This window comes from Ruditapes philippinarum, unplaced genomic scaffold (assembly GCF_026571515.1).
Source record: "Ruditapes philippinarum isolate M1 unplaced genomic scaffold, ASM2657151v2 ctg484_1_1_1_1, whole genome shotgun sequence".
NCBI lineage: Eukaryota > Metazoa > Mollusca > Bivalvia > Venerida > Veneridae > Ruditapes > Ruditapes philippinarum.
Genome location: NW_026853581.1, coordinates 38,961 through 111,049, shown reverse-complemented (window position 1 = coordinate 111,049; position 72,089 = coordinate 38,961). Strand labels below are relative to the sequence as shown.

The 72,089-nt window shown below is 31.7% G+C and overlaps 1 protein-coding gene across 1 annotated transcript; it reads right to left on the bottom strand.

The window, feature by feature from the left end:
- Positions 1-14,059: 14,059 nt before the first annotated feature.
- On the bottom strand, positions 14,060-71,457 carry LOC132737258 (uncharacterized). Its single transcript, XM_060724515.1, has 7 exons — positions 70,888-71,457; positions 34,390-35,358; positions 26,430-26,606; positions 25,364-25,783; positions 22,657-24,197; positions 16,587-16,653; positions 14,060-15,758 (listed from the first exon to the last, which is right to left on the bottom strand). The coding sequence occupies exons 1-7, from the start codon at positions 70,961-70,963 to the stop codon at positions 14,209-14,211; spliced, it is 4,800 nt and encodes a 1,599-aa protein (XP_060580498.1). The 5' UTR covers positions 70,964-71,457; the 3' UTR covers positions 14,060-14,208.
- Between the last annotated feature and the right edge of the window lie 632 nt (positions 71,458-72,089).

The following is a 72,089-nucleotide window of genomic DNA, read 5'->3' as shown; positions in this document are numbered from 1 at the left end:
TGCAACTTTTTTTTTGAACTTCAGCCGATCAGTTTAAGTACATAACTGTATAAGACATTCCATTGTAATTGTATGCAATATTATCAAGTCATATCGTTTATTTCTAGGTGGGTCCAGAAAACATGTTGAAGTTTCCTCCTATATCATGATATTTTTAAAAGTATTTTTGTTGTTGATTTACAATAAAATAACAAGTACATGTGATAAACATACATCCAAGATAATTGATGGGAGCCAATTCTTAGATTAAAAATAGGAACCTGGATTAAATCTTATGAAAGTACAGGTGCAATCTCTGTCTTATCATAATTATTATTATTGGACACTGATATTGTAACTTTTATGACTGGGTATGGCAGACCAGAATAACAATTATCTTCAGAAATCGATTCAATCAAGAAAATTAAAAACAATTTTATTTCCTTTATCTTTTAATTCATCTAATTATTATATGTAAACGTGTTCATTAATGAATCACTACTATTTTCAGGCATATGCTAAATGGGTGATCCCAGTGTGATGAAGGGAGTATTTGTCTGCAAAGTTTGAGTTTAGCAATGGTTGTTATAACAGTTGTATGGAGACTATGTCTAGCTCATTTTTTGATGAAAAAATATTCCATAAGCAGCATTGGTTGATTAGGCAATATTACAAAAAAATGCAACGGCACTTTATTTAAAGAAAAAAAACACCATCTTAAGTAATAACATTGTTTAATAACAAACATTCAAACATAACTTACAACCAAAAAGAAAATAAATCAATTATTTAAAATAAGAGAGTATACATAATTATACATGTAATAATGTAAAAGCAATATAAACTGTACAAAAACAACTGTTTTCTGTTACAAAGACAAAATACAATGTGTTTTATTTCCCTCTAAATTGGTCTCGCTATCGATGTCATTTGTATATAAATTGCTATGAAGTCTGCATGTGAACCAATATTTGTTTCACTTTATAGTTACTGGATGCTTATTTTGGAATGTTTTACTTTGTATTTTCGGAAATTATTTTTTTATTTGAATGCGTTGAAAAAAGCTACTAACAAGACATCTTTGCCATTTCTGCTACAAATTTCTGCCAATGTTTTAAAATTAAAAATTTTGCTAGTTCATGTTAAAAGGTTGAATTGAGCTAGTAGGCATGGACGGTAGCTTGCAATCACCACTAACGTTCTTGAACAGGCAAACTAATAAAATCAAACCGAGTCTGCAACATTTTCAATTTTGCCGCGTTTTGTTATTTTTAGGGATTCTGTTTTTCTCTATTCTATTTGAAACATGGACAGCATTTCATGTACGATTTAATAGATCAGATTTTTGGGTATAGAAATGTTCATTAGAATGACTTAATATGCATCCTGATTAACGATTACCTTCCACAACTCAGAAAGGAGAGAAAACTTTCATTTATTCAACCGTATTTGCTGAGTAAAACAAAACAATTTGATATAGACATCATTAGCTTAGCTTTCAAAATCTAAAATATCTTCAATTAATTGCATGTGTTAATCGATTCTTTATTGGTTCATTGTATATGTAATATCATCTAAACATTCTGTAAGGATTTCATAACATCTCAACTCGTATGTACGAATTCAAACGGAAAATACATTTGGATGTTAACAATTATACCTGATGAAGTTTACCCGCATAAGAAGAACATTATAGTCTGCACATATACAAAATAAATCTAGATTCTTGTATAATCCAATAACGTTATTTTTTCCTCTCGCGAAATCAATTCTTTGTTTCTTACCCTCATATATAAATCATTTGTCAGCAAAATTAGAACGGCTGTTCCTTGCTGGTTTGATATGTCTTGTGTTTTTAGAAATATTGACTTACATGACACTCTTCAAAAGTATTTGCAATATATTTTAAACATTAAAGATATACGTCATTTTCTTCCTTAACTTTTTCTCCTTGGTAATTGGATTCAAAACTTAATCTTTTTAAACCAGTTATTTCATGAAACACCGCATGAGTATCGGAGTTTTGTAGTAAAAATTGAACTTTTGTACCGATATCTCACAATCTCTGTCTGTAATATCACATTAAAATGATAAACGTTGCAATCAGTGCTAATATTTCACTATTACACCATTTTGTGCCACAAAACTGGAGGAGAAAGATGTGAGGTGATTACATGTGACCTTGTCGAAATGATATATTTTATCACAAATCTGAAAAAGGATACTGGATGTGATAGAAGTTAACTCGTAACTATCACACGTATCTGTACAACAAATGAGGGAAAACGAAACATTCTACAGAACCTGTAAGGGTATGATTTATATGGTGAAACTATGGCTTTTACATAGTAATATAAGTTAACTTCCACCAACTTGTTTTAGGCTAGATATATCAGCTATATGAAAATCTTATATTTAATGCATGAGAAAAGTATTAAATACATTTAAAAGAGATAAGGACGTATATATTTTGTTGTATTATATCAAAAGATACGAAGAATGTTAACCAAAGTGATACATTCGGGAGATTGTCTATAGATGCAATACAAACATATTACGTGGGCTTGGAACCCTGGTTTATATTCTAATAATTCCTTATTTACGATGCTTATTATATCAGTGGGATCTCAAATAAGACGCATGCTTCCTTTGTGTTTTTCCACCAAGGGAATTATCCCCTGATGCATTTTGCATGAACCCACCAGACAAATCCATATTATTAGTGATTGTTCTAGACTAAACACAGGAGTAAATGCCACTACCATGTTTATTTTAACAGGATAAAACCATAGGAAAATGACAGTAGTAACTTCATAATGCATTACTTTAGTTTTTAATAGTCTTGTATATTTGTTTATCTAAGTAAATATAGTAATGTTTTGTACTGTTAGAAAAGTAAATCAACAAAACGAAAATATTCAAAATCCTATTGATACAGTTTTACATAGATAAATAATAATCTGAAAATAATACAAAGTTTTGATCAATAATAATCAACCGTGAACTAATTTTGTAATGGATTATATAAAAAAATTACATTATAGTTGTAAATATAACATATTTGTCACCTTAGTAAAATAACTCCTTATATAATGGAATGGAAGTTAACGTATTGCTGCATGAAGGTGACGATATGATGCCACCTTTTCTCCGAAATGCATTTAGATTAATAGATAAGAAGGCGGTGTAGATTAGCTATTGTCCTTGAATTGGAGATGTTACCATACATATGGTAAAGCCACAAAAATTGTCATTTCGAATACAATGTTACTTCATTGTACACAATAATAGATAATGAATAATTAAACTGAATATCCTGTTATACAACGAGTATTAGCATGTTAATGAAATAGCTTTTGGAAAAATTATAACTGACATGACAAAAAAGACTCGTCCATTGATCATACATGTCACTATAAATTAAGAAACTTCATTAATTATTAAATTCCAATAAATAAATTGCATAGATATTGAATGTTATGTAATGGTATTGCTAGCTTTGCAGATCTGGACTTCAAATTGATTACATCAATTTTGTCCTCCATGATCAAAATCGTTTCGTTATTAAATCAAAATGCTGTTTCATTACTTAATTGACAGCCTCTGTGACAGATTTCATTTTTGCACATTAATTTGAATGCTTTTGCATTTTGGACGGACCGAGTTTACATTTGACTTAATGCCATCACATATAATGATATTATTGACTTTCTTTGAGTCTTATAACAGGCAGAAAATCGTTTTAATGACATGAAATTAAAAGATGCATAGCATTTATTATAAAGTCTCGGTAGTACGATCCTGTGATGATCAATTGCCTCTTTACACCAGTAATATTATTGCTTCCAAAGGTAAAGACTTCCACTATATTTTGTCTCTGTTGTGCAACATGTCAAAGTAACAACCAAAATATTTGTCTCATACTGTAGTTAAATATCTAAAATATACAAGAATTTACTACACGTCTTTGTAAAGCGATCTTGTTTAAAATTAAAAATTAAATCGCTGAATACAATATCTTATAATCATATGATTATTTAAGTACGGAAGTACAGATGTGCAGCTGGCAATGTGTCACGTTTGGTTTATTCGTCGCATTATGCTACAGTTAAATGTATTTTTAAACAATGCTTCAGTTATACTTGTAGCTGATAAGTCTGTATGAACGTAGGAAAGTGGAAAGAAATGTAGAATAATGCATTTTGATAATCATATATAACACACCGGATATCTCAAAATAAGAAAACAATTTCCAGGCATAGAAAGGAGTCTTTTCGCTTTGTTATATTAACACCAAGTAGAATGTGTAGAAAGTGGACCTACCATTACATAAAATGTTCCAAACAAATGTTGTTGAAAGACAGACCGGACCTTTGATATTTTGTTTAAGTAAATAATAACATAACTATAATGGTAGGTAATTAGCTTCTAGCTTGTAACATGTACAAGGGTCGTAAGTGTTGTAGTACCCGGTGTTATTTACGAAGTCATGTTTTCTATGTAAGACATCAATTTACATATAGAAGAACGTGTAATACGTTTATTGTTGTTTCAAACATTAATAAATGGATGGGAGAATATTTTGTATTTCAAATAGGATCGTTTGGATGGTCCTTTTCAGATTTGAATGGCAATGTAATAAAATTCGCAGAATTGTTTCAGCTTATTGATATTGTTTTACTTTATATAAAACAATACGGGTATGTCAATGTCATAATTATGTTTTGGTGTACATGTATAATGCTGTTACAACCCTGGAACGATCTCCTCTCTGGTGTAATGTCTGTAACAATATGATTTGCAAAAGTTTAAAACATTCTTTGTGACCATGAAATGTTTGTCCTGGGCGTTATTAAATTAAGTAAAACCTATCATCATGATGTTGACTTTAAAGGATTATATATGTTAATATTTGATAGGAACAAAATAGCAACTTATACATTAACATATATCTCGTTATATATCAAAACTAATATATCAAAAACATGTGTCACAACTTGTTATAAATATAGCATACATAAAAGGTTTGGTATTCATGGGTATGACTTATAAAAAAGCAAACTCACGCACTGATATTTCTTTGTATTTATTTGTGTCTCCAAAATGAAGGAAATCTTCAAATCTCATACTGTAACGGAATATACAACAACAACAACAGCAACAATTTAAAAAAAACAATTGTCAAAAAAAAATAATAATACACTGAAAACAAAACTGATAACATTTACAAAACAGACAAAATCTACAGAAGAAAAAAATCGAAAAGAAATACTAGATGTTTTCTTTGATTTGACATTGAATTGTCAGAGGTTTCTTTACTGCTGGTACTACTGTTAAATATTTTATTGAAGAATAATGTTTAAAGCGGCATTCAGTTTTTTTATTTTCTGTTGAAAAAACAATTCTGTGTTGTTTTTTAAACTAAGTATTTCGGAAAAGTGCATCAATTAATATATAAAGAGTGTACCGGAAGATTAAAGGTATCAAGGGGTTTCCTTATTGTTTTTGTATTTTATCGTCAGAAAATTTAATTTTCCAACTTTATCATTTTCTTTTGATTTGACAATTATATGAAACAATTTATCTATAAATAACATATTATATAATTTTATGAAAAGCTGAAGGCCGCTTTTAGTGTGACCTTGTTTGAGGATGCTTTGCGTACAACTACATAAATATCAGCTAATCAATAGTAGATATACATGTATTATGAAAATGAAATAAACTTTTGAAAAGATGTAGTTGTTAGGAAGTAAAAGTTACTGTTCATTACGCAGATATAAAAATTTTCATCTTCCACTTATTCCATTTGTGTTGTGTGGACTTAAGCAACAAAATACATAAACGAAGTTTTCTTAACCCTTTATTACTGCTTTCATAGGTAAATGTTGAGCTCTCTGTCGCCATCCGCTTGTTAATATCTCTTTGCCAACAGATGTTAACAGACAAACGTGTTGCAAAAACCTTTGAACAAAATTACTTAACACCGATGGGCCGTCGGTGAGCCATTCCCCACCAGTGCTCTCGTTTTCAATGCACAACCTATTTTTATAGTGACATTTTACTGACATAGGAGGGAGGTCACATAGTAAGTGTGTTCATTATGTCAGCTTGGAATTTCTCAGTATCGACCAACAGTTCGGTATTCTTTTTAACCAATTTACTTGGATATCTCACATGCAACTTTTTCTTTTTCTTTTTTGAACTTCAGCCGATCAGTTTAAGTACATAACTGTATAAGACCTTGCATTGTAATTGTATGCAATATTATCAAGTCATATCGTTAATTTCTAGGTGGGTCCAGAAAACATGTTGAAGTTTCCTCCTACATCATGATTTTTTCATGATATTTTTGTTGTTGATTTACAATAAAATAACAAGTGCATGTGATAGTCATACATTTAAGATAATTAATGGGAGCCAATTCTTAGATTGAAAATAGGAACCTGGATTAAATCTAATGAAAGAGTGCAATCTCTGTCTTATCATGATTATTGGGTACTGATATTGTAACTTTTATGACTGGGTATGGCAGACCAGAATAACAATTATCTTCAGAAATCGATTCAATCAAGAAATTTATAAGCCAATTTTATTTCTCTCATCTTTTATTTCATCTGAATATCATTAGTATTGAAATAAACGTATTCATTAACGGACCATTTACATTTTTGATATATGGTAAAAATGTAATACCAGGGTGATGGAGGGAGCATTTGTCTTCGAACTGAGTTAGATGGAGGTTGTTATGTCAGCTGTTGTACATACAATGTATAGCTCGTTTTCTGATGAATTATATTCCATGTGCAGCATTGGTTGATTAGGCTGTATTGCAAAAATTGGTAGAAATGCTAAGGCACTTTATTTGATGAAATATCAGCTTCAGTAATAAGATTGTTTAATAATAGACATTCAAGCAAAGAATAACATACCAAAAGAAAATAAATCAATGAATTAGAAATAAGATAGTATGCAAATTTATGCATGCAAAAATAAAAAACAATATAAACTGTATGTTTTCTGTTACAATTACAAAATACAAATCGTTTTTATTTTCCTCTAAATTGGTATATCTGTGCCATTTGTATATAAATTGCATTGAAATCTGTATATAAACCAATATTTGTTTCACTTTCTAGTTACTGGCTACTGATTTAGGACGTGCTTTTTTTTCTTTATAATTTTAGGAAGAATTTTTTATTTGAAGACGTTGAAACTTAAATTGAAATCACAGTTTTATTTTCTATCCTTAGATTCATACTGATCAGTAATTTCGACTAAGACATCTTTCCATTTATGGTATGTTTCAAAATTTACCATTTTACTATTCATGTTAAATGTTGAATTCGGTTTAAGCCGGCGCTAGTGGGCGTGGACGGTACATTGCAATTAACATTACCCTCCATGAAGATGCTCAGTCAAACCGAGCTTGCAACATTTCCAATTTTTGCTGTTTTCGATTTTTTAGGGAATCTGTTTTTCTCTATTCTATTTGAAACCTGGAGACCATTTAATTTACTAACAGATTGGTAAGATTTTTCTATAGAAATGGTTTTTAGAATTACTAAATATGTTTCCTTATTAACGATTACTTTCCACGACTCTGAAAGCAGAGAATACATTGTCAAATTCAACCGTAATTGCTGAATAATTATAATGGTAATAATGAAGATATAGACGACATTAGCTTAGCTTTCAAAATCAAACATTGGCTTTAATAAATTACTTGTGTTTATCGATTATTTATTGATTCAATTAATATGCATTATCATCTAAACATTCTTTAATCTCAATTCGAATGTAAGAATTCATACGGCAAATACATTTGGATGCTTACAGTTATATGTTATTGCGGTTTGGATAAAGGTTCCCCGCATAAGAAACGCATTATGGTCGCCATACAAAATATTTTTTTTGTATTAATCCAAGAACGTTATTTTTTCCCTCTTGTTTGTTTCTTATCCTCATATATAAATCAATTGTCAACAAAATTAGAATGGCTGTTTCTTGCTTGAATTGATATGTCAGTCAAGTGTAAGACCGGTGTTTTTAGAATTATTGACTTACATGTCACACATAAAAAGGTATTTGCAACACAATTTATGCATTAAAAATATACGTCGTTTTCGTCTGTAATCCTTTTCCTTTTGTAATTGAATTTAAAAACTTAACTTTATTAAACCTGTTACTTTATGAAAACACCGCATGAGTATCGCAGTTATGCAGTTACAATCTAATTTTTGTATCGATATCTCAAATATCTGTCTGTAATATCACATTAAAATGATAAACGTCGAATAAGTGATAATATTTCACTACAACATCATTTTGTGCCAGAAAGATGTGCAATGATTACATGTGACGTTGTCGAAATGATATATGTTTTTACACAAAACTGAAACTGGATACTGGATGTGATAGACTGTACAAGAAATGAGCAAAAACGAAACATTCTACAGAACTAATATGGACATATTTTATATGGTGGAACTATAGCTTTTACACAGAAATTTAAGTTACCTTCCATTACGCTATATATCGAGGCTACACGAAAATGTTGTATTTAGTACATGAGAAGTATTGAGTTTATATTAAAAACATTGAAAGTGATAATGACTTATTTATTTTGATGTCTTTCATCAAATCATACGAATAATTTTAACCAAAATGTTTCACTCGGGATAATGTCTACAGATGCAATACCAACAGATTGCTTTGGCTTGGAACCATGGTTATTTTCTAGTATTTCGTCGATTTTCTTTATTTCAGTGGAATCTCAAATAAGATATATGCTTCCAGGCCTGTTACACCAAGGGAATTATCCTCTGATGCATTTTACATGAAGCTACCAGACAAATCAATAATATTGGTGATTGTTTTGTCCTTAGATTAGATTAAACAAATACATAAATATCACTATTATGTTTATTAAGCAAAATAAAATAATAGGAAATAACGTTAGTAATTTCATTATACATCACGTCAGTTTTACCAGTCTTGTATCTACATGTATTTATAAGCAGGTGAATATAGTATAGTTTTGTAAGAAAAAGAACTTAAAAATGAAAAAGAGCTTAAATGCTCTTGATACGATTTTACATTGATATTAAACTGAAAAATAAAATACAACTAAGTTTTGGTCCAAAATAATCAACCGTAAAATATCTTTATAATAAATTATATGAAAGAAATTACATTATAGTTTTAAAAAATAACATATTGTCACCTTAGTGCAGTAACGGGTTAACTCCTTATATATGTATAAATTAATGTAAGTTAACGTGTTGCTATTTAAGGTGACGATATGATGCCACCTTTTCTCCGAAATGCATTTAGATTAAGAGATAAGAAGGCGGTGTAGATTGGCTATTGTCCTTGTATTGGAGATGTAACCAATATATGGAAAAACCACATACAAAGATTGTCATTTCGAATACAATGTTACTTCATTGTAAATAATAATAAATAATGAATAATTAAACTCTTGTTATAGTTGGAGCATTAGCATGTAAATCAAATAGCTTTTGTAAAAAGTATAACTCCACATTTAGTTGACATGACAAAAATGACTCGTCCATTGATCAAACATGTCACTATAAACTAAAATACTTCATTAATTATTAAATTCCAATACATAAATTGCATAGATATTGAATGTGATGTGATGCAATTGCTGAGCTTTGCAGATCTGGAATTCAAATTGATTACATCAACTTTGTCCTCTATAATCAAAATAGTTTCGTTATTAAATCAAATTGTAAATGTTGCTTCATTACTTAATTGACAGCATCGGTTTGCACATTAATTTGAGTGTTTTTACATTTTGGACGGACCGATTTTACATTTGACTAAATACCACCACATATAATGATAATACTGACTTTATTTTAATCGTAAAAAAACAGACAGAAAGTTGTTCTGATGATATGAAAGCAAATGTGTACTGTATGTACAGTAAAACATATTTACAACAGAAATATAATTTCTTCCAAAAGTAAAGATTTCCACTATACATTGCCTCTGTTGAGCATTATTTGTAACTTACAACCACAATAGTTGCCTCTCAAAGGGCGTCGTTCTGCCTTCTAGTTAAATTGCTAAAATATAAAAGAGTTTACATAGAGGATATTTGTTTAGTTCAGTGTAAGATCGGAATATATTTCATCGAGTGTGCACCAAAAGGTATATACTGAATGATAAGCGCGCCAAATAATAATACAACGTGACGTCATTTACGACGTCACATCATTAAGTTAGTACCCAGTTCTGTGCACGCTGGTATTTCACTGAAACAACTTAAGGGGCTTAAATTCAAAACAGTGAAATTATCAAACTGGTAATTTCACTGTTTCAAACAGTGAAATTACCAGTTTTATATCACTGATATATTTCTATAAACCACCGAAAAGCATGTAATAATACTTTGTAAAGTGATCTTGTTCAAAATTAAAAATTAACTCGTTGAATACAATAACTGATAATTATATAATTATTTAAGTACGGAAGTACAGATGTGCGGCTGCCAATGTGTCACTTCTGGTTTATTCGTCGCATTATTTTACAGTTTAATGTATTTATAAACAATGCTTTCAGTTATACTTGTAGCTGATAAGTCTCTGTAGAAAAGTGGAAAGAAATGTAGATTAATTGACTCCTAAACAAAACAGTCTCTGTCGTGGAAATGGGGATTTACTGATACATTTTAGCTCTTATTACATGATACAATGCATTATAATTTGTTATTTAAAGTTCTTTCTATTCTTTTCTTTTTAGATTGAACTGTATGCCTGCAAGAGTGTTCCAAGTTGTTTTGGTAGCCGCGGACAAAGAGTAAAAGGCATGGTGCACAGCGATGACAAAAAGCTTTGAAATATTTTGTAAAAGACTGTACATGATCATACATGTATATAACACGTCGGATATCCCATAGTATGACATAGCAAGACGTCTTTTCACTTTGCTATATTAACATTTCATAGGAAATGGACATACCATTATATAAAATCTTGCAACATGTAATTTTTTAACATATGCTGTTGTTGAAAGATAGACCGGACCTTTTGATCTCATGTTTAAGTAAATAATAACATAAATATAAAGGTTAGTAATTAGCGTCTAGCATCTCAAGTATTGTAGTACCTGGTGTTATTTACGAAGTCATGTTATCCATGTAAGACATCAATTTTCACGTAGTAGAACATGTAAGACAATTATTCTAATGTTGTTTCAAACATAAATAAATGTACGGAAGAATATTTTGTGTATAATTTTGGTCATAATATGAATTATTCTATGTCTAAGGTGTAATCTTAGATAAGATGAATATGAGTTACGTTTTACGAATAAGACCACGAATGTTTTTTTAATGATTGCAAATAGGATCGTTTGTATGGTTTGTTCTTTTTCAGATTTGGAAGGCAATGTTATAAAATTCGCTGAATTGTTTCAGCTTATTGATATTGTTTTGTCTTAATATGACACAATATCGGTATGTCAATGTTATCATTATATTCTGGTGAACATGTATAATGCTGTAAAACCCCTGGAGCGATCTCCTCTCTGGTGTAATGTCTGTAACAATATGATTTGCAAAAGTTTAAAACATTCTATGTGACCATGAAATGTTTGTCCTGGGCGTTATTAAATTAAGTAAAACCTATCATCATGATGTTGACTTTAAAGGATTATATATGTTAATATTTGATAGGAACAAAATATAAACTTAAACATTAACATGTATCTCGTTATGTATCAAAACTAATATATCGAAAACATGTGTCACAACTAGTAATAAATATAAAATAGCTGTACGTAAAAGGTTTGGTATTCATGGGTATGAATTATAAAAAAGCAAACTCACGCACTGATATTTCTTTGTATTTATTTGTGTCTCCAAAATGAAGGAAACCTTCAAATCTCATACCGTAACGGAATATACAACAACAACAGCAACAATATAAAAAAACAATTGGCAAAAATAATAAATAACACACTGAAAATAAAACTGATAACATTTACAAAACAGACAAAATCTACAGAAGAATAAAATCGGAAAGAAATACTACAAGATTTCTTCAATTTGACTTTGAATTGTCAGAGGTTTATTTACTGAGGTTACTACTGAAACAAATGTTTAAAGCGGCCTTCAGCATTTATTTACCATTGGAAACAAATTCTGTGATTTTTCAAACTAAGTATAACGGTAATTTTATCTCGTAAAAGTGCATCAATTTGAATAAAGAGAGCGTTCAAGCAGATATTAAGGAGTTTCCTTATTGTTTATGTATTTTATCGTCAGAAAATTTAATTTTCCACCTTATTTATTCTCTTTTGATTTGACAAGTATATAAATCGATTTATCTATAAAGAACATATTTAATCTTAATCTGAGAGCCGCTTTAACTAAGTGTGATATTGCCGTACAACGTCATAAAACCAACATGTATTTAATTTCGATCTCTACATTCTTCATAAAAGGAAAGGGCAACAAGAAACCTCTATAGTGTTAAAGAAAACAATAAGCTATCATTTACTATGAAAACTATTTCTTTAGATTTACCGGTCCTCAGCGTACACAACTTGTCGAATTCTACTTTTATCTGCAACAAAGTTCTTTTGAGTATTTTTGTCTGAAATAAACCATTTCAGTAAGACTTAAAGTAAAAAATACCTAGTTACGTCGAATAAGAGCTAGATAAAAAAAACTACTTTGTTTTTCAAATAAAAGTATCTGACAAAACATTACATAATACAAAAAAATAAAATGACCCCTTTAAGTTATAATACTGTGTGAAGAATTGGCGTATATAAGTGTAGAATAAGTTTAAAAATACAGAAATAGTACAAAATTAGTATGGAAATAGTACATAACTTGTCGTACGGAATTGATACATGAAATATACTGAATATGTACAAAATCAGTATTAGTACAGAATCAATATTGAACATATACAATAACCGTACACACACAAACATAAAGATTCAGAATTAAAATTTAGTTCACTATTAGTACATAATTAGTACACATCAGTTCACAATAAGTACATAATTAGTACACATTAAGTTAGGACTACTAGTATTATTAACAGATAATTAAATGTTCCAAAGAGATTTTTGTCATTTAAATGAAAGCGCTGAATTGAAATGTCGAAAGTAAACTATACATTCACGTATTAATACAGTCATGGATTCTAAATTTGGTGATTTGTGTGACGAAAACGTCCGTTATTTCGATGCACTTGAATAAAATATGTATTTACATATTGATAAAGTTCATGAGAGGAGGTTCCGAGTGTCCAAAATATGGATATGTATATTTGTAAATATAATTTGCAATTTAAGTTGTTGTTTTTTCGTTTGAAAGTGATTGTGTACATTTTTATTGATGAAATAACAATTGTAGCAATCTGTAAACATATTGAGCCGCGCCATGACAAAACCAACAAATTGGCTTTGCGAACAGCATGGATCCAGACCAGCCTTCGCATCCGCGCAGTCTGATCAGGATCCATGCTGTTCACTTACAAACCCTATAACAAGTAGAGAAACTGATAGCGAACATCATGGATCCTGATCGACGTTCGCGGATGCGCAGGCTTGTCCGAATCCATGCTGGTCGCAAAGCCATTATGTTGGTTTGTCATGGCGCGGCTCAATTATTGTATACATTTCTTTATGACAAAGTACACTCATGGCATGGCTTAATGGCAATATTCATTCATGGCACAACCTTAAATAAAATGATATAACATCACAAAAATATATATTCCTTCATATCTGTGATTGAATGATATAAGCTGCCTGTTATATATAAACATTGATATGAATGATACAACCATTTTGTTTGTCACTGACTAATGATGAGGATGAAATGGAATATAACATATCATGATATGAGATCAGTATTTTTCTTTGCTTATTTTTGTAAAAAATAATGTGTTAACTGCCATCTTAACAATATGTTTATATGTATTGTAAAATGGATATTATATTAACAAATGTAACCATTAGACGAATCTAGATTTCATTTAATCTTGTACTTCCACAGAAACTTTTTTTTAATCACGAGAAATGCCGGTACACATTCCGTATATACTACATTTTATATATGGTATACGGTATACGGTAAATAGCCTGAATTTATTCCATAGTTTCAAAAGAATTTAGTTGTGTTAGTACATGACATCATATTGCACTAAAAAGATATTTTCTAACAAACTTCTACCTCAATCATTTTGCTGTCGTTTCTTTATTTGGTGTTTTAGGGGTTTTAACGGCTACCCTTTCAACACCATGAAACGTTAATTGCTCTGTAACAATTGGATCAAAATATGAATATGTATCATCCATGTCTATAAAGTCATCATACTCAAGTTCTATGACGTCAGATGGTGTATTAATACTTCTAGCCGGTGACTTCGTATTATTACTTTTATCTGTTAAATCACTTTTCGAACTACGAACACTACGCGGTGTGGAAGCTTTAGATGTCTTTGTTGGCGAGGAGTTTTTCGACTCAACTTTCATCGTTTCAAGTCTTTGAGATTTCGGACTTTGGCCATCCGGCTTGGGCAGCGCGTTTTGTCTATCATCACTCGATGTAACAGAAAGTTTGTCTTTTGAGCTTGCTATACTGTTACTATTTCTAGCACCCTCTATACTACCTCGGCTGATTGCCGAAGCAATACTCATTTTACTATAACTTTCCGTTAACGAGGTAGGCCGACGTGGTTTTGAACCATTTTCTATAAAAGACGTTGTCATACTAGTCCCTGTGTCTTTTTCTGCTGATGTTGAGTCGTCGGATGTTCCCGACGCCGGCTTTCTATCAGTATCTTTTTCAGTTTTTGTAAGATCACTTAGTGTTATATCATTTGGACGTTCCCGGTGGTTATTTTGATCAGTTTGTAAACTATTTTTAAATCGTGTATGATTACGATATTTAACGCCATTGTCAATATTCGTCGGCGTCTCACAATCGGTCCTACTACTATCCGACGGCGGAGATTTCACACTGTTCGTCGGGGTATGATCAGACCCCATCACAACTCTTTGTTTTTCACGATTTGAATTTCCAAAACGTTCGGAAAGAAAATCATGCTTTGTTCTTACTGTATCAAAATCATCGTTGGATGGTGAAGTAAGTGGCTTTTGTTTCTGTAATTTAGGGGATGGGTGAACTTTTGGTGACCTCGGGACCTTTGGTTTAGTTAAAGGACTAGTTCTAAATAAACTCATATTGTTTTCATTTTCTTTAGTCAATTCATGAACTCTATGTTTTTTAAGCGGACTAGAATCATGTTGTGGAATCTGAGAATAATCTCTATTTGGAGTGAGCGCAGTTGCACGACTAGTTCCATGCTCTACATCAGCTTTAGTTTTTAATTTCTTTCCTTTATTTGAACACGTGCTAGAAAACGAGCCTTTTGATCGTGTTGAACCAGGTGTCTTTACTCGTTTCTTGTCAGCACCATTTTTAATTCTAGTTAAAGGCATTTCCATGTCATGTTCTATTTCAATCCCATGATGACTCTCGTGGCTCGGTGTGCTCATGCTTGTACTCTTGCACATGCGCTTCGGGCTCTCCTCGTGAGACGCCATTGCATATTTGTGTTGACGGGTATGGCACACCCGGTGATAGATGACAAATGCCACGGCCGTGATAGCGACTAGACCACATAAAGCAATGCCTACAATAGTCACAGTGCTTTCCCAGATAGAAGGTTCTGCAGCGTCTCTAACAGGTTCCGCCGCTATCGGTACTGCACTTGAATCGGTTACTGAAAACAAAAATACTCGAATATTTAGCTTTCTTAAGCAGGCTTATGTGAAACATCTTTTATATTAACAAAGATTTATTTGTTTGTTTTTTGGGTTTTACGTCACATCGACACAGTATAGGTCATATCGCGACGTTCCAGCTTTACTGGTGGAGGAAGACCTCAGGTGCCCTTCCGTGCATTATTTCAGGCACGAATTGGCATCTGAGTAGAACCACCGACGATTAAAAAAGATAAGTAAAACTGGTTAAGTTGATATAACACAATAAACGCTATATTTTAATATCCTCATATCCATTAGATTAAAGGTCGGAAGTAAAGACTTTTTGACTTGATAGTTTGGTTAAGAAATAAAGGAATATAAAGCAAGTGAATTAAAAGTAAAAGTAATGTTCTTGACTTTATACAAATAAAAGATACCTGTAAAACGTTTCCAAAAGATAAAATAGGAACAAACTTGACATGGACTTAAATCTCTCAGCAGAGATCCACTGCTAGAAAAGCCATTAAAGCATTCAACTTGGGTGAAGGGGATGGGGTAATTTTATGACTGTTACTGTTACAACAATGGTGGTAACGTATTTTAACTGTCAGGAGGCCATTTAATTACGCCTTTGATTCTTCCGCGGACCTTACTGCACGCTTAAAGTGTCTTGTTTTACACAAAGATTTGATTTAAACATGAAAGTCTAAGGTTTCAACTTTACTGACAACATCGCCAGGAAATTTATGTTCTTTCTGCAACTTACACAGTTATTGTCTTAAATAAATATACGTTCAACATTTTTTTCTTGTTTCTGAACTTCTAATCATATTATGGTCTCTTGCAGTTTTCTCTTCTCGTCGTAATGATAACAATATTCTTTTCTATCATTTCGGCTTTCCATCCAGTCATCTAAAATGGAATTTAAAAGAGATTACAAAAACCATTGTCTGGTCTTTAAAAAAAAATACTATTCATCAAATAAATTTTACCCAAAAAGTGGAGTCCTCTTCAGAGAAATGCATAAATTTGGGTGCACTATAGAGCAAAACATATGTTCAACGTCAAATACAGATTTGCTGTTTTTAATGCTTCCGAGGGATCACTTATTTTACCAGATGAAGTGCTGTGTGGCAACCGTACAAAGTTGCCCCGTACTTCACTTCAGTGTTGTTATATTTTTCTGTTCTTTCGGGATCATTGAATCCAGCACTTTTAAGTGTTGAGAATTTAGTACCGCTCAATCCAGTGCTAGGGGGCATGAGGGATGTTGCACTTTTTCATTATCCGTCATATACAGACTCAATCAAAACGGCTCTGCAATTTTCATGTAAATTTGCTTTTTAATGCATCTGAGGGATCACTTTTTTACCAGATATTTAAATAACATCTGTAACTGTTATTGACGAGAGAAACAGAATTAAATAAAAGGAGGCATTTTCCTTGTGGTCAAATGGTTGTAGGTATGACAGGGCTTTCATATTTGGCTTATCAAAAAAAGCACCCGAACTATTTATCAATCACTTCATATAAATGAGTTATCTGTTCGTTTAGGCCAATACTTTCAATATATTCACAGACCATATGCTGTAGTTTTCATAGATATAGGACGGACAGCATAAGGAAAGGAAAGCGAACAAATAGACAAACCCTATTAAAGATAGTCAGATGTTAACAGTATCTCAGAATCAAGTTTTACAACTATCAAATTTTATTTTTTGGTAAAGACAAAAAAACAGAGAGCCAGACGGACAGAAAGGCAGATATTCATGTTTTTAAACAGAAAGACAGACGGTGTAGATGGACATACATATATCTATATTAGCACAAACATCTCTTATTCAATACGTTTGTATTGAAACTATCTTATCTCATGTGTTTGTAAAATTGTACAACAAATTTAACACTCAAAACGGGGATCTATTACCACTGGCAAAGCAACAGTTAACTCCCAATATAGCTCCTCATTAATATTTGTAGCACAATTTAGTTAAACCAGAGACACAGATAGCATGTTATCTATGTCTCTGGTTAAACCATTGAGCTCAACAACAATTTGAACTGCTTACTGTGACTGTAAAATAAGTTTCTCCCTTTTTTTTTGGAATCACACTTTTAAAATTACATAATCATTATAAATTCTGTATCTGTTTTTGACTCCCCTGACATCTCATATATCACTAGTATGTAAAAAGATAATATACTCGTATCACGCTCAGTATTACCTTTCAATTCTTATTTTCCAAATGTTATTAAAATGAAAACATAGTAGCTATCATACACAATGACATTTTTATACCAAAAACTAATGATCTGTTAATAAATATCATGCATTTATGATTCTAAAATTAATAACATTTTATTCTAGATTTCGTGCATTGTTTACCCAAACACGCTTCCGTAGTTACATTTTGAAGCTACCCGGGATAAACTTAAATTTGTTTATTTTTATTTTTCCTACTTCATAAACATCTTATTATCAAAAGAAATGTTTATATAGGCTAATGATTATTTATATCTCATGAAAATTGAAAAATCTTAACTGTTTGAAACGACAAACGCTGATTTATATACACGCGAAAACCCATTACAATTCATTCATTGTATTTGGTATTTGGGCATGTACGAGGCTAAAAGTTGTAAAAACAAGTAAATATAATATAAAAATGTATACATACTTTGCACAACAGCTTCTAAAACCAACTCCAAGTAGTAAATGTGTTAATTTTGATATATTTAAATCGCGCGGCCTCAGAACTTTTGTTTACCTCGACACCGGTTACAGTATAAAACTCTGCGTATGGTGTACATGCAGAGCCATATAAAAACTCGAAAGAAATGTAAAATTTGAATTGCTTTTTTTTACTGGTTTGCTATGGTTAGATTTTTTTAGGGTTTTTACCTGTTTTATATGATGTGTATAACAAACTAAAAATGTAAAAAAAGCTTGTGTTGCAATTTGTTTGACGTTAAATTTTACTTTAATCGGACTATAGTAGATTGGCTATTGTCCTTGAATTGGAGATGTAACCATACATATGGTATAGCCACAAAAATTATCCTAACAAATACAATGTTACTTCATTGTAAATTATAATAGAGAATGCATAATTAAACTAAATATCCTGTTATAGTACGAGCATTAGCATGTAAATGAAATAGCTTTTGGAAAAATTATAACTCCACATTTAGTTGACATGACAAAAAAGACTCGTCCATTGATCATATATGTCACTATAAATTAAGAAACTTCATTAATTATTAAATTCCAATAAATAAATTGCATAGATATTGAATGTTATGTAATGCTATTGCTAGCTTTGCAGATCTGGATTTCAAATTGATTACATCAACTTTGTCCTCCATGATCAAAACCGTTTCGTTATTAAATCAAAATGTAAATGTTGTTTCATTACTTAATTGACAGCATCTGTGACAGATTTCATTTTTGCACATTAATTTGAATGCTTTTGCATTTTGGACGGACCGAGTTTACATTTGACTAAATGCCATCACATATAATGATATTATTGACTTTCTTTGAGTCTTGTAACAGGCAGAAAATCGTTTTAATGACATGAAATTAAAAGATGCATAGCATTTATTATAAAGGCTCGGTAGAACGATCCTCTGATGATCAAGTAATATTATTGCTTCCAAAGGTAAAGACTTCCACTATATTTTGTCTCTGTTGTGCAACATGTCAAAGTAACAACCAAAATATTTGTCTCATACTGTAGTTAAATATCTAAAATATACAAGAATTTACTACACGTCTTTGTAAAGCGATCTTGTTTAAAATTAAAATTAAATCGTTGAATACAATAACTTATAATCATATGATTATTTAAAGGAAAGTGGAAAGAAATGTAGAATAATGCATTTTGATAATCATATATAACACACCGGATATCTCAAAATAAGAAAACAATTTCCAGGCATAGAAATGAGTCTTTTTGCTTTGTTATATTACCACCGAGTGGAATGTGTAGAAAGTGGACATACCATTACATAAAATGTTCCAAACAAATGTTGTTGAAAGACAGACCGGACCTTTGATATTTTGTTTAAGTAAATAATAACATAACTATAATGGTAGGTAATTAGCTTCTAGCTTGTAACATGTACATCAAAGGGTCTTAAGTGTTGTAGTACCCGGTGTTATTTACGAAGTCATGTTATCTATGTAAGACATCAATTTACATATAGAAGAACGTGTAATACGTTTATTGTTGTTTCAAACATTAATAAATGGATGGGAGAATATTTTGTATTTCAAATAGGATCGTTTGGATGGTCCTTTTCAGATTTGAATGGCAATGTAATAAAATTCGCTGAATTGTTTCAGCTTATTGATATTGTTTTACTTTATATGAAACAATACGTGTATGTCAATGTCATAATTATGTTCTGGTGTACATGTATAATGCTGTTACACCCCTGGAGCGATCTCCTCTCTGGTGTAATGTCTGTTACAATATGATTTGCAACACAGAAGTTAGTTTAAACCATTCTATGTGGCCATGAAATATTTGTCCTGGACGTTATTAAATTAACTAAAACCTATCATCGTGATGTTGACTTTAAAGGATTATATATGTTAATTTGATAGGAACAAAATATAAACTTAAACATTAACATGTATCTCGTTATATATAAAAACTGATTCATCCAAAACATGTGTCACAACTGGTAAAAAATATAGCATACATAAAAGGTTTGGTATTCATGGGTATGGATTTTAAAAAGCAAACTCACGCACTGATATTTCTTTGTATTTATTTGTGTCTCCAAAATGAAGGAAACCTTCAAATCTCATACCGTAACGGAATATACAACAACAACAACAGCAACAATATAAAAAAACAATTGCAAAAATAATAAATAACACACTGAAAATAAAACTGATAACATTTACAAAACAGACAAAATCTACAGAAGAATAAAATCGGAAAGAAATACTACAAGATTTCTTCAATTTGACTTTGACTTGTCAGAGGTTTATTTACTGCGGTTACTACTGTAACAAATGTTTAAAGCGGCCTTCAGCATTTATTTACCATTGGAAACAAATTCTGTGATTTTTCAAACTAAGTATAACGGTAATTTTATCTCGGAAAAGTGCATCAATTTGAATAAAGAGAGCGTTCAAGCAGATATTAAGGCGTTTCCTTATTGTTTATGTATTTTATCGTCAGAAAATTTAATTTTCCACCTTATTTATTCTCTTTTGATTCGACAAGTATATAAATCGATTTATCTATAAAGAACATATTTAATCTTAATCTGAGAGCCGCTTTAAGTGTGATATTGCCGTACAACGTCATAAAATCAACCTGTATTTAATTTCGATCTCTAGATTCTTCATAAAAGGAAAGGGCAACAAGAAACCTCTATAGTGTTAAAGCAAACAATAAGCTACCATTTACTATGGAAATTATTTCTTTAGATTTACCGGTCCTAGGCGTACACAAACAGTCGAATTTCTACTTATATCTGCAACAAAGTTCTTTGGAGTATTTTTGTCTGAAATAAACCATTTCAGTAAGACTTAAAGTAAAAAAATACCAAGTTACGTCGAATAAGAGCTAGATAAAAAAAACTACTTTGTTTTTCAAATAAAAATATCTGACAAAACATTACATAATACAAAAAAATTAAAATGACCCCTTTAAGTTATAATACTGTGTGAAGAATTGGCGTATATAAGTGTAGAATCAGTTTAAAAATACAAAATAAGTACCAAAAATCAGTATAGAAATAGTACATAGCTTGTAGTACGGAACTGATACATAAAAGATACTGAATATGTACAAACTCAGTACAGAATCTGTACAGTATTAGTACAGAATCAATATTGAACAAGTATAATAACCGTACACACAAAAAGTACAGATTCAGTATTAAAATTAGTTCACAGTAAGTACATAATAAGTACACAATCAGTTCACTTTAAGTACATAATTAGGACACATTAAGTTAGGCATAATACTAATAGATAATTAAATGGTCCAAAGAGATATTTTTCATTTAAATAAAAGCGCGGAATTGAACTGTTGAAAGTAAAGTATACATTCACGTATTATTACAGTCATAGATGCTAAATTTGGTGATTTGTGTGACGAAAACGTTCGTTATTTCGATGCACATGAATAAAATCTGCATGAACATGTTAATAAATTTCATCAGATATTTCCAGTGTCCATAAAATGGATATGTATATTTGTAAATATAATTTGCAATATGAGTTGTTTTTTTGTTTGAAAGTGAGTGTGTACATTTATATTGATGAAATAACTTTTGCAGCAATCTGTAAATATATTGTATACATCACTTTATGACATACAGTACAATCATGGCATGACTTAATGGCAATATTCATTCATGACACAACCTTAAAATAAAATGATATAACATCACAAAAATATATATTCCTTCATATCTGTGATTGAATGATATAAGCTGCCTGTTATATAGAAACATTGATATGAATGATACAACCATTTTGTTTGTCACGTGATTGTCACGTGATTAATGATGAGGATGAAATGGAATATAACATACCATGACGTGAGATCAGTATTTTTCTTTGCTTATTTTTGAAAAATAATGTGTTAACTGCCACCTAATCAACATGTTTATATGTATTGTAAAATGGATATTTTATAAACAAGTGTAACCATTAGACGAATCTAGATTTCATTTAATCTTGTACTTCCACAGAATCTTTTTTTTAATCACGAGAAGTGCTTTGTCGGAACGAACGGTACACATTCCGTATATACTACATTTAATATATGGTATAAGGTATACGGTTAATATCCCGATTTCAAAAGAATTTAGTTGTGTTAGTACATGACATCATATTGCACTAAAAAGATATTTTCTAACAAACTTCTACCTCAATCATTTAGCTGTCGTTTCTTTATTTGGTGTTTTAGGGGTTTTAACGGCTACCCTTTCAACACCATGAAACGTTAATTGCTCCGTAACAATTGGATCAAAATATGAATATGTATCATCCATGTCTATAAAATCATCATACTCGAGTTCTATGACGTCCGACGGTGTATTAATACTTCTAGCCGGTGACTTCGTATTATTACTTTTATCTGTTAAATCACTTTTCGAACTACGAACACTACGCGGTGTGGAAGCTTTAGATGTTTTTGTTGGCGAGGAGTTTTTCGACTCAACTTTCATCGTTTCAAGTCTTTGAGATTTCGGACTTTGCCCATCCGGCTTGGGCAGCGCGTTTTGCCTATCATCACTCGATGTAACAGAAAGTTTGTCTTTTGAGCTTGCTATACTGTTACTATTTCTAGCACCCTCTATACTACCTCGGCTTATTGCCGAGGCAATACTCATTTTACTATAACTTTCCGTTAACGAGGTAGGCCGACGTGGTTTTGAACCATTTTCTATAAAAGACGTTGTCATACTAGTTCCTGTGTCTTTTTCTGCTGACGTTGAGTCGTCGGATGTTCCCGACGCCGGCTTTCTATCTGTATCTTTGTCAGTTTTTGTAAGATCACTTAGTGTTATATCATTTGGACGTTCCCGGTGGTTATTTTGATCAGTTTGTAAACTATTTTTAAATCGTGTATGATTACGATATTTAACGCCATTGTCAATATTCGTCGGCGTTTCAACATCGGTCCTACTGCTATCGGACGGCGGGGATTTCACACTGTTCGTCGGGGTATGATCTGACCCCATCACAACTCTTTGTTTTTCACGATTGGAAGACCCAAAACGTTCGGAAAGAAAATCATGCTTAGTTCTTACAGTATCAAAGTCATCGTTGGATGGCGAAGTAAGCGGTTTTTGTTTCTGTAATTTAGGGGATGGGTGAACTTTTGGTGATCTCGGGACCTTTGGTTTAGTTAAAGGACTAGTTCTAAATAAACTCATATTGTTTTCATTTTCTTTAGTCAATTCATGCACTCTATGTTTCTTAAGCGGACTAGAATCATGTTGTGGAATCTGAGAATAATCTCTATTTGGAGTGAGCGGAGTTGCACGACTAGTTCCATGCTCTACATCAGCCTTAGTCTTTAATTTCTTTCCTTTATTTGAACACGTGCTTGAAAACGAGCCTTTAGATCGCGTTGAACCAGGTGTCTTTACTCGTTTCTTATCAGCACCATTTTTTATTCTAGTTAAAGGCATTTCCATGTCATGTTCTATCTCAATCCCATGATGACTTTCGTGACTGGGTGTGCTCATGCTTGTACTCTTGCACATGCGCTTCGGGCTCTCCTCGTGAGCCGCCATGGCATATTTGTGTTGACGGGTATGACACACCCGGTGATAGATGACAAAAGCTACGGCCGTGATAACGACTAGACCACATAAAGCAATGCCTACAATAGTCACTGTGCTTTCCCAGATAGAAGGTTCTGCAGCGTCTCTAACGGGTTCCGCCGCTATCGGTACTGCACTGGAATCGGTTACTGAAAACAGAAATACTCGAATATTTAGCTTTCTTAAGCAGACTTATATAAAACAACTTCTTTATGAATAATAATGAGTAAAATGGGTTAAGACAGGATAACCACTCCTTTTTCAACATCCTCATGTAAATCAAATATTCAGGTCGGCTGTAAAGCCTTTTCGGGTTGTAAGGTTGGTTGAGAAATAAATAAAAAAATACAGCTGAATTTAAGTGTAAGTGACTCAACATACAATAAATAAGAAATGATATAGTTCTTGACAAATAAAGAATAGATTAACAGCTTTTACAAATATAAATGAGAACGGACCTATATCGCTCAGTTGAGATCCACTGCTAAAAAAGGTTGCTGAAATAGGTCATTAGTTCCAAAGTGAGTGGGTAATTTAATCAATTGGGCAATGATTTATTTAACTTTATTTAATAGAGGGGCACTGGGGCACTTGGATACACTACATGCTAAATACCGAAGCTCTTACTGGTGTAATATCACACAGGAAGATTTGAATATCTATTCTTACAGAAGTCAATGTAACGTAAGTGACCACCCGTGTCCGGTTTTGACCATGGGGTCACAAGGTGATGCTAAATGCAAAATATATAGCTCTGGGACCTCTAGTTTCAAGTGTACAGAAGAATATATAAATGTGTCTTTTATACATTAATAAGTTCATGTAAACTTTGTGTTCGCTAGGGTAAGGTCATTTTTTACCCGAGAGACAAAATTATTATACCTTCTGGTTCAATAAAATATAAGATGTTAAGTATCTTACATTGTTTAGGGAAGTTTGTTGCACAAGAGAGATTTAAATGAATTATTCTATATTGACTTCCGGTTCAATGTCAATTTTGACAATAAAACTATGATTTATATAACTGTTATGAAAGGACCACTAAGTGATGCTTCATACCAAATATCGATTGGGTTTAGCAGCTTTAGAGAAGTAGCATTTTATGTCTGTATTTAGCTCTAATGACTTACTTATGCATTTGTATAACAATTAAATTATTATTACTGTGAAGTTTGGTCAAAACCTACTTTAAGATTTAGGAACTGATGTGGACAACGATGGAAGACGCATAACGGACGACAGACACTTTGCTATCACAAAAGCTCATCTTTAAGCACATTTTGCTCAGGTGAGCTAATAAAGTGAAAGAACTTACAATTAGATGTAAACTTTGCTATGAATCCATGGACGTGAATAGGTTTTTCTGGTTTAAGTGGGTATATTGCAAGGTTACTGCTACCCCCAGTGCTGTCTGGCTCCGTGTAGAATTCTATCAGCATCTGATTCGTTGTGGAAGTCACGTGATAAATGTTATGACGACCATCTGTAAATGCGATGAGGTCCGACTCCGGTGTACCGCCATTCCGAACTTTGACCCATTGTTTATTCTGATAGAAACTGAGATAATTGAACCTGAGATTGATGACGTAATTTTTCTGAAGTGAGATGAGCCATTTTGAGGTACCTGAGCAGCGCCCACTGGCGATAATTTCACCCTGGTCCTTTGTCATGTGACATCCGCATGCGCATGCGCTGTCGACATTTGGTGAATGCAGAGGAGTCATCGGTATTGAATCTGAAAATATGACACCATAAATTTAATTAAATGTACCAAAATGTAATTGCACACGCATAATAATAAATTATCATTATATTGGATATATTACATATTTCACAAATACATGATGAAATGTAATTTATGAAGTACTTGATAATAAAATACATTAAGTGCACTTAAAATGGATACAGTTGGATGTGCAGACGACATCCATACGATATTGCCATAAGCTTCAAGGACAATTAGTCACTATGGGAAGATATGCGTTACTTAAAGGCATATTTTGCCTCAGAAATCCATATTAATTAAATTCTTTAGAAATGTCAAACAACATGTGTCTCATGATGCTTTTATAATGGATTTAGAGAATGTTATATGTTAAACAGCTGAGGAATGTGTAGCGCTGAATGTACTGTATTGTGTCGTAAAGATAGGTAAAGATAGCAAAATGTAAACAAAGTAGTACTTTGACTTCCATATAAAATAACAATTCACTATAATTATTACAGCTGCCATCAAAGCAAAAGAAGCAAAGCTTATTCATTTGTATGACAAATAAGTATTTTTGGAAAATATACCAAGATACCAACAGTTTTAAGTGTTTGTGAAATAAAAAAACATGATAGCATTTTTGAGGCATAATGGGCCTTTAAATAGAACCTACCTGGGCAGAATTGTTCACAGCGTTTCCTCTGTATACTGTCACCGTGGCAGAAAGCCCCGCCAAAATTTGGTGTGGGCGAGTCACACATCCGGTATCTGCTCCGCTCTCCGGACCCACACGTCGCTGAACACTCGGACCACTGACTCCATGCACTCCAACCTCCGTCTATTGGCAATACTGAAATTACACCGCAATACAGTTGTTTAATCTTATTTGTTTTTTTTATCTTTAAAATATCTGATACGTTTAAAAGGTCAAAAATAGCTCTAGAAGTATGAGACTTTTTTTTCCATGTCAACATGTGCTAGTTTTATTTCCCAGACAATTTACGAGTACATCGACATACAATTTATGTTTGGTTTTCTGGAATTATCGGGGTCATTCAAGTTGTACAATTTCTTAACGGTGAAATTATGTTCGTTTTTTTGTTTGATTTATAAGAAAACATTATATCTTTTCTATCTCTGTAAATTATTTATTGCTACGCCTACATAATTTAATACTTTGTTCTTAAATTAGATTTGTGATTACTGTAAAATATCAGCGTCAGGTGATCATTTTCAAGATAAGTTTGAAATATATTCAAAAAAATCAATTATTATTATTGAATGCAGTGTATTTGTTTTGGATCACAGAATTTCTAATTTTTAATGAATACATGTACATTTTGTATATAAGATAAAAAAAACACACTAAAGAATAGTGCTAACAATACATTTACAAGCTAGTTATACAACTGAGAATATTTCAACCATTAATGTCAGGCGGTGCTGCCCTGCCTCCATTATCTCGGGAAGTAGGTGTATTTTATAACCAAACCCACCATTAATATGTTTTCCCATTTTAAATAATAACATCTAACAACTCGAATACATGAATGTAAAAATAATAGTGACAGTAAAGCATTAAAATAAGGAAGAAAATGAAAAGCTGTAAACAGAAGAAAAGTATACAATAGTTCGACTACATCAACTTACAAAAACACATCATGTTACAATATTTATGTGTTTAAATGATATGATAACACTTACCGGAAAATTGTTTACAATCCGCAAATAAAGGCAGCAGAATAAATAAGAATACACACATTTTAATTCTTTTAAAATCATATCATATTATGCATGTATAATTTAGAAATGAAAAAAATAATACCATAGATTCACTGGTATTCAGATGTTATACTTAAGACAACTGTCTCTTCAATGAAAATATTATCATTTCATATTATGTCAAAGGTCAATGCAGACCCCGAAGCTGTTAAAATGATTGAACGTTTAGCTAGTGTTCGTTTCTTCACTAATTGTTATAAAATACCCCAAAGCTATTTTTAAATTGTCAAAATGCATTATCATGTATTCAATATTTTCATTACAGAAATAATGTTTTTCATTAGCAAGAACGTCTATCGTAATGATATCTTTGATATCATGGAATGATATTTCCACACAGGCAAATGATCTTGATAAAACATCTGTATTTTAAAAAAATATTTACATAATTTTGTAATAGATAACGAGGTAAAAATTTAGGGCCACATTACATCTATTTTGAACCTCTCTAATCGGAGAAATCCTCTTTGATCAATACAGTAACGCTGTCAAAATATTTATCGAGTACATATTTTCTGTGTAAGTAACAAATCTCCGCTAATGTAAACTAATACATTATCTGAATTAACTGTTACATCATACGAAAGAATTCCGACAGATTCTCTAACTGATACGTTACTGTAATTTACGTGATTGTCATCTCCGTTACTTAACGAAATACGTTACACACATACAATACTTGAAGTAATCCCTCATGTAAATTATACTCCAGGGAAATGTATGTAAGAGAAACTTTCTCGTAATTACGACAGAATTAAATATTTTTTTGATCGAGTGAAGGAAAAGGAAAACATGTTTGTTCATAAAATATAGTTATTTCAAAAGTATTGGTATAATATTAAGACAATCAATGTAACTGAATAAAAAGGAATGCTTAATGAGGAGGAGTGTGGGTTAAAGTCTTTTTTTATCAAAGATCAGGATGCTATTAAGATAAATTAACATTTCATGAAACTTTGTCAGTATCCATGTTTCCAAAATAAGTCATGACTGGCATTCGTTTATATTCAGTTTCTAGAAAAGTCATAGTGAAAAAAGCGCTCTATTTGTGTAAATGTAATTCTTATAATTGATTATAAATACTCCATACTTATCTACTATCATAAATGAAAAGAGATAAATTGTTGATGGACACGTTTTTTACGATCCTTTTTTTTTTTTTTTTTTTTAGATATAAACTTAAAAAATAAATAAGATCCATATCTATAATTGACTTGTCTGGTCATTTGGTTACTTTTATAACTCTCAAGATACACCATTGTAAGTGTATTATTTATATCACCTACACACGTATGTCTTTAGTTTGATTAACTTAGATTTAGACATTGTTGACCATATATATAATATATTTAATCATTAACATAATAATTTAATCCGACACACACTAAAATCACATGGAAATTCGTTTTAATTTTTCAACAATTCAACATTTTCAAAAATAATTTATTGAAAGCCTGAAATTGGCAATTGAGATGGTTATAAAAATGCCGACACTTTAATTACACCGCATATCATATCAGATACTTGTTTTATTATTAATTATGCTTTATGATTATAATCCTTGTGATTATATATTTTGGATGTTGAACAATTAATTAATGAAATACGATGATGCACCCTGGAATGCTTCTATTATTACACTACCTTTGCACCTCTCCCCCTGTCATCCCACCCACTGATTAACAAATGATAAGAAAAAATCTGTATTTCATTCAATCACAATGTACGGCTATCATGGGACAGGAGATGGCACGAAAAACTCAACGTCCCAGTTAACTGATATAAATCCCCCTTAAATACCTGGCTCCTGTCCTTATCTATATTATACCTAATCAGACCTACTCTCACAAAGACAAAGCAATTGATAAAAGTAACATAATTTTGTTCTGTTCTGTTGTTCTGTTCTGTTCTGTACATTAGCAATGTTAAAAACAAAAATATTTTTAAATAAAGATAACGTAAATCAATTTCTCAAGCATGGCCGCACGGACAATGAGAAGTTGTTTTTTATCGCTGTCCGGGCAAAAAAAAAATGCATAAAATTAAAATTACAATAAAATGTAAATGAGCAATTGAATGTTAATGTGAATGGCATTTTACCAGGTTAGATGTCAGAATACAAATTCATTGTCCGTGTACACTGAATACTGTGGTTAAACTTGCCATTCATCATTTTAGTAAGAACACTAATGTTAAAAAAATGTGAGCACTTTGAGCACGAACACTTGCTTTCCTTTCATCCAAATACAAATCTTTGTTTCGCATTTAATCGTGCAGAAAAGTTATCAATTCTAAAATCTTTCAGATGCTTGAAAAGTTTTTAAATAAAGCGTCTATATGTATACGGCCAATTTCACTGTTTATTGTATACAATTTTCTTACAATAAATAAAGAAGTTAAACAAATTTAGTGTGAATGATATCATAAATCATGGCGCGGGACGTTGTAAGTTTCGGCTTCTACATCGTGAAAATTGATGTAAATATAAACAATGATGTAGTCTTGTTGTAACATAAGCCTTCAAATGACGGGGAAAGTTGCTGAATTAAATCACTTAAACATCCACGAGGTTAACCCTGAGATCATTATTTGTCTGATAAACTTGCTTAAAATATGTAAAGAACTGTAGCATGAGCTTTAACAACATTTATTTCTTCCCCAAAATAAATTTCGTTACGCAACCCTTTAAATTTAATTAAAAATCAAATGCAACCGGTACGCCCGTACCAGTGATTATTTTGAAATATATAAAAATTAAATATAAAATAGTTTATAATAACAGCTTTTGATTTGGAAAAAAAACTTACATAGTACATTACCTTATATAGTTTTTATAATGTAAATATTATAAATTGGTTGTAAAATACGTTTAGGATATCATTTTTTTGCATCGTGTATTATATGAAATTATATGCAGTCACTGTAGCAAATGACTTTATAAAATCGATGGGTAAAGTGCAAACCGGTTGTAACTTATATAACATAAAGGAGGAGAAACATTCGTGTCGCAACAACCCCACAATTCAGAAAAGCTCTGATTTAAATTTTCTAGACAATAATAAATTCTTTGCATAGATCACTAAGTGCAACTAAAACTTTCATTCAGACTTCTTTTATATACTACTTCAAAAACGAATGCCATAAATTGATTAGTTGATAACTTGATATATAGTGTGTAATTTTTATGTTTATATGGCCAGGAGAGCACCTGATTTCGTTTACAATGGTCACTCAGGGCAGTAAAACGACACTTTATAAATCACAGACTCGCGAGCGTCTGGTGATAAAACTAGACAGGTTTATTATTGAACTCTGCGTTATTACAGATGATGGTCAAGATAATTGAAATAAAATCAAACACAATAAAAGGACTGTAACATTAAAATTGAGGCAAATCAGTGCACCGAATAAAGATCGGAAATAAAGGAAATGTGCAGCGTTTATTCCAATTAACGCTACACACACACACGGGCCCGATCTAGTCGCTGCAGTGCTCATCGGCATGGTTTTGTCAACAATTTGCATTCAGTAAAATTACTAATCACTCTTTCGGATAACTTTAAATCGAGGTTATGTATGAGTGCTTCGAGACACTTGGCACACTAAAGAACCAGGAGAAGGATCTGGAATTGGGGCATCTTTATACACTATCCTCAATGACTAATATTCTTCTTGAGGACTCGCCCATATCGGCAACCGTTGGCGAGTATAAATAAACTCAAATACACACGCATTTTATTCTTATTTTATAATTGCTAAATGCATATCTACCAGGAAGGTTAATCTAAAGTGATAAAAATGCTATTCATCAAAATTAGTACAAATGGGTTCGAACCAACGCTAGCCCAGCTTAAAAAAAAACATTTATTTATTCGTTTTACCAAATTAATGGGTTTGTGTATATTTATCTCGATATTTCACACGGTCGCCTCTCAAGATCTATACCCTGATATGATATATGGGGGCCATAATGTGCAAGCGGTTACGAAGGTTAAAATCCCTTTAATAAATTAATTATACGGAAGTCAAAGGTCACTGGTCAGATAAATGACCATTAACAACCACTGACCGCCCTGGATGACCACGGTGATTAGAAATGTAGACGAGAACAAAATGTTTTACTATTGGAGAGTACATCAATTTATTCTCAATCTACTTGTGTCACAGGGAGGTCTTGCATGGTTTCTGACACTAATTGACCCTTTCAAATCAAAACACAAAGTCCCAGCTTACAGTCAAAGTTCATTTTATAGCTTTCAATTGTCAATAAACATTGACTGGATTTATTGGTATAGTACACTAAAGTTTAGATGACTGTGCGCCCTATAATTACAGCGACACATAAAGTTTAGACGGGCAACCACGAGTAAAAAAAGCTAAAACAACTTTGATTCAAAGTGAACATTAATGCAACCAGACTTAGCACTTAGAAAACATGTTCCAGGATATGCAAGTAAGGCTAATCACTGAAAACTACACTTATTACACCAAAGTAAAAGCAAGCATCTTTTGGTCTCGTTAAGTTCATTGAAACCCGGACTTAATTAACCCTCGGGTAAAGATTGTCCAATGTCAATGTTGACATTCTAACTAATTATCTGTGTTTTATCAGGACCCTCTTATCTCTGCATGTGTCATTTTGTTTAGCTTCATGTTCAATCATTACTGGACAGGGTATCTCACCATCACAATTCATGACAATTGTCGGCTAATATACTAAATGGGTTTGTTTTGTCACTACCATTACCTTAAAAAACATCTGCCTTGTAAACATTTAGTGTGACAAGAATGAACCCAAGAAATTATGCTTACTTTTTTGTACTACTGCGTTTGGCTTGTGTGTCAATGTCGGAGGACTCATGTAAATTGCAGTTTCTTTCGTTTTTAAAGAATTTACAAAAAATAAATAAAATAAAAAAAAATGAAAAAAATAATAATAATACTTAATAAAAAAATCAGTTTTGGAACATATAAAAGTATAAGATTTTTCAAAATAATTACATAGATTAACAGAAAAAAACTTAAATGCATGTATATATATACACAACCAAATAAAACTAATTCTTCTCAGAAAAAACAACTCAATTCTTTCCTTTAAATTGCCGGGAAAACGTTTCAGCAGGAAAAGATTAAGCATCATTTAGCATGTTGATAATAAACATTGTTATAATCAGATTCCGACAGTTAATGGTGCAAATACTGAAACCTTAGAATGTGAAAGATATTCCGATATCTAAAGATCGTGAAATAGGCTTAAATCAGAAATCTAGAATCAGATTTGCAATGCTGTTGTAAATATAAAATCCTCCGTAGGAATCCCCCCAGCAGAATTAGATTTATATTCTTTTGTTCTATTTTGTTGTCCTTTGCATGTTTATAGATATAAACGTAAAGTGAGACCACTAGAAAACTAGTTCAATGAAATATTTTGATTAGAACGAAGTAGCAATATCGCATGTAAATTCTCGTAACCAGGGACTGGAGATCATATTTCAACAATTAATCGTCAGGAAGCTCATAAAAATCAGGTAAACGCTTGATGGTATACGATGTCGTCTGCTTATAGACAGTCTGAGAGCAGCAGACGACATGCCAAGACAGACACCGCGCGTGCTTCGTGTACAAATCGATAGAAAATATTGGAACATTCCAGCAGATTAGATTAGTTTCATTACGACCTTGTATTCGTTCAAATCATACCTTTTAGTTTGCTTTTATAACAGAAATAACGCTTAATGCGTAATTTAATCCCTGACCTAGCGAGTTTGTAAAAAAAACTACTTGAACTTTTCATTCACGTTAAAATGAAGACTAAAACAATTAGGAATAATTTTCGAAACGATGGGACAAAATTTTTTTTTTACAAACTGATAAAGCTTGATTATAACTTTTTGATAATTTCATGTCAAATAACTTTCCAACATTAAAGTAAACATCGTTTTAAAAGTTATGCATTCCTTTAAACACTTTCTTTAACTTTGACGTCTGCTAAGAGAATGTAATTTAACATTTGGAATATTTCAACTTTTACAGACGAACGCTCATGTTATCATAAACTGTACTGTCAATCAATGTTTGGACAAAGTATTCATTCACGTAATCACTAGGTAATTTACTAACCAATAAGTAAATCAAACAAAGTTATTGAAATTAGGACTGAGCCCATCCAAGCAAACACAAGCTTTGTTCTTAGTAAATATTGAAACATAAATCAGATTTATTGGGAGGGGATTGAGCCCATTAAATGAAAAGTTATAAATTTAAAAACCTAACCTTCATTTACTTATGCCTTTATTTATTGTGATGCAGTAAACATTTATTTCACATTTTAAGAGATTCTGTTTTTCTAATGATATTTTAGACTAAAGCGCATACAAAAATCAGGGTTTGTTTGATTGAACTTTAAGTTAAAAAGAAGGGAAATTTGGTTTATTGAATTTTAAGTAACACCAACACAATAAAGGTCGTATGCGATTTTTCGCCTTTACTTATGGAAAGAGACCTTAAAAAGTAATCTGTGCATAATATCCGGCACTATAGAAGACGGCTGAATACAACAAATAGGTAAAAGTCTTATAAGCTGACCCATGTATTAAATAGAGAAAAACAGAATCCCTAAAGAAAGCCCAACACGGCAAAATTGTAAAAATTAATGTTGCAGGCTCGGTTTGATTGAGCCTGTTCATGGACGGTACTGGAAAGTGCAAGTTACCGTCCACGCCCATACGAGCGTTAAATGTAAAACATCGGAGAAGTTTGTTCTCATCATAACCGTTACCATACAGGAGGTTAGCAACTTCTGATGGATTACTTAATTCTTCAATATTTGATAAACATTGAACGATTCTTACCTGAATCTGGATGTGCTGATTTGCAAAGCTCTGTTTGATTGATAATAACGCCATGCCTAGCCAAGGTTACTATTTGGAAACAATACCCAATGGCAATTGTCTTGAAAATATTACATGATGGGGTGATGAATGTGATGTCAGGGTCAACTGGATGCTCTTCTACATATAGTTTTTCTTGAGGAGCGGCTAATGATCCTGACGACTTTCGGTGAAGCATGTAAATCCGAATTTTATTACTCTCTTTTGTGCCTGGACATGGAGGCAGCTGATAATGAATCATTAAATTACCATTATTGCACGGAAATATTGTATCTGCTGAAATATGTATACCGTAAGCCGGATTATTTGTTGTCAACATGGAATTACTTCTAGACACTACAGATACTGCGCTGAATGATGATATGAGTGAGGCACGATAAATTCCTGATAAATCAAACAAAGAACATGGAAACTCAATTGATAAATTTTTAGCAGAAAAGTTATCAAATGGTTTCGAATATAAAATTTCATGATTTCCTGTAACTGAGATCACTGAGGAATTGTCTGCATATTCGAGCTGCATTTCAAAACTATATCTCTTTAATATTGGATTGCACACTGCTGGTGAGTGAATTCTTAGTTGGACGGAATCACTCTGAGCATAATGAGACTTTGGTAACTGAAAGACCATGTCTGGCCACCGTACTATAAGATTTGCACGCTTTAAAAGAGAACCACCATAATACATGTACATTTGAAATTCATATTTTCCCGCCACTTCAATTACACCACACGTGACAGTTTTACTTCCGCTTTGATATTTGGGATTTATTCCTAAAGTTGTGATTTCCTCCTCGCCGTCGTCGGTTATTAAGGCCACACGGATGAAGGCATCTGAAAGTGAAACACCGTCGGGAATTTTGTACACAACGTCAAGATCTCCAGAGAATGCCGTATACTCCGTCGGGACGGTTAATTCGTATGTTAAAACTGAAAGAAGAAAATAAATTATCATGTCAAATAAGTAACAAGGGACAGGAAAGGGTTATTATAGCAGACTCGAATTTAAACTTGAGTGTACTAAATAAAGTTATTTTCAGTTCACCATTATTTTCATTTTCTTACACCATATATGTTTCAAAAGAGTCAGAACTGTATAAGCCAAAACATTGATGTGTTCTTTTTTAAGTATGCAATTCAAATGTTATTCTTCATTTATGTAAAATAGTTGAATAAAAGATCAAAGTCATATATCAAAGGCTATTTAAAAATGACAACCCTATAAAAAAAGTTTTAAAATGCTGATTTTCTTTTTTTAGAGAAAATGTATACATTCTTTGAAATAATATATTGAAATTCTGATTAATATACCCGAATCTGATTTCATTATTGTGTGATAACAATTGTTGAAATTGTTGAAAACTTGGAGAAAAATAAAGTTCAAAGACCAAAAACATCAATCCATAAAATGATACGCAGTCTCTTTATAAATTATTTTAAATATTGAACTAATAAAATAGCCGAGTAGATGAAACTAATTTGCTCAATTCGTTAATGTCTATCTGTCTCAAAGCCCAGACAAAAAATTCAAGCAGACAGAATTATCGGTCTGATCAGATCATGCTTTCTACGTAATGTTGTCTACAGCTCCAAACCATCTCTGTGAAACGCATAATTTTGGTTTTCAACTCATTTTATTAATGTGAAGTGGTGTCAATGAAAGAGTTAAAATCTCTTAAATGTTTTAAATTGTCGGGTAGAATTACACTTTACAAATCTCATGGAGTTAATTAACGATAATCGGAAAGTATAACCATTACTCAAAGTTATTCAACACAGACAGTTGTCATTAAGTGCATAGAAATCCCAGTTATGATAGAAGAAATAAATGCCCATTTTTATGTGTTTTTTAAAATGCTGAGTTGGAAAACATGGAATATAGCGTATAATCTTTACAACAATTATAACGACGTCGACAGTAGCAATGATGTCGACTTCTCGGCCTTTCCGTCATTTAGGTAATCGACCAGCTGGAAAGTCTGGACCACGTTTGCTTTTAGCGTTTTTGCTTTTTAGTATTATTATCTAATACATAAATGAAATGAAATAATGAAAATCTATGTACACACAAATGCGTATCGTTTAATGAACAATTGCTTCTTTATATAATTACACTCATATGAATGCGTTTAAGTCGCTATAGAATGACAGTAGAATGCGGATTCTTAACCAATAACAAGTGTTGTTTTTTAAAACGAATGAAACATACAATATAAATCTGGACTCATTTTGTTTTAAATTTCTCCCTGAAGGAAACTTTTGAGCGTGTTTCTCATTTCACTAAGGAACCTTTAGGAAAGGACAGTCATTTTTTGTGGAGGGACATCAATAACACATACCTGGGTTTTCAATTAAGAGTCAATAAAGAAGAAAAAGGACAAGACCGGTTGTTTCGTTTCCCGGCTTTCTCTAATGACATAAAATTACCATATTTGTAACTGATAGTTCGTAATTGATATATGCATATTTTGTTTTGTGATAAATAACTCTACATTACCTTTAATGAACAGGGAATTGCACTCAAATATCAGTGACTAACTTAGCATGGCTCTGATATATCTTTAATTCGTATAAGGCAGGCATATCTACGAGCAAAGATATTCATTAAAAGACATGCGATTGAGCAAAAACAAGTACATTAGTGCGATATAATTGTTTTATCTGTTAAACAGATTGTTGTCATGGCAAATATGTAAATAGCTAATGGACTCACTTGTTGAGATACCATGATTTCATGTTCTAAATCGTCTCTAACAAATCACTTATGTTTGACTGTCATTCAAGTTAGTAATGGATTTGGAGGTGGAAGACTTTTTAACCCTTAAAGCGACTCTAATTGGCAGTTTAAAATTTGAATGAGAAATGTCAAATTTTAGAACAAGAACAATAAATGTGCTCTTCAGGGCACTTTATAGCAAATCAAGGATTGAAGTTTGAAGAGATGAAAGTAGTTCTTATATTTGCTGCTCCTTTAATCTTGGACATATTTATGATTTATTTTACCGTCTCTTAACATTATCATGCCTTATTTGAACCTTTATCATGTATTACACTGTTGTATCTCATATAATGATTGAGATTTCCTTTTAATAAAGAATTTGTAAATATTGCCGATGTTCATATATTTATGAAAATGGGGTGTGCACAGATACCAGCAAATAGTTCTTATCTTGAATTATGAAGTAGGGGTGACCCACGCAATAGCCTTATCAAATAGAATGTTTGTATTATGTAACAAAGATAGCTGTCTTAGATGAATCAAATTTTCAAAAGATTAAGTTTCATTTGATACTTAATTATAAATCATGCAAAGCTCATGAGTCTAATTCACGTATAATTAAAGGAAGTTATTCGGAAGTTATTCCTTTTGGATAATTACACTAATTCCTACTACATTCAATATTTACAGAATAATTCATATAGCACTAGGCATGCGTATAAATACATGCACTAATTGCGGTCGGTTTACTGTTAGAATCAGCTTTGAAACCGTATATTCCGATCATATTTTATTTTCCTAGTATTTTGTGGCATTAGTATAATAATAATTAAAAAATGTTAATCAAATATTTATCGTTAATTACTTTCATTTCATTATACGGCGTCACTCAAACATAACAAATAAATTGCTACTGTCAAATAATGCACACTTGTTTGAGTCTGTTCGATAACAAATCAATTGGTTTCCAATTAAAGGAAATGCGCATGCATTTCCCGGGAAAAGATTTAGATGTACACTGCACTATTGAGAGAAGGTAATTCAGAGAAATTCAGGAAAAAATACTTTAAATAAACTCAATTTAACCCTTTACCAAGGTTATATAACAAGTACAACTCACAATAAGCTTCAGATTGCTTACCGCTATCTTTTACATTAAAATATTTAAGAGAAAATACTTCGTTACTGTATATGAATGTGATAACTGGAGGGAAAATATATTCTTAGAAGCCACATTCTAAGAATTCAAGTATTGCCGCTGAAATGAACTTCTGAAATAATTTTAGAGATGGTAAATCTCTATTTTGTTGAATCAGGAGAGTAAATAGGCTAATATGCCGAAGCAGACGAATAACTAATATTAAAGTAAAAAATAGGAAATGCGACTTCCCGTGACACTGATCAAGGATACATTGTCACGTTATTAATTTTGAAATTCGAAAATAATGCATGTATATTTACAGCTGCAAAATATCCAAGGACCATATGAAATAGAGTTTTTTCCTAACGTTATTGCTATTCTAGCAGAAGACCCGTCCAAGACAAAAATCCATATTCCCATCTAGTATTTTCAACCATGCCGAGACAAAGAACAAGTGTATCATAATGTTAAGGGCATGTCCAAACAAAGCTTGTTTGCAATCTCGAGTTGTGAAAATATGGGGCACTTGATCAGCGTTATATTTTAAAGCAGTGCACACAAGTCGTGATAGTAGCACTCGATCAAATTATAATATAAGACAATCGTTATCAATGAGCTTGCATGCAATAAAATTGACATTTAATCTCTATTAAAGCTACTTCCAAAATGTTAGAATTTGTTTTTGATATCTATACGAAACATGAGAACTTCCTATTGAATTTGTTGTTTTTCTTCAGTTAATGAAATTGGGAAAAAACTAAGGTGGCTGATTTTGTTTTTTCCTCTCGTGTTTTCGGATTTTCGTGGCGAACCAGCGAAAATACATCATACCATAAAAACTTAGTTCTTATATGATAAGACTTGTCTGCTTTGTCCAAATCTGTAAAGGCACATGTTTAAGTGTTTAAATATAAAGATTCAATACGAAAATACCTTTTGGGATTAATAAAGACCGCAGTAAATATGATGAGCAAAATTTGACAATGAGATGAAAGGTCTACCGATGATTGTCGCGCAGATAGCATTCAAAAGAGCAGATAATTTAATTCCGATAATGTAATACTATAATTGTATTTTTTACTATAATCTTCAGGATAATCGACATTATTTATACCTTTTGGAAATGCGATAGCGTTTTTTAAATAATGCCTCTAAAAAGTGATTAACTTAACCTGAAATAATTGCTGACGTTTATCGACATGTGTTTTAGAGATAAAAGATTTTAAGTCCAGATACCTTTGTGTTGGATGAGCACGATTGTTAACAGATAGCAGGAAAATACACAAAACAAAGTGTTCAGATTAGCGACCAGAATAGATATGTATATAAGAATTAGTTTGTACGCGTTACACAATCGGCTGACATTTTACATTAAAAATATTTCATTTTCGATTTGACAAGATGTCCTGCCAAAGATATGGTTTGATTCAAAGGTGTATTTTGGTCTTGATTTCACAACAACTATAGTGAAACAAGCTGTCACACAGAACAAAGTAATGGCATAAGTAAAATTTGACACATTTGAATAAGGGAATATTACACATTGTGTTTACATTTTTATCCTATCAATACATATTTTCGCATTAAATGATGTTTCATTTTCTACCTATGACGAACAATTATGCACCTTGTGGCTGAGTGGTTGCCTTTACGGGTTGAGGCATCAGAATTGCAGCCACCGTTTAACCTGTGTGCTCTTACACGGCAACTAAATAGCTTTGAATTATTGAAGTCTATGAATTTCTTAGCTCCAGCAGGTGAGGTGGTTTTGACTCCTGGTGTTGCTTTATGTTTGTAACACCTGAGGCTAGCCAAAACCATCTTTCCTGTTTCGGTGCCGTATGACCTATATTGTGTTGGTGCGCCGTAAAGCCCAAACAACCAAGTAAGCTAACATGAATTTGTTCTCTTTCCTATGCGATTTAGGTACCTACCCTCATATAAAACTTTCATTCTTCAGAATCGTTTGTTTCTATTTCAGATTATATACCAGTTTAGAAATAATTTGCAACATCATACATTTGTTAACGCTTCTCAGCATTTCTTAAAGTCAATTAATATTTCCTCTCCCTAGAGACAGGATCACAAATGAAAATCTATTTGTATATATGATGCTTAATGATAAGCAGATTTTATTGATCCAGTGCTACAGAAATATAACAGTGTTGTTTAATTATTTAGAGCTAGTAAAGTTGTGTTTTTCTTTTTTCAGGTATACCGATATCTGATAAATAGTCAACATTATTTCTGCTTGTTAATTGTGCTATTCTTTTGATTTTTTTAAATGGGGAATTCTAAATAATTCTAAATACTAATTATTCTAACGACACTATACGAACTTAAGTGCGATTGTTTTTATGTTTTGTCTTTTTTCATTTCATACTTTAGATAATTGTACACATTAGACTTAATTGTAAAATTTAACTTTTAATATTTTTGTTGCAACTGTCAAGTAAATTACACATAATCATAGATATGTGCCACTCAAGTAATGTGGTTGTCCTTTTCTACATCATACATGGGCCTATTCTGATATCTTCGCCGTTAGAAATCTGAAAACAAAGTGACCCCTCCGAAGCATTAATCACAACAAAATTACATGAAAATTGTAGACTCGGTTTGATTGAGTCTGTACATGAGGGATAATGGAGAAGTGCAACATCCCTCACGACCCCTAGCACCGGCTTGAGCGGTACTCAATAGCGGTACTCTGTTCTTAACACTTAATAGTGCTAGTATCAATGATCCCGAAGGACCAGAAAAATATAACAACACTGAAGTGAATTACGGGGCAACTTTTTACAGCTGCCACACGGCAAAATCTGGAAACAAAGTGATCCCTCGGTAGCATTAATCACAACAAAATTACATGAAAATTGCAGACTCAGTTTGATTGAGTCTGTACATGATGGATAATGAATAAGTGCAACATCCCTCACGCCCCCTAGGCGATCTAAATTTTCACAACCCACTGGTTTCTATTCTAACATTTCTCTATTTTAACAAAAAAAATAAAATAAAAGCAACTGTTGCTACGCAATGATCTGTCTCACGACTAAATATGTGAGAAATGAATTAACAATATATCAGACAAAATCTTATCTGATGACTGAGTCTAACACATGTCGTCTGATTGCATGCTTTAATGTGTTTTAAATGATATAATTCTAAATTAATCAACATGCAAATGAGATATGTAACACATTGAGTTTCCCGCCATTATACGCCATGTGTTTATCAAGTTATGTACTTTTTCATCATAGATTTATTTCAGTTTTTACATTTTTGTCATATACAATGCAGTAAAGTTTAAGTTTTAATTGCCATGTCAATTTTTTTCTGACATTCTACTCACGCTGTAAAAGTCTTTGATTGGTTCTAAATAAATATATATAATGTTAACAGTCTATTTTAGCCATGGAAGATAATGTTACAATTTAAATGCTTTGAATATTATTTTTGTATCTGTCCCCTTTTTATTATTCTGAACTTGAGATACTTTGTAACATTTTTTTTTCAATACAGAATGCCCCCTGCTCCTAACATAATTGACATATGGAGAATGGTTGTCACCATTGCATTAAGCGGCATTAAAGCTGTCATTCGGATACCTCGCGTCTAATCGATAAAACCTGCCTAGACTTTTACACTACCATTGATTGTAATCAACTACCATGATTATTATACTCTGTGAACATACTGGTAATTATTTACTTGGTGTGCTTTCCTTAAAAGTCACATTTTCTCGCTTAACAAAGCATACAAATAAATTTGTAAGCTACAACTTGTGAATTTGAGATTGCGAATTTTCAATTATGTGTCCATAAAGATACGAATGCGTTCTACACATTTCTATTGCAATCACATTAGTATGTGAAATGTCAGATTTATTTTGTGACTAATATACATACAATCGTCCTGGAACGCAGCTCCCAAAATATCCAACCAAACAGGACGACTTGAAAGACATCCAGTGGGGCACCGGACAAGGAAGCGGAAACACACGAGGGATGGAGATGTTACCAAAGATGAAGGCTAGAATACTTGAAACATCTTGATACCTCATATTTTAATTCATACAGACAATTATTCTAAAGAAAGAATAATATCAAAGAACATGTAAAATTGTGTCCATGACTTTTGATTAGCTTGAGTTAATGATTTGGGTTAGCATTTAAAATCATACACTTCGTACAGAGCAAACAGGTATTTCAAATATCATCAGTATACATAATTACGGATTAAGGAAACTGCATGCAAAGTATTGTTTTCTTATCATATATTATCATTGCGGGAAATTCCATTAAAACTAAATGAAATTATTTAATGGAGTACTGAAACATATACGAAAAACGCATTTTAAAGACATTCAAGTCTGTTTCAGGAAAAAAATGATAAGATCTTTGCATTATTTAAGCTGATGTTAAGATTTTATATTAAACTCATGGAGATATAAAAATAATTTATGTTGAGTGTTGTGTTGGCCCACATATAACAAATTCAACTCATCTATATGCAATCTAAACAATTTATCTAAATTATCACAAACATGTGTAAATCATTTTAACAGTAAACAATTTAAGATATTTTAGAAAAAACGATCTGTTGTCCTATCTTGCTCATAATTTATCTTATGCGTAATGATCTGAGCTTCTTAATTGTCTCATTAATTGTTCTTAATAAAGAAAAGCAGACATTGAAATATCGTTATCATACTTTACTTAAACATTATCTCAGGCATTATCGCAGCCAGTGAACCAGCCGTTCATTTCTCAAACACCACAAACTAGCGAGTTTCAACAAACTGTACTTGATAAACTGAATTCATTAGAAAATCGTCTGCAAAAACTTGATAATATTGAACAGCAATTATCATCAATGTCACAGAAAATGACCCTGATGGAAAATAGAGTCTCCTCGCTTGAATCATCAGTTTTAGAAAATAACGGTCGAATATTAGATGTAGAAGCCATTCGTGCTATGGATTCCCAAACGTGTGATGAACTGCTTGAGAAACAGAAATCTATTGACTCAGTCCTAAAGGGGGAGAGAGATCGTATAAAACAGCTTTCGAATGACTATGATACCCTGAAAAAACAAAATCACAATCTATTAGAAGAGGTACAAGATCTTCAATCCCGATCTATGAGGGACAACCTATTATTCTTTGGTCTTGATGAATGTAAATCGTTTGATGAGAGAAAATCCGAAAATTGTATGAACAAAATTTATAGCTTTCTTCAAAATACACTCAATATTACTGACGCCAGAGAAAAAATAAAAATAGACAGGGCCCATCGTATTGGAAATTATGTAAACAGTAAAACACGACCAATAGTAGTTAAGTTCAATTTCTACCAGGACAAGTTAACAGTTAAAGAGCGTGTGCGTGATGTGACCAAAGATCAAGATCATCCCTCGTTCCGAGTCGGTGACCAATTCCCGAAAGCGGTGCAGGAGAAACGGAGGAAGTTAATTCCTACCCTCATTGCTGCCAAACGAGCCAATAAGAATGCTTGGCTATCATATGATAAACTTTGTATTGACGGTAAAATGTTTACGGTAGATACGGTGTCACGTGCCGGTTATGATACTTATTAGGGAAACAACGAGAAACAGTTATCATTTCTACTCTGGAATGTACAGGGTATAAAATCCAAATTAAGTGACTGCGATTTTGTTAATTTTGTATCTGATTTTGATTTTCTTTTGTTAACCGAATGCTGGAACTCTAATCTGTCAAATGTTGATATTAAAGGATACGACTGTTTTGAATGTCCAAGACCTAAAATAAATAGAAAGGCAAAACGGGATAGCGGGGGTGTTATTGTGTATTTCAAAGAAATTTACCGTAACGCCGTCGAGTTAGTGTCATTAAATGTAAACGGTATTCTTTGGTTTAAATTAAAAAAAGAATACTCAAAGTGTGAAAATGACCAATACTTTTGTGTTTGCTACATTCCACCTGAAGATTCTGCTGTCTACAGACATGTTAATTCTCCATTGTTTGATTTTGATTTCTTTGAACATTTTAAATACAGAGCTCCGAAAATATAGTGACCTGGGCGATATATACTTACTTGGTGACCTAAATTCACGCACCGGTGAAGAACCAGATTTTATATCAGACTTACAGTTAGACCGTTATGTTTGTATGCCGGAGAATGAAGATCAAAGCGAAAATCTACTTGTGCGTGAAAATCATGATAAACATGTTAATCCATTTGGTGTGAAATTACTGACACTTTGTAAACAAAACAATATGTGTATTACAAACGGGCGTATTTCGCCAGGCCACTGTACTTTTCATTCGGTTAAAAGAAATAAGCCTATACAAAGTACTGTAGACTATTTGATTACTAAATGTGATAATTTTAAATATATATCTAACATGTGTGTAATGGATTTAACTGAATATTCGGACCATTGTCCTATCATTTTTTCTTTAAAATGTAATGCTACACAGATTGACAGTAAATGTAATTATTCGTATGATAAAATTGTTTGGGATACAACAGAAAAGGATAAATTTTTTAATTTACTTTTAAGTAAAACTGATTTATTTGACGACATTATAAGAAAACTTGAGTCTAGTGATATTGATGTGAACCAGGGTGTTGATGCTTTTTCTAAAACTTGTGCATGATTTATCATTTCAAAGTTGTGGTAAAACATTTTCGTCTGTCCCTATCACTAAAGAGAAAAAATCTCCATGGTTCAATGAAAAATGTCGAGATGCAAAAGCCTCATTTTTTCGTGCTAAACGTGTATTCAAGAACCATAACTCAGAAGAGAACAAATTATCATTTTTAAAATTTAGAAATGAATTCGCAAAAGCGAAACGTCATGCAAAGAATAATTTTTATAATCAGGAAAAAACTAAATTAGCAGATGTTAGTAAGAAGTCCCCGCGCAAATTCTGGAAGTACATAAAAAAATTTAAAAAACGTGATAAAACTCATAACAATGTTAGTTTGAGCGACTTTAAAAATTATTTTTTCAACTTTTTCTAATTCACCAAATATACAACTGAATTCTGATTCTGAGAGATTCTCACGTGATGAAACCGTTATAATTGATGTTTTAGATTCACCTTTGACTGTTAATGAAATTATAAAAACTATTTCTACATTAAACCGCCATAAAAGTTGTGATTACGAAAACAATGTAGCTGACTTTTTTATTGACGCGAAAGATTTTATATCACCATATCTTTGTATAATATTTAATAAAATATTCGAATCAGGAATTTACCCTGAGGCTTGGTGTAAAGGTATAATTGTACCTATTTATAAGAAAGGCGATGTTCATGACCCTTCTAACTATAGAGGGATTACCTTAGTGAATGTTATAGCCAAAATTTTCTCTTTAACGCTTAGGAACAGAATAAATAAATGGTGTGAAGAAGAAAATATTTTCTGTGATGAACAATTTGGCTTTCGTGATAATCGTTCTACAGCTGACGCCATTTTTTTTTGCTACATACTATTATTCAAAAAGTTTTATCGAAAAAGGAAAAACTTTGGTGCGCTTTTATCGACTACCAAAGGGCATTTGACACTGTTGTGAGAGATGAGCTATGGATAAAACTACTTCAATCTGGCGTTAGCTGTAAAATGATTAACATGATTAGAAATATATATAGTAATGTAAAATGTTGTGTGAAAATATCTTCTAGTATGTCTATGTCAGATTTTTTCGATGTAACGTTGGGTTTGAAACAGGGAGAACCATTGTCTCCTTTGCTATTCATACTTTTCATAAATGATATTTCTGCAAATATTGATATAAATGCAATGACTAATAAAGATCTAGAGCTATTATCTATGTATATGATACTTTTTGCAGACGACATTGTACTGTTCACAACTGATCCTAATAGTTTACAGGCACAGTTAGACAAAATATATGATTACTCGTTAAAGTGGGGTTTGAAAGTCAATGTAAATAACACAAAAGTGTGTGTTTTTTGAAAAGAGAAGAACTGATCATAATAACGTCTTTTTTATAAATAATGAAAATATTGAAATTGTTGATAATTTTACATATCTAGGTGTTAAATTTCTCATACACTGGAAATCTTCTAAATGCCCAGTTAAATCGTTGTCAGACCAGGCCCTTAAGGCATACCATAATCTGATGTTTATTTTTGATAGAGTTAAATTAGATATCAAAACCAAATTACAACTTTTTAATTCTATGGTTGTACCTATTTTGCTTTATGGATCGGAAATTTGGGGTGTTTACAATTTCAAAGAAGTAGATAAACTACATATAAGATTTTTAAAATATTTGTTAGGAGTACGTAAACAGACACCAAATATGGCAATTTATGGGGAATTAGGGATATTTCCATTGTCTATTGTTGCAAAAGAGAGAGCACTCAAATACTGGTTGAAAATTAAAAATTCTGTAAACATGCCTATTTTTAATGCTTATATTGACCAATGCAACAATGTAAATATTTCTTGTTGGGCAAGTCGCATTCATTCCATTTTAGATCACCTTGGATATTCGCATATAAGACTTAACTTCGATACAAGTATGAATTATTTTCCTCTGTTAAAAAGGACATTACGTGATCAGTTTATACAAGAATGGAATACATCGTTAAATAATATATCTAAATTAGATTTTTACAGACAATTTAAAACAACATTTAGCTATGAAACTTATTTAGATAAGATTACCAGTGATATGCATAGAAAACAATTTACATGTTTAAGACTTTGTTCACACAATTTAGAGGTAGAACTAGGCAGATATAGTAGATTAGATAGAGAAAATCGTCTATGTAAAATGTGAAATCAAAATGTAACAGAAACCGAATATCATTTTCTCCTATGTTGTACAAAATACTCTCAAATTCGACAGAAATACCTTGGTAACATATCATGGCCTTCCTTGAATAAATTTAATAGTATTATGTCTTGTAACAGCAAAAAGAAACTGATTTTATTATCGAAATTTATTAAAGAAGCTTTTGAATTGCGTAAATATACCCTTGAAACTTTAACTGTTTCATGAAAGTTTTTGTTTGTATGAATTTGTATTGTTATTATACTATTCTGTATTGTATGTCTTTGCCATACTTCATGTGTTTTCTTTGTAAATGGCCAAAGGCAATTGATTTGCTGATGATGCTAATAAATTTGAAACTTGAAACTTAAACGCATACATAGGTTTATTTTCAAAATTTGACTCAAATAGCAAATGTATCTGCATGTGTAAATTTATTAAATTTACATGTTTATTTGTTTGATTGATTGTGTTTTACGTCGCAACGACACAGTATAAGCCATAGGGCGACGTTCCAGGAAGACCTTATGCATTATTTCAGGCACGAACGGGTACCTGAGTAGAACCAACAACGTTCCGTAAAATTACATGTAAAATCTAATATTCTTGGTACATTCACATAAAAATGTACACATGCAATGAAATAAAACTCTGGAAGGATCTGATAAAGAAATATATCAAGCAAGAAACCGACAACAAAGAATTACAAATTCACAATGTATATCCTGTAACTGGGGAATTGTACAAAAGTAATGCCTACACGCTAAGCCTTGAATGAGCTTAGTTTCAAATTGTATGTAAACACTATGACAAATTTGAACATTGTTGACAATAAGAAAATTAAACAATGTAATTGTAAAAAAGAAATAAAACAAAGAGAAAAATAATGAAAAAATGGAGATGACACATCGCTGCTATTTCTGACACCTGTCTACAAACGGTATTTAGCATTTTATTTACTTATCTACACAATGCACTGAAGGCAGATGTCAAATCCTTCTGTTTATTTTGCAGTCAGTAAATATTGACATAACATGCCAATGTTTATAAAATGCGCTTTGAAATTCATATTTTTAAAATTCAATCAATGAATGTTCTTTGATACAATCTGCAAGCATTTTAAAGTACAAAAATCTTGAAATACAACTTTCTTCAATCTAAAGCAGTTAATTCTTCATTTGGGTCTAAATGAGGTAATTAATATCTAAAAGACTGACGTGTACTATAGTCTATTTCTGAAAAAAAGTATTTAACAATCAATTTAATCATCAATCTGCTCATTTTATGTTTTAATAGATTTGTCCAACTTTGAATGAAAAAATAGATGTCCATTTGAATATTGGGAGATTTATTTATCAAACACAACAAAAAATAGCACAGAGCCTGCCTAATTTCAAGGATTTGTTGGCTTGCCTGGCTCTATACTTGACTCTATACTCGGGACAAAGGATATAATTAAATTCTGCACGAACAGATAAATGGTGAAAATTTCTACATTTAGCGAATATGAAACTGACATATTATTCTTAAACTAATATCCGCAAATAATGATTTCACTATTAATTTAACATTTTGTCCCAAAATACTTATGTTTAACGTATATTCTACACTACAGCCAATGTTTAATTCTTTATTTGGTGAATGGCATAGCAAACCATTGTTATTGCAATTCAGCTCAGCTTACATTATCAAATATATAGTCATAAACAGTACTATTAAAATGATTTACCACATTATTGTATTTCAACTGTATTATCAACTGAGTTTTAGGTTTTATCTCCTTTTATATATTACGAAATCAAAACAGATAGAAATATAAGATGAACATTAATATAGGATAAAAACAGTCAAAAGAAACTTCTTTCTATAATAAATTTTGAAGTGTCAAAATTCATCTGCACTTCCATAGTATGCCATGTATATAAATTGTATCTAAGTTGGTTTCTTGAATGTTACATATGACCAAATTAAAGTTACAAAACATTTAGACTGATTCAATAGCATGTTGTTTGCAATTTATGATGATAAACATGCTATTTTGATATAGGCAGAAAAGTGTAGTTAGTAAGCAATGAAGAACAAACTTCTTAAGGAGAGAAAAATAAACCTTTTACTGGATGGTTTCTTGCCCTTGTTCGCCTGACTTTGTTAAAGTACATAATTTACTATATAAGCCAAGATCAACAGACAAGCACTGTGTGTTTCTAGCTAACATTTTTGCAGACTTCTTCCAAACGTTATTTCAAGCAACAGAAAATATATTGGTAGGAGTAGGAGTATAAATCTTTCTTTAAAATTCTGTTTAGTGCTTCTTTAAGTAATAATTCAAATATTTAATGGCCCATAGATTTGTGACAAGAGATTCCATACAAAAGAGATATAAACAGTTCATCAAATGCAATGAGATGATGGATATTATCATAGAATTTATAGGTTAGCACGAGGTCAGGTAACTTACGTACCTTACCAGGATACCACATAACTCCTTGTGACCATTAAAATTCCGTTAACATTCCGAGGAAATCTATGGTTGGCATTGAGAAATAACGGATCAGTCACGTTCAAGTGGAATGGCAAAGATATTTGTTGATAGTTTTGACGATGTTGACAGATTTATCAAAGTTTCAAATACTTGTCTTTGTCAATCTGCCGAACTTATGATACCATCCGCACACACAGTATCTGCTGCAAATATTTTATCTTATAAATATCATCTTCTAGGCAGCCTAAGTTTAATTTAACTTTAACAGCTGATTATGCAGAAATTTAAATGTCTTGTGAACACATTCGTGAATGGGTAGAAACTTTTAAAGCATGCTAAACATCGCAATATTGAAGAACTTAATGTGTCTGTCTGGTTAAAACTAGATTTAAAGGTATGTCACGGGCTTGCCTTTCTTTCGAAATTAATTTTTACAGTTTAATATAAGACAAAATGCAATCAGAAATACCATTAAATTGTCGTATTCTATTGACACAAAACTTGATAATATAATTATAATGTTAGGAACAATCTTTATTTCCTTGAAAAGTATGATGTCATTATAAAAGCATTGCAATATCTATTAGTTTTATTTCTTTTTAATTTCCTTAATAAATTCACCTCAATATCGTACTTTATTGGAAAAGTTTTTCCCGTTTTAATTTATAGAAATATTAAGGTACAATGAGGCGCGCAAGACAACTTTATTATCTTGAAATTATAACAAAGAACGTTCAAATTTCAACAGTACATTCACAGGTTTTGAGGTAATTTAAGTCCTTCAAACGTAAAAAAGTACAAAAAGAGCTTTATTGCATCCTAAATCGGTAAACACATTAACATACATGCGTCGTATTTCAACTTTTATGGAGGCAATAAAGCTAACCTAATTACAATGTTATACTGAGCTTTTATTACTTATTCTATGTTCAATGCAAAATCAAGCAGCAAACATGATTCACTCCATGCTGTGTATGTTTGATCAAAAATGTATAAATCCGTTATGTGATTTATTTAAAAGGTCCATTATGGCCGAGAAAATTATGCTTTTACTTTTATTTCACTACTGCAACTTTTTCTTTGTTGTTGCCGTGCTATAGTTTCCAAAAAGTTACAAAGTAACTAATTGGCAAACAACATGAAGCAATTTTTGCTTCTGTTGCGTTTTGGCAATTAGTACAGATATAGTGACGGAGTATTTTGTATGGAAGTCAAAAAACTACTTTGTTTACATATTGCTACTTTTTGACAAATAATTTCAAATTCGGTGCAACTTTCTTCATCATGCTCATATGATAAGCATGGAATATGTTCTGCAACCATTATGTTAACATAACATTATCATGTTTGCCCTTATTTTAAAGATCATGTAATGTGCTTATTATTATCACCTTTTTGCTTCCATATATTTCTTTCTTTTGATTTCTTCAACGAAATCGATTAACTGATATCGGGTACATTGGCTCTAATATATACAGATAGACATATAAAAGATATACAAGTTCTTTTATAAAGTACTTGACCACAATTTAAAACTACGACGAGAATTAACTGTATTTAAGACTTCAGAAAAAAATCTAAAGAAGAAATAAAAAACTAAACACCGTCAAATATTGTATGGACAATTCAAACACTTCAAATCCGGTATATGCAACTCTTTCTACTCTGAACATTTAAAAACGGATTTATGTGAACCTAAATTGCACACTTGCATTCGATAGATGAAAGAAACTCATTTAAAATGCAAGATGTCTGTGGTATTAAATCCCTTTAAATCTGACTTTCCTTTCGCGTTACACATTTAAAAGATTATCTTAAAGTAAACCACCTTGTGTATAATCAATTACCATATTGACTTCTTATTCTTATTATTTCGTTTCGTAAAATTAAAGTTTCGTAAACTAGTGACTGAAAATGTTCTTTTAAATCAATGTTTAGAACTCAATGTAATAAATTTTGTATATAAGAAACTTTAGTCGTCTTTTTCAGTCGGCTTTTTATTTTCATATCTCTTTCCTGCAATACTGTAAGAGAATTCCCAGACGTATAATAATTGTTTACCACTGTTCGTCAATATATACATATACTATAGAAGTAAATAAATAGAAGCGATATGACTGTTTATCTTAAACTATAGTCGTCACAAAGAGTGTTGATATTTCAACACTTTCTAACACCTGAATGCAAATCAAAATCTAGACAACAGTTTTTTAATGAGAACAAATAGATATTTTCTTAAGACTGTTTTAACTTGTTTATCTTATGATATGTCAGATTTTGTTATTCTTATACAATGACAAACAGTAATCAAAAGCTCACTCAGTATATCAGTGTTTGCTATATCATCTTTACACCTTTTATCTGACATATCACTTGATTTGTTGCCTGTGATCTTCTCAGGCCTTTTAAGGCTTTTATTAAGATTTCTCCCAATGTAGCTTAAAACAAAGCAAGTAAGGCCATATTTCAAAGTTTAATGTTATCAACACTCATGTACGTATAATGTCTGTTTTTTATTGTCAAAATATTATTATTTGTTCAGTGAAGAAATAATCTCTAAACACTCATCGAGAAGCTTCCCTGTTTTTTCTGGTAAGAAAGCCTAAGGAACAAAACGGATTTTACCGTCTTTTATACCAAGATTGTAAATGACTGCCAGTTTGCAGTCGCATGTTTATGTTGTGAAACGGTATACGTAAAGGAATAACATCCGAGGTCCGAGGAAAACATAACAGAAAACTTAAATTTACAAATTAGTACTGATTATATCTATAAAACTAGACTGAATTTGTTTTTATTCTAATGTTAAGAACTGCAAAAAGTTTAAATGCTTACTTTGAAAGATTTTATCTGAATTTACATTTTTGTAAGTCTAAAAAGCTATGTTTTTGTGTGTTTTGTTGTTGCTGTTGTTGTTGTCGTCGTCTTGTTTGTAGCTCTTGTTATTATTGTAAGAGAACAATGTGTAAAAGATTGGAATTCTGTCACGTGACAGAGAGACAATAGTACCTATCCTCTTGTAGAATTATCTGGAAGTTCTAGCAGGAAAAACTCATTAACGTATTAATTACCAGCATGTCGTCTGCTTCGACATTGACGACCCATGTATCAACCTGCCTTTACCAATTCCTGGTTTTATACATGTAGCACGTGTACAGTTGTATCAAGTTTCATTGATCCGAAAATAATTTTCTACTTTCTGGATAATAGAGTTTTACGACTTCAATTGTAAAATGAAAGTCATCTTTCGTGCATCAGTTTAATTAGAGAAAAACATGGCATGATGTTGCAACATTTAATTCAGAGTATAAAGGAAAACAACAACATTTATTTATAAATAGTAATTAACATAGAATCTAAATTCTTGCAAATAATTTTATCAAACAAGTTTTAAGCATAATATGGTCGGCAACTAGCAATACATTTTCAAATATTTTGATATCTTATAAAAAATCGTTAAATATGTACTTCTATTTTCTTGATTTCAGATTTACAAAATGAATTTCTGATTTCTTTTCAACCATTTCCCAAAAAAAATAAGTAGATTTTAATAGTAATTATAAAATCTCGGACTTAATTGGAAACTAAGGTCTTCATCTTTTTAAGATTTGCATTGCATTTAACCCTTACTGCTTTTGTGATGGATTAGTCAAGCTTCGCATATAATGTGATATTACTTTGAAACAATACATCTTAAGTTTTAGGGATTTCAAAATCAAGGTTAGAAAATTGCACGGATTTGATGGCTGGCTTGGCTTTAACCTTGTACCAAAAGGGTTAGTAACGTTGGTTCTAGCAGAGTATAGGTTAAATAAGAAATACGAAGTATTTTGATTATTGTATCTTTGGCTAAATAAGTTATTGTCAAAGGGCATCTGTGATAGTTTTAAAGTATGTATAATGAATCAACGTAAAGACAAGCTTATTATTATGCTCTACAACAATTACAAAATCAAAACTTATAATAATGTACAATTATTACAATGCTTTAAACGCTAACATATGGCATGTACTAGTTTTATTATAGATGTCTTAAACCAAAATTGGTGTAAACATTTGTCAACAGAAGACGGTCACAAATTGCCCACAAGGGCTAAGGGTGTTAAGCAATTCACACTGTATTTGACAGGTGATATAAAGTATGTTACAGGCAGTTGGCGATGTCCAGTCTTTTTGGAATGTCAGTCTGATAAAAGGACAACCTGACTTTATTGGCTAAAAACGTTTCATTGGATAAAAAATATGTTTCTTAAACAAATTATTTGATGGCCTGACCTTTTGTAAGTAACATAATCTCCAATATTAAACGCTAAATTGTAACAAATATCGGTTGTTCATTATAATTTTAAAGGGACTCTACTGAGGTTTTTCGACATGACCGAACTGGAAATATTTTTTTCGAGATCTCTGTACCATTTCATGTAGGTTTTGATCAATAACTTGTGTACACAATTTCAGGTCATTCCCTCACCCCTTTCTTTCCAGAAAAATCATTTTTATTGCGCAAAATGACCAAACATTAAAAAGCGTTGCAACGCTTTTCGCGCACGTCAATCTAAGAATCGCACAAAAAAAAATCGAGTTTCGATGTTATTCTGAGTATATTTTTTATTATCCTTTGCATTTTTTTCCGTTTTAAGCGCTCCACTTGATATGTGTAAGATCTTCATTTTTTATGTTTTAGGCTTTTTGAACCTCAGTGGAGTTCCTTTAAAAGATTGCATAAATCCCATCTTTGGAATGTATACTTGTCTCAAAAGCAGAAGCCCGTATTATATATACCATGTTTGATTTGTTTGATTTGTATATTTGTAGGTAGTTAAAACAAAATATCTCTGGTCATTGGGAACTTACTTCACCACATGCATTTGACCATTATGAGTGTTTTGCCTTAAGTTGGTTTTCCCCGAGTTAAACATCCGGTGTATTTTAATGTTGTCTTAACTGCAGACATGGTACTTCAGTTTAATTTCCTATTTACACGAAACTCACACCTGCTTAAAAATTCAAGTGGATTTCAAAATGGCCTTATGTAAACAAACTTTTAGATGATAACGCTATGTCCTTTTGTGTTAATCGCTTACGAACGCCGAAATGGTAGCTGTCTTAAACTTAAGTACGTTGATTTGTATTGTAGAGGCATAAAATCTAGTATCTAACATAATAATGAGCCGCGTCACGACAAACCAACATAGTGCGTTTGCGACCAGCATGGATCCAGACCAGCCTGCGCATCCGCGCAGTCTGATCAGGATTTATGCTGTTCGCTTCCAAACACTATCTAGTATTTTAACATAAATGCAATGCTTTTTGTTTGATAGCCATGTGTAAAACTGTAAAGTCGGCATCAAGTTGAAAACATTTTATTTTATTTTACTTTCATTTTCATTATCGAATTAAAGTCTTTTTTTTATTCCATAAGATATGAATGAGGCTTCTTACGGGGTAAATATATGTAAACAACGTTTGAATGTGAGCACAAAATCTATTTGCATTCACATCATTTGTTTATTTCCTCAATGATTCCATACCATACTTTTAATTTGTCTCTCGACACAAAACAAAAGTAGTTTCCAATAGCCATCAGAAATGTTAGAAAATTCAGACTAAAAGAGTAAAAATTATTGATAAAATGGACAAGTTGATTAACGATTAGACTATAGTAATTAATTATGTGAAATCGGAGATATGCCAAACTCAGCAATTTCTATACAGAACCTTCAATGGCAATTCCTGAATTAAATTTAAATAATTGATGAAATGTTGGCGGAATTGTTCGAGGTGGCCTAGTTTTACATCCTCAGTGCCCAGACTTACAATGATGCAACAGAAATAGATCATGTTTTATTTTTCATTTCTTTATTTTTTTTGCCGTGACTATATCATCCACATGAAATGTTAACTTGTCTATCTAGATACCTGGTCAATCAACATCACTATCCTTTCTTCCTAATAAATCTTCTAGATTTTTGGACAAGATATTAAAGATGTCATGAAACTTGTATCAGTAATGCAGTTTTCACATTTTCTTGAAGCGAACAAGTTTTACCATACATTAAATTATGTTCTTATTCATGTTAATAAGGCTAGTATCGTTATAGTAAATTCTTGTTCATAGTAAATTCGGAACACTGAAGATCAATGTCAGTTATTTTATTCTCAGATAGAAACATGCTAATGTAAGTTAACCAAATTGCCTCTTGCATTTATTCATGATCGTGTTTTTATTTCATTCTTTATTTTTGCTGTGTGATTATGAATGAATGAAATAGGTGCGAATATCGGCTAATGTTGTTAAGTGCAATGATCAGGTTAAAATCCTGTGCGTTGGCTTTAAAAAAAGCCATCCTTTTATATAAAACTTGATGTGCACCGTTGCTTCAAATTATATCTCAAAAGTATTATGAATCATTTGACGAAAATTTTGACTACTAATGATGTCTAATCCCTTATATATCCAGCAGACGACATTAGCTCTTCAAAAAGGCTGAAACTACATCATAAATGCAGTTCTTTTAGTATTTGAACCAGCGCGTAAAATCTACGACCAAATTTCACCCTTTCAAATCAGCACGAATTAATATCAGAAAGTAAATAGCAACCGTGAATTATAATATCTTATATAAAAATGAGCATGCTTGTTTTTATAGTAAGTACTCCAGAAAGGTGAAATTTTTGCAACAAACATGATTTAATCTTGTTATAGCAATGATGTTAATTTGTTATTAAACGATTGTTATAACAGGATAAAGAAGTAGTGTTGTATCCACTTGTGTCGTATTTAATCAAAATGTGTCGTACAGACGAAATGAGGATTAGCACGCATGTGTGCTGTAACAATACTAAAACTTTAAATATAGAAATAATTACATCAACAACAAAAAACCAAAAACAGAAGACAGTACGAGAAAAATCAAAATCCATTGAGAAAAGATGCAATTTTATGAAAGAAACTGAATTATTTTTTTAAACTTTAAAGAATGAATATTACAAAAAGTTATAAATGATTCAAATGCATATGGTGCAATGTACTCAGCATAGAAAAGTTCAAAACAAATTCCTCTATAGCATGCATATAACACACTAAAAAGCTTCAAGTGTGGGTTTAACTTTAATCTGTTTAGATGACGTCCATCAAGTGCACATCTTCATACACCTGTTTCCTATTTGGTATAAAATGTTATACAACTAACCAAAGTTCACATAATATTTATTTTAATTTTTCCCCCTGCTTCTATAATATACATTTTTGACTATGAAACATAACAGAATAAAAAAGTATGTTTAAAAAAAACCATATTGGCGGTGAAATAGAAATACTTTTTTCTAAATAATTAATACAATCGCCAAGTTTTATATCCCATGCTCCGAATCACTTGACAATAAAAAGATCACTTACTTCTTATACCATCATACTAATGCAATGATAATTATATGTAAATTTATTAAATTCACTGATTTATGAGACACTCGGGGTAACACATTTGAGTACCTCACGCATTACTGTCAGTTAATAAATTATACGTTATTATACCATTTATTTCTTACTCATCAAATGGGAGTATTGTCGGTTTATTACTTTAAATATCGGAAAATACCAATTACTAAATGTACAAATTTCACAAACGTAGTTTTAAGTATTGGTGGTGGTTTTGGTAGTTTTCACTTCGAATCAAGACAGTAAGCCACATTGAATTTTCCAGAGCACAGTTCAGCCACTGCTTTGTTCCTGGGCATACTGTCAAACGGTTTACCAGTACCAATTACTTTCACTAAAGCAAGGCACTGATTACTTCTGTACATGCCAGAGCAAAGATACAGAACTAATGACCGTAGAAAGGATTCCATGATCAATCACAACGAAAGTGACCTACAAAGTTCGGGGATCGAACTCGGGTTGCACGATTCACAGTCAAACGCTCTTCCAATTGAGCTTACGGGGCATTTTAAGTGTTTATTTTTGTAAAGAATGGTGCGATACAACAATGGATCTTAAACATACTATGGAACTGAAGGTATCCTGAGACAGATGTTTTATTGTCTCGTCTTTGATCTCGCTACGAAATGTAACATCTCATTGCTTCTTACCAAACTTCTGACTGTTCAGTATTTACACACATTTTTACCTTTTTTCCATAAATTCTAAAATTGTTTTCATTTCTTTTTGAAAACTAGTTGATGTTTCCCTTTGAAGAGTGCAATAATTACTTTACGTTCTATAGGACCATAGACTCAGCACAATTTTTCTTTCTTTAGAAAGAAAAAAAACCATCTCTTAAGAATTCATCATGAGCAGATCTTAGTCTACTTATGAACACTTTTTATTCTTCATCAAGTATTTTGTAATTCTACTTTGACGTGTTTAAATCTTTTAAACTATAGGAAAATGTGTGATCACTGATATTTGTTTTGTTATTGATACAATCATTTCTCATTCTACTTCAATTCATTCGCCATTGATGAGAACTCTTTGATCTTATTAAAACATGGTGCGCAAAGCTGCACACCCTTTTAAATTACAATCCTTACTTTGTGTTTTTAATTTTCATAATTATTTATCAAGCCAGCTTACAGACGACCGGGAGCTTTAACAAAGTGCCATGATTTGGCCCAGTTTGGTCTCTTTTTTTGTCATTGTGTGTTTGCGTCTTCTTTTTTTTAAGGACAATCTTTGATGAATTCTTTATTTGATTAACCGGAACGTGCTACTGCCGTTCCAAGGCTCTAAGCTCTGTAAGGCCACATGTGTCACAAATCACATTCGTCACAATTGTGAAGAATGAGATCACATTCGTCACAAATTTTGTGATGCATGTGATCCAATGTTTTAGACAATCACATTCGTCACGAGTTTAAAATCACAAATGTCACAAATTTGAGATAAATATTGTTTTCTTCAATGCTTTTCACTGAGTCACAAACGTCACAAATTTTTAGGACTGAAATCAATTATTGGAACTAAAACTACAGACATTTTTATCCCCTCCCCCGCTGATGAAATCGGGAGTGATGGGACTGTTTTAGCGTGTTCGTCCGCCTGTCAGTCCAGATTTAGTTTCCGCACTATCCGGCCATTGATTAGTTATTATACACTGTATATGGAATCATTTCGTTTCCACGCTATTTTTCAGCAACTTCTGGATGGATATCGATGCTGCAACTTTGTAGGAACCTTCATTCACAAACCAGTTGCACATATAACCAGCATATCTCCATTTCTTTTTAAAAACAGACTTATTGCCCCTTGTTGTTGTTGTTATTTATAAAACACTGTATATAGAACTATTGCTTTTCTGCGCTCTAGGAATTTCAACGAAATTTAGTTTAATATAAAGAGGAGATGCGCATCTCGAAAAATCTCGACGGGACACTAAAGGATTTGGTCCGACTTGAGGGTACGGTCGCTTATATGGGCTTTCCGGCGGCGACTTTAGATAAACACATAAACAAACAAACAAGATGTGCATATCATCATCATCATCATCATCATCATCAGTATTTCCCGTTTGGCCGTTTAATACAGAGTTATGATCCATAATTTATTATCATTTATTGTTCATAGAAAAGCATTAATTCAACCCTATTCTTCAACAAATCTGCTGAATAATTTAAACAAAACTATGTGGGTACATCTAATACCAAGCGGAGATGTGTATATTGACGGCACTTACCCGAAGTTAAGACCCCTGGTTGCTTAATATTCAGTCAGATAACTTAAGTATTTCATGTCTTCAAATGTTAAATATATCTAATTTTAATTGTGTGGGAACCTTCAATACAAAAAGGGCATGTGCATTATCGCCGTGACCTTGAGTGATATGGCCCTGATAATTTATGCTTTAACCGACTATTTCCCCGGAGTCTTTATTCGAAATGTATCCTGCAATTGTTTAATTTTCAATCAGTATATGATGCTGTCGGCGGTAAACATTAATTCAGCGAATTTTGCTTGCAAGATATTTGAATGACCTCGTGTAATTATAGCTTCGCAAGACCAATCATATTCTACAAGAAATGTTAAGTTTTTCTTTAAGTTTATTTATTCAACTTCCTTCATGATTCTCATTTAACCCTTTCCTTTATAGATATTACTGGTAAAATAACTATATGAACCGCGCCATATTGAACCCTAGATGAGCCGTCAGTACTAAAGAACTCTGATATAATATAGGAATAACGCATGTTTCTTTTTTCGTGTTAAAATATCTGTAGAAACCCAAGGGATTAGTTGGTACCCGACCCAACGTATCCCGAGGGTTTCAGCAGTTGTTATGACACGGAACAATCATTCGTTAACGCTATTCTAGCATAAAGCATGCATAAATCTAACACAATCCATACACAATCAAGCAACATCACTGATTTTCCTCGGATTGCACGGGAACGTCAGCGTTGTATGTGACCGTGACGTCATTTCCGTTTTAGTTAAGCAGCGTCCGGGCCACAATGTATTGACGCTGTGCCACGGAAAACGTATATCAAAAAGGTGTTTTAACAGCGCATGAGCGCTAGAATCTCCTTGTTAAAAGACCTTTTTGGTCCTGTTAAAACACCCCGAAATCATGGTTATAACGGCAGTTTTATGCTAGAATATAAAGTAATGAATAACAACATGGATTCCAAGAAGACTAAAAGCAAACTCTAATAGCACAATACTAGCCGCAATTATAATACTGCTAATAAAGTTCACGAATTTTCATTGGTTTAGAGGCGGGATATATTTATAGGTTATTACAGAGGTCTGATGTGCCTTTATTCGATTTTGGCCCACTAAAAGAGCCCGAGGGCTAATACCGATCTTGTAGACCCATATCGCATTAAGGCACACCAGACCTGTTCTATAACCTTTTTATTGCATGTGCTCATTTATGTTTTGGTTTTCATTATAGAATTAAAAAAATCGTTTGAAAACATTGTTCAGCGACAATGTATAATTTATTTTAAAAAGCGAGGGACTTTTGACGTCGTCTAATGACGTTGACGTCATTTCCTCACAAACATTTGTTTTTAATATATTTTGGCGTTATTTAACTGTTTGGAGATTGTTTTTCAAGTGTTTCTTCAATTTTGCTTTTTTATCAAGATATATTTCAGTTAAACTTATTTTTTCTTATAAAATTGTCAATCTTTCCGCGTTTTTTTTAGCAACCCGAAGTGGGAAATCGATATCGGCCCAACCGGAAGTCGGACCGATATCGATATTTGGCGCGCATCACGTCACCTGACCACAGTCATATTACATGGACAAAACTCATATACGTTTAAATTCACATTTTTTTTCTATTTATAGTGTTTGCCGTTGCGTATTTATAGGTTATTACACAGGTCTAGTGTGTCTGAATGCAATATTGGCCAAGAAGAGGTATTGGCCCGAGGGCTTTAGCGGTCTCGTAGGCCAATATAGAGGATATTACATGAGTGTCTTTTCATATTGAATTTATTAAAACTCGTTGAATAAAATAATAAAATGCTCGGCAGAGCCTCGCAATTTATTATTTTATCAAACTCGTTTAATAAATTCAATATGAAAAGACACTCATGTAATATCCTATATTTATTTGATGCTAACTAATGAAATACTGTTCTATCAATGAAATATATTCATATTATATCAGTCACAGTGTGGTGATATAGATTTGGGTGATATAAGCCACGCCCACTCTGCGTACGTATTTATAAGTCTGGATTCCCTAAACATGCATTAAAAATAACTGTTTAATTTCATTCTAAATGACATATTTCTCGATTCAAATGTCCGTAATTTTGTAAGATTGTTGACAATGAGACCGCAAAAAGAAATATAAATAAATAAGGATTATTTTGCTTGCAGCGTTAACGTTTGCCGTCATATTGTTTACGCGCGCGTAGTCTCCGCGCTTCAGTAGTAAACGGTCTAAAAGCACTTTTCAAAAGGCACATAAAATAAAAAGAAAATGTGTTTGCTTTTCGTGAATATGAACTATATCTCACATCGAAGTGAGAAAATGTTCATATTTTCACTCGCGCTACGCGCTCGTGATACATATTTCATTTTTTTTCTCACTTCTCAGTGAAATATATTTCATATTCACTCAAAACAAACAATTATCCTCTATAAAATTCACTAAACACCGTCGTTTGAAACTATCTAATCATAAAAGGCGAAAAAAAGCTAAGACGCGTCGAAACGATAAAGCGGCCCCGCCACAAAGACACGATCTGTTTAAACGAATTAACTATATTATTATTACTAGTGGAATAGATATGGAAAGTTCCATAGAGCGTCTGCAAGCAATTGGCACAGACTTGCAAAATCGTCTCAGGAAAGAAGGTTCCTAGATGTCAAAATGTCATACTCTTTAATTGAACCAAGATTCCTGAAAGTCTGCGGAAGTCAAAAGTCTGTCAGACCAAAAAAGGTTCATTGATGTCAAAAGGTCCTAATCTCTAATTAGATATCCTGAAAGTCAACGGGGGTCTCAGCTACTTCCCAAACAATCATATATGGTCTCATTGGTGTAAATATGGTCATAATTTGTACTGAAACTAAGATTAAGTCTGTGAGATTCCTTTAGACTGTCGCTGTATGGTGGGAAGAAATTTGAGGGTTCACAGAGGTAAAAGATCACTTCCAGTTGAAGTCTGATACTATGCCGTGCATTGTCACCAAAATTTTTTGAAGGTTTCGAGAACGTAAGACGACTTGATAGCAATACCATTACGACAATGCGACAGTTCTATGAAGACAATACAATGCCGACGATACGATATTGCAACAAGTTAGTACGATGGCGATAATGCAATGGTGGTGAAAAGATATTGGTATCGTGATGTCGACATCACAATATCGATTTATTGCATTGTCGCCCTTGTACTATCGCACTGATATAACCACGATTGTCCTTATGATATTCCGTGTATCACATATTGAAAAATAAACTTGTGACATTTGTGATTCGCCTGTTTAAAAATTCTCAATTTTGCTTGTGACGTTTGTGATTGGCATTTTTACCCGATTTTGGTCAATCACATTCGTCACAAAAGTCATTTGTGACGAATGTGATCACATTCGTCACAAATTCATAAAAACTTGTGACGAATGTGATTTGTGACACATGTGGCCTAACAAAGCTCTCACATTTGAGTTGTCTTATTACTTTATTATATGTAATATGATTTTTGTATGCCTCTGATAAGAAGTTGTAAGTACTAGTTCAAAGGGACATTATATCACAAAGAACGTAGATGTTTGTGTTTGGGCGACCTACCATTGGTGATACCGCCTCTGTTAAAATATTATCTCTGTCCCTTTTATGATAATATGTAGACAAAATCTTTAGTATTTATAAAATGAATTCATTCGTCTACTCCATAGAAAAATCTTAGTACGCTAACAATACATAGATATCACGTATATGATAAGAGAAAATGATCCCGAAACTATTATATTACATAAATTGAATAAATAAAAACATAAATACTGGTAGATGTGAAGCGATGTTGTTGTTGTTGTTGTTTTTGCTTTGAAATTTTACAGTTGCCAACTGTTAAGGTTATATAACTAATATCAATTAAAGCATTTAATCAACTGAAAATGATGAAATGTGACAAGGGTCAATGAATAAATGCATTAATGAATATTAAATATTAGAACGAACATAAAATCAATTGCATTTAATTAATCATTATCAAGACACGCGGAAATAATTGAGGGTTGGTGGGGGTGGTAGGGAATAAGCAAGAAAATATTTCTAGAACTTACATAAATGAAACTATACAAGACTCTCTGGAAGAAATATTTTATCGTTATCCACAGCAATTATCCATGGCTACAGTAAATGCATACTGTTTTATTTCGAAGGCAAATACCTTATATAGAATGATGTTATTTCATTGGTCTTAGTCACTCAATGATGTGATATGTGACTAATTTTCATTGTGATTATATGTGTGACACATATTTGATCAGTCATAAATGAAGAAACAAACTAACTGAGGTCAAAGAATCGTATTGAAGTCAAAGAAACATATTGAAGTCACAGAAACTATTAGAATTAAAGTTCAAAGAAATGTATTGGGGTCAAAGAAACGTTTTAGAATAAAAAAATGTATTGGTGTAGAGTCAAAGAAACGTATCGGAAAAGATATACATGTAGTTTGTCTCTCTTTAGTATTCGCTTTATTAAAAGAGTTGAACTGTGCCGTACACATTACAGCATATTTTACCTTTGTGATCCCTTTCTTAAAGTTATTTAATACCTTATAACAAATCAAGGTTTTAATATTTTACTATACATGCTATTTTATATTATGTGAAACAACAAATTTTAATAATTCCTGATTTTCTAATCATATCAACTATTATACATTTATATACTTCTATAGTAGATGATGAAACGATAATGGTCAGATATGTATCTTCTATTTCAAATACAGATCAGCATAAAGATAGCAAAGATTCAGTGTAGCAAAAGAGAAATACTTATATATATATTTCATAGAATTATCTCAGAGTCTAACAAAATAAAAATGATATAATAAATGAACATCTCTTCAGTGTTATTTATGTGTTCTTTTGTTTAAAAACACTGGCCATTGAAAAGTTTCTCTCTCTAATCCACTTCGTACTCGTGAACGCTCAGGTGTCACTTTATAACATGGGGATAAAATAGTAACCATTAGCAAGTAAGTTAGAAGTGTTTTGTAAGTGATTGTGAAGAAGAAAATGAGATAATAATCTTTATTCATGATGCACTTATGTCGTTTTAAAGGTCCATTGTCAATGATGACACCTGATTCAATTGAAGAATTTGTCAACATGTCTACGCTGTTTTCTGTTTACTTTTCAGACTTTGTACTTTAAGTAGATTTTAATGTTTAAATTTCTCTACATCAGTACTTTATATATTTAATAATTGGACCGTATATAATAACTACAGACGGTAATAATATTAATGATAAAACCAACTTCTCCTTGCAAAACCAAATTTCTGAAGAGCAGAAAATATCTTTTATCATTAGATTACGTTAATGGGGTGTGAATACATTAGATCAAATGTAAATAAGAATAACATATATGAGTACAAGAAGTTTAAACAGTTTTAAAAACAACGTAAAGTAAGGTTTCTGCGCATTGAAAAGTTGTGTAGTTTAATAGCTATGGGTATGAATATTTAACTTTCCCACTCAGTGAGCACGTAGAGTTACAATGACATATGTTCAAGGTAAATAAACATATACAATCGTATCTGCCACCTGTCTATCTTGTCATTATTTGTAAACAAATGCATATCAACAAACGAAAACATGTCTTTCAAAGAAAAATATTATTAAGCTTTGAGGCTTACAGGCATTATTATGTCCAATTTATTTTAAAACAGCGATTCATCATGATTCATTGATATGACCTCTAACATGCATTTTTGCACTCTATTTAACGCTGTTCTTATAACTCATGTTTAATTTATTTATATATCAAGCAGCATTATATAAGTAATCCTCACGTATTCTATATTTTCATTTTTGTAATTTTTCATATCTTAACACTTTTGCACTGTACTTTCATATTCATTATCTACCTATCAATAAATAGTTTGGTTATACATAGTATTTAATGGGTTATGCACAATCAAATTTGTATTACAAAATATGTTGACAAGTCAAATTGTTGCTTTAACGTCTGTAGATAAATTATAGAGACATATGTACATGTAGGTGTTTGGAATTTTAGACTTTAAAATACATGTATAATGAGTTAAATCGTTCATTTAAAGGTAAATCAGCTAAATTTATAGACAAATCAACTAATTTAAAGGCAAATCAACTAATTTAAAGACAAATAAACTAATTTAAAGACAAATCAGCTAGATCTAAAACAAGTCCGCTAAATTTATAGACAAATCAGCTAAATTGTAAGGGAAATCACCTAAAACTCATATAGAGTACCTAAAACAGCGCGTGAATTTCGGCTTTATATGTAAATAACCAATGAAAAAGCAGTTCTATATGAAGAACATATTTAAACTACAATATGATCGCAAAACATTACGACATAATATAATACTTTTTCATTATCTCTCATGAACAAACTTAATATATCAGAATCTGAAATTTTCAATGTTCTTCGGTGTTAGCATTACATGTATGTATCTGAAAGTTACGTTAGTATATGGCTTTCCAATTGGTTTGAATATCACTGTTATTACAAATGAATATTGAACAAGAAATCGCTGTTAGCAAAACTTGCAAATATCCGCCAGTATCACGCAGTGCAATTGCAGCACTGTAGATATTCTTACATAATAACCCTATAACGAGGAATTAGCGAACGCGACAAAATTATTCTATAATAATTTGCTATTTTGACACTCTTGTGTTGTCATATTAACACAAGTTTTAACAATAACACTTAAGTGTTGAAACGTTGGCGAAATATTGGAACGTTATATAAAGAAACTGGACTTAAGAGCTAATTAATTTGAAGCACGCGGCGATCTTTAGTTAATGGTCTTTTACTGACCGCATGACAACAAAATTGTAGACCGTTTTATTGCTTGATAACTTCAAAATGACACAATAAAAAACGACAAAGAAATGAAACAATAAGCGTAAAGAACGAACTTGAAAAGGATACAATAAAATACGAAAAAGAAAGAAAACAATTAGCAAAAAACTGCGAGCAGGTTAAAAAACATATATACTCTTATGTCAGCGAAATGCCAAAACGTACAAGAATGTTTGGAATTCTTTGCATTTTACAACTGACAGTTAAGTTTATAAAATTGAGTTTTGACATCAGTGTGTCAAAATTAAAATGTATTTTTTAACTTTAATCGACACGAGCTCAATCACTTCATAAAAATCTAAACATTTAGTACTTGTAGGAAATATGTTCCATAAATCAGAGAGTGATGTAAATGAATTTTTATTATGTATCAATTACATAATAATAGAGTAGTTTCTTTTTCTAGTAAAGTATTCGCTAGTATCGTCTGCAACGATGAATTATATGACAACCGGAAACCAGAAATTCGTCATATCAAAATTGTTAATAAGACTTGATTTAAACCCCAAAATATAAGTAAATAATATGGATTCAGACTCAGTCAAGAGGCTTTCTTACATATGTAACAAATATGAAATATACATTTTGTAAAATTAAGAAAAACAACAACGTGTAATGTTAACACCTTGTCAATAATTAGTCAGACCGATATGAGTATGCTAGTGTCAAAGTGTCAAAGTATCTCCAGTTAGAGATTTAGCCTAAATAGGTGACGCAGATTTAGTGAAAAAACAGAGCATTCTGGCATCATATATCAAGTCATGTAATGATGGAAAAGATAAATAATGTCAGCTTTCCGACTGAGGGACGGGTAGAAAATATTTATAATTCAATTCACATTTAGTTTTGACCCGTAGCGATCTATTATTATCTAGAAGGACAAGACTTTAATCAGTATTTTGACTTTCATCTGACAAATCAGCTGATTTATATAACTAATTCAGTCCCCACTATATCAGACCCTTATCCTCATATTGGATACTTTTCTGAAACAAGATTATTTTGCTACCAGCATATTTTCATTCGTATTTTCAGAGACATACAACACTGATTTAAAGTCATCTTGATTGCATTTTTATTTAATCTGCAGTTTTTTGCTTAGTCATGTTCTGTGTTCTGTATGATTGTTAAATGTAATACTTTTTGTGTGTAGAAATCAGACTAAAGTCTTATACGATATTAAATAGCGCCTCGATATTTGTCTTCTATCATAGCTTATTTCTTGTGTAGTTTGATTCAACATATATAAAATATTTGTACTTAGTGCCTACCAATTAACTGTTGTATGTCGAAAGCTATTGTATTTAGATGAAATTATTCTTGAATACCTCGTGTTGTTACTTGTGCTTGAGAGAAAATAAAAGTATATGTTCTGTTTAGTTGTTCATGTGCCGTCTGTATTACAAAGAAAATGTTTCCGATGTGGTAAAATATCAAATAATTATTTCCGTTTTGACAAATTATCAAGCGTTTCCGGTGTAGTAATTAAATTATCAAGCAAGTGTTTCTATTGTGGTAAGTTATCAAGCAAATATGGTAAATTATCAAACAAGTCTTTCCAGTATAGAAAATTATAAGAGCAAGTGTTAACGATGTGGTAAATTATCAGGCGTGTGTTTCCGGTTCGGTAAATTATCATGCAATAAATAATTGTATAGCTTACTTTAACCCTCTAAAATCCCGCCTCGTGCCACTTCTGATGTGGCAAATAACCTTAATATAAGTAACTACATTTTATATGCATGTATAAAGTGTATTTGTAAAAGGGTGTCAAAAAAGAAAATAGAATAATAATCGGCTATCTTTAACGCGCTTATGTTCAATACAAAACTCTGTCAATGATGACACCATGTTGAATAGGAGAGTTTGCCAAACTGTCTGTACTATTTTCAATATATTCAATACATCGTATTAGACTATCATCAAAATGTATTGTCCACGTTTATAACTTCTCTTTTCACTTTATGACTCTGACAATTAGATCGTAAACACATTTTGTCGTGCTGTATGATTTTATAATAAACCAGACCACTTTCAAATATGATGAAGAATTTCAAGTGCAATAATGACTTTTAATGTTTGGGTAAATAAACTAATATTTGAATAAACGCTGGCTGCTTGTTGAAAAAATATTTTCTTTTAAAGAAGATTGGAAAATGAATCAATGTGATGTGTTTGAAATAGGAGTATATCTGACGCAATTTAATTGTCAAAAAAGAAGACTGAAATTTCTTTCTTAAGCCTTGCAAGGCAGACGTGTAACTATTATAAAAATTATTAACCATAAACTGTATCAATTTATTTGAACAAATTGAAAACATTATTAAAATATGACTATTTAGTTGCATTTGATAACAATAACGTTTATATTTGTTGCACGATCATTAAAATGATGTTGTGTAAGTATAAAGGATTAATGACGTCATCAAAGTTATAAATAGCTTATGTACAGCTTTAATCCGATTTGCTATTCAAGCAATACTCTGGTAACTTCTCGTTTTTCAAAAAAGGAATATAAATTGTCCATGAATTATCATGCAGAAAATTATTGTTTAATGAAACCGTAATGATTACGTAAATTATTCTACACGGATTAATTCCGGGGAGCTGAAATGAAACACAATCTGTTCTGAGCTTTCCTAGAATTACCATATTTCCTGCAGATGTCACAGAGCGGTGTTTAATACATCTACAAATATGTAGCAGAGAGGAAAAACAATCTAAAACTTTATCTACAGACATTAAAACCATACACAAGAAAGATTTCCCTTAATTATAATATTCCAAAGTTATAATGTAGTTTTTCTTTATCGTGGTGACATGTGACTTAAATACACAGAGCAATTTACTGATCTCAAAATTGCTATGGTAATGAGCCAATATCATACAACAACTATCATCTGAATATTTAGCTTGCGCAGCAGTCGTTTACTAGATGTCAATGATTTTGAAACTAAAACTTAACAAATATTTATTACATTTTGCGGACGCAGTAAATGCTACTTTTGCATATTTTCACCTCTTTTTGTAATTTACATGGGTTCCAAGTGCCGTTTATTACGTGTAAAAATTGTCTTCCTTGTTCACTTCACAAGATTTAAACTTTTAATGTATTTTTAAAATGTTCATGAAAATTAACAGAAAACTGGAGGCGTGCTGCTTTAAACTTATTCCTATTTAAAATTGCTTCTAACGACAGCACTAGCACATGATTCTAACAGTTTCTCTGAATCTATTTATCATCAGAGGCTTGTTTCGTTAAGACAATGGAAGAGACCAATTTTGCTCATCTCATTTATAAATCAAAATCATCTAATATGATAACATATCTTATATAACACTGTGCAAGTAAATGAACAATCGTAAATTATTCATGAATTCTATCACATCATAATGGACATTCATGTACCACAGGGGACCGTACGGAATACCCCTATATTAGGTTAATATATATAAGATGGTCATTTAATGCGATTATGTTTACCATAAATGGATTAGGGCCCTTAAATCTATAATGTGTATAATCAGATTTAAGGACCATTTATTTATCTTATCTTTTCAGCTGTATTTTTCCTCTTATCTCTTATCTAAAGCTGTTAATACACAATACATTTATTTATAAACCCTGCATTCCGACATGTATTGTGAACAATGGACTACTAGTGAAATATATACTCTTAATCAAACCCTGTTAAATCACAACAAAAGTTTTCAATGTAAGATGTGAACGTGTAATTATCTGCATTATCTTCATATCTACCATTCGTTGTGGAAACAACTGTTCAAGAAAGTATTTTGATATGCATGTAAAGAACACAGTCAAAAATGACAAAGTATCGGTGCTTACACAGTATTGAACTTGTTCCTTCACGTGTCCTAACCAATAAATAAAGGACACAACCCTCATCGGCATTGTAATTTAATTGTTCTTATGTTACCAATAACTACATTAAAAATCTCGTGCATCACGTCGTGTAAGACTGTCACAGACTGATCAAACTCGTATTTTGAAACAATGACAAGGTTTAATCAATGTGGCAGCATGTATGAATGCAATCATGGACATCTGTTGAAAGGATTAAGGTAATAAACAATGGAATATAACGCGAGATGAAAGACAGCTCTCTAGAATTATTGTTAATTTATTGAATTTCATATTTGTTTCGTGTTTTATGGCTTGAACTCATATAACCTCTCCTCAGCCATATTGATATTGAGAAAATAAAGGTAAAATGTTAAGCAAACATCAAAGTGTTTGTGATAGAGACGATTAATTGGACGAGCTTATTTATTTACTTTGAACTATTGTCCAGACGTTATTGTTTGATGAAAATAATTGATAAAGTATTATATACATCATAAAACAATCATCCATATTTGGGCTACATAGATTTGACAAATGTATTATTTGAAGTATTAATATGTCATATGGCATATAGGTGAAAATATATTCCAAACCTTCAATTAATCATTTCATTTATTTTGTTAAAAAATGAATGTTCTAGAAAGGCACGTGTATTTTCTATTTTTTTATTTACGTGTTTTATTTTAAATTTCATATAAAACGTGTTTCAGATATAATTATGTTTTTGTTGTACGCCACATTAGCGAAATCTTATCTAACCTCAAATAGCATAACATTATACACCCAATTTGTCAAATTGATATGTCTTTCAAACATAATAGAACTAGATTTCAATATGACAAGATAACACTATAGACATATCATGTAACAAACAAGAATAGAAAATGAAAGATTAATATTTAAAACATACCTGTTGAACTTAAACTTAGTACCGTCGTTAACGTTGTGAGAAAAATCCTCACTTTTCTTGAAGTTGACATTCTCATTGGTTAAGCATAATCCGTTTTGTGAAATATATCGTCAAAACTACTATATTCCATCAATTAAACATTGAATCACATCTTCCTTACATATTTAAACTTTAAAACTGTTACTTTACTCACTGACTTTTACATTTTATTTAATCAAAAGGTAAAGCGAAAACCGCATGTCAACTTACATAATCCATTTTAAGATACTTGAATCAACATTATAAAATCGCTTGCGTTTATTTTCACTTTTAAGAGCCTATTGTTAACATGACACTGTAAACCCATATAAAACTGCTTCACTACACCTGAGCTCTACTGTCAACTGTCTTATCGTAAGCGTCTAAAGTGAACTGATCCATAGAGTCGCTGTTACCGGGCGCTCGGTCATGCGCAACGAATGCGATCAATATGGCTACCAGGTATTTTCTGATTTTACGCGTGTTTATCACGCAAAATCTATCAAAACATAAAGATGCGTTTCTCAGTTTCACGATTTTAAGAGAGATCTAACTTCCCGTTGACATCTTTTCATTGTAAGAAAAGAAATAAATGATTTCATATAACACAGGAAATTAATCTTTTAGAAATAATTTGCTGATATTTTATAGAGTGAAACAGAGACTTTAAATATAGCTCTGTGAGTGAAATAACTACAAAAAACTTTGTCAATAATTTAACACTTAAATAAAGAAATCACGGTTACAGAAATAATAATTAACGTACATTTCAAAGAGACTGTAGCTTGGTAAATGTTAGTCAGTTATCAAAAAGTATCAAAGTAGCTACAGTTAAGAATTTTAAAATAGATCGAATATCTAACTAAGTAAACGTTCCTCGTGACCTAACCATTATCTCAGATTATTCACGGACTATACTCGTCTACCGGAATCACGTCGTTTATCTCGGAAGTCACTCTAACCTGTCAACGTGCATATCTAAATAGCCATTCAACATTCCATCACACAAATATCTGTCTATTGAACAAAAGCTTATCAGAGAGGACCTTCAATCTAGATATTGATTAATCGTTACCGCACGATTGTCTTAGTTTAAATATGACATTTTATAGTTCACGTGTGTCAAGGATCAACTGTTATGTTTATGAAAACTTCATCGAATAAACTAAATATTTATATTGCAA

What these genes read in the sequence shown, in the direction of transcription:
- LOC132737258 (XM_060724515.1), bottom strand. Translation starts at nt 70,963, where the DNA reads ATGAGAATGTCAACTTCAAGAAAAGTGAGGATTTTTCTCACAACGTTA. An exon ending in ATCAGCACATCCAGATTCAG is followed by an intron (nt 26,607 to 34,389) that starts GTAAGAATCGTT and finishes GTGTAATTTCAG; the next exon opens with TATTGCCAATAGACGGAGGT. An exon ending in AGCAAAGTTTACATCTAATT is followed by an intron (nt 24,198 to 25,363) that starts GTAAGTTCTTTC and finishes TTCTGTTTTCAG; the next exon opens with TAACCGATTCCAGTGCAGTA.